The following is a 72,089-nucleotide window of genomic DNA, read 5'->3' on the forward strand; positions in this document are numbered from 1 at the left end:
CTTGTCTGGCTCCACAACAATCAATAATAATTAACAGAAATATTTAATCACCAAGTTGCACAAGTGGTTATCACTTTTGGTCGGCCAAAAAGAAAAATAAACGCGTATCATCTGCAACTTATTCGCATCATTCACTATCAACTTTCATTATCACTCATCAATCAATTTATTTCACTTTCTTCATGTTTCTTTGGGTTAAACAGGAGATAGCAGTTATAAACGAAACAGAAGTTGGACAGCAGCTGGTGGGTATCGAGCAAAACAGAAAAAAAATACAACAGCAGCAGTAGGATTGATGGTTGTAATGGTGGTGGCGGTTTCAAGTGGGTCTTGTGTGTGTAAATGTATAGATATATACATAAACGAAGGTGATATGTGGGTTTGGTTTTGGTGGCGATGGAAGATGGAGTGTGGTGTTTGATTTTGTTTGGTTTGAACATAAACACGCTTATAGCAGCAACCTATGATCGAATCACAGCATAAATTAAATGGGTTTGATAAAGGTGTTGTTTGAGGTTCGTAAGAAAAATAAATAATTAAATAGCGGCAGTCGCTAATGGGTTGTGGTGGAGGTTGGTGAAACATGATGTCAAAGCTAAGGTATACGAAATAGTTTATATTTTACTAGGAAAAACTATTAAATACGATACAATTTTACACAAGATATTTATTTATTTATAGAATGGATATACTTAAACCTTGCTACAACACTTATAGGCAGTGTACCTAATCGTACAGTAGTGTAGTTTTTAGTAAGTCCGGTTCGTTTCACAGGGAATCTTTTTTTAAACAAAGCTCAACGCTATATTAGTTTACTTTTATAAAAATACAAATATATATATATATAAGTAATATTATTATTATAAAGGGGGGTTTTTACCGTTTAATGACCGGTTTGTCGATTTTAAGACTTTAGTCGCAGTTAAAACCAAATGTAAAATATTAAATAAATAAAAGACTTAATTTAAAGCGTGAAGTAAATAACGATAAATGGAATTGCGAATAATAAAATTGCGATAAAATAAACTTGCGATAATTAAAAAGTACGATAATTAAAAGTGCGATTAAATACAATAACAATAAAAATGCGATAATTAGAAGTGCAATTAAATATAAAATAAAGGAAATTAAATATGAAATAAAAGAATTATGCTTATTTAAACTTCCGTAATCATGATGTTTGACGTGTTGATTTTAGTTTTATGCCCATGGGTTAATTGTCCTTTGTCCTGGATTATTTAATATGTCCGTCTGGTTTTTGTCCATAACAGTCCATCAGTCGTAAATATAAAGTGCGAGTGTCCTCGTCAAATTATTCTTATACCCGAAGTTAAATATTCCAACTAATTGGGGATTCGAATTGTAACAAGGTTTTAATACTTTGTTTAATGAATACACCAGGTTATCGACTGCGTGTAAACCAAGGTTTTACTACTTTGTTAACAATTACACCAATTACCCTTGAATGTAATTCACCCCTGTTTCAACAAGTTTATTAACTATTAATCCATTTCCGTGTCCGGTTAAATGAACGATTATTCGTACATATAAATACCCCGCCCATCGTGTCCGATCGAGTGTATATGGTAATTTATAGGGACGCCCAATTGTAAATCTTTATATTAACATTAACAAACTATCATTTAGTTAAACAAATATAAAGCCCATTAATAGCTCATAGTCTAATTTCCACAAGTGTCGTTCTTTTGTCCAAACCCCAATTATGGTACAAAGCCCAATTACCCAATTTTAGTAATTAGCCCAACATCATGATTACTTCGTTTTAAATAAGCATAATAATAACTTAGCTACGAGACATTAATGTAAAAAGGTTGAACATAACTTACAATGATTAAAAATAGCGTAGCGTTACACGGACAGAATTTCGACTTACACCCTTACAACATTCGCTAACATATCCTTATTATTAGAATTATAATTAAAATTAAAATATAAATTATAAATATATATATATTTTTTTACGTATGAGAAGAAGAAGAAAAAGATGGATTAAAATGATCAGAATTCGGTTTGCTTTATAGGGAGTTTCAAAACTGGGGGCTCCGCGACTCGCGGTGAAATCCTCTTCAAACTCCGCGAGTCGCGGAGAATGAATTTACAGCTCAGTCCCTTTGGAGTCTTTCTCTGCCAACGGTTTTTATTTATAAATATAATATATATATAATTAATATAATTAATTATATATTATATTATATTTATATACATAGTTAACTTGTAATTTTTAGTCCGTTGCGTCGAGCGTTAAGAGTTGACTCTGGTCCCGATTCCGGATTTTTGAACGTCCTTGCGTACAATTTAATATCTTGTACTTTGCGTTTTGAATCTTGTACTCTTGTAATTTCGAGACGTTTCTTATCAATAATTGGAACCTTTTTGATTGTCTTTTGTACTTTTGAGCTTTTTGGTCGTTTGCGTCTTCAATTCGTCGAATCTGTCTTTTGTCTTCACCTTTTATTATTTAAACGAATATCACTTGTAAATAGAACAATTGCAACTAAAAGCTTGTCTTTCTTGAGAAATAATGCTATGAAATATATGTTCGTTTTTAGCATTATCAAATATTCCCACACTTGAGCGTTGCTTGTCCTCAAGCAATATCGTCTTGAAATACTAGAATCACTTCTTTATTCTTCACACTTTGTACATCAGTGATTTCTATACGGCGGTATAAACAATGGTAGTAACGATATGGTTTACAGTCCCAAATGACTATAAAAATTTGGATCCATTTAAGGAAATTGGATCTTTATGAAAACATTTGATCTTTTGAAAATTAAATCTAGTTTTTACCCTAGATAAGTTTTCCGGGAAAACCCTTTACCGGTGTTTGCAAAATATTTTTGTGGGTTTGGTGGGTTTCAGATTTGAAAATTTTAGCTCAAACTTGCGGTTTTGTGTCACCCACTTGCTAACCTTGTATTTGGAAAGCAACACGTCCAGTTTACTTGTCCCGTATATTACCTTTCGGTAAACTACCGTCCGGTTGAAAGGAAAGCGTTGAACAAGCAACTGTTAAGGCAATGTCCCCTGACATGCTTTTAATTATGGCCTATAACGTGTCGGACGCAATTACTATCCTTGGTAGGAGCAATAGTAAAGCTCACCCTTATAATTTTTCGGTATGGCACAAGGTCCTGTCTTTGACCACTATGCAACCACCGTTCTTACGGTTGACACCCGATTTAGTTCAGGTGACCAAATGAATTCCAGGTGAATTCCTAGGATTTTACGTTCAATGGTAATGAACGCATTGAAAATAGGGTTTTCAGAAAACAAATCGGTTTATAATTTTGATCAAAATATTTTCTCGTTCAAGCTCGAGTTTAGATATCATTGAATTCCATGAGTTTGAATTCTCAATCTTTAAGGTCAATCTCTAGGATTGAGTAATATCAGTCTTAAAAGCTGATTTTTAATCTTTAAGGAGATCATCCTTTCTGGGGATCTGATTCATTAGTCTTATCCAGCTAATTTGCATGGTGCCCCCCCCCCCATTGTACGAGATAAATCCTTCTCATGGTTAGGATAAATCTGACCACTTGGCGACCCTGTTTTATGCTGAGGTCCGTAGATTTCCAACCGATTTTAGTGATGACGTTTCTAGATTTTTCGTCAACCTACAGCTGGTCTGGACGACAACTTCTTGACCTAAATCAAGAAGCGCGTGTCTTTTTCGGAAGATTTTACTTCCTTTTAATGATGGAATTGATTCATCGTGTAGATCCATCTCTTCTTTTCTTTCATCGGGTAAAACAGTTTAGTTTAGTCCAAAGCAAAAGTATTTTCAGTTATTTGTTACAGATATATGTGACATATGTTTAAGATAACTTGGTAAATTTCCCACACTTGGCTTTTATTTTCCTTTTTATCGTCCTCTATTCCATTTTAAATGAATTTTAACATTTTAGTTTGTTTCTCAATTTATGTCCTTTCCGAGGTAACAATAATTTCGGTGTTAAAACCTAGTTTTATCGTTCATAAATATGTATAAACATGATTTTGAATTCATTTAATTGAAAATTTTGAAAAATTTTACTAGAATTGGGTAGTCAGTATATAAGACTAGGGCTGTTCTTTTTTATCAGAGAGCACTAGATTCTAATACAACTACTGCTTTACTAGTATTTTTAATGGTAACCAAGTGTTTAAGATAAAAATTTTAAAATCCGAAAGAATTTAACCCCTTCCCACACTTAAGATCTTGCAATGCCCTCATTTGCAAGAAATCAGTAACAATTTAAATTATTGAGGGTGATTTGTGTGAAAATGATTAAATTTTTACCAAAGTTTCCAAATATATTGGCGTTTGTTTGCTGAATGATAAATGGTGCACATCATTTGTTCATTCCGTCTTGTTGTTATTTCACATATATTTTGCATCTTGTCGTCAAAATTAGTTGCTTTTGCTGAACTTAATGCCAGTCTTTGAAAATGCGTTGTTTTACCCTGTTGTGTACATAAGATAAACTGCAAACATATATACATATTTTTGAAGTTTGGTATATTACCCCACTTTCAAAAATTATTAAAATCTAAGAATAAAAGTTAGATAATTATAAAAATGATTACAATATTAACAAAAGTATTAAACGTATCAATAATTACAAATTACAAAATAAAATAAAAAATAATAAGTAAACTAAGGATGATATTGGTACCAATAGGGGTTCCAGGCATAACCATAGGTACTATAGAATGCTTCGGCAGGGTCATACGTAGGATATGGTGGCTGCATCTCTATAGACCAAGGAGGGAAGATGGGTTTCGGTGTAGGAATATAGTTTCTACCTATATGTTGGCAATGAGCTATGATTTGGTTCTGATGAACTTGCCAATCTTCAAATGCTCTCTGTCTAGCATTTTCGTATTCCTGAGAAGCTATAAACCTTTGCATTTCTTGCATTTCATTCCCCCCTCCTACATTACCTTGCTGCTGGTTTCTCTCCACCTGTGGATGTCTACCATGGTATCGTACTGCGGCGTTATTTCGCCTCTTCAAAACTTTCGCACCATGGTATACATTTAAACCTATAGTATCGCGGGGTTCCGGTTCTTCTACTAATAATCCCCCCCGACTTATATCCACACCGAGATATTCACCAATCAAAGTAATAAAAATACCACCTCCTATTATGCTATGCGGTCGCATCCCCCGAACCATAGCTGATAAATAATAACCCACACAATACGGTATACTTACAGCGCTTTGTGGGTCTCGAATACACATATGGTAAAACAAATCTTGTTCATTTACTTTTTCCTTGTTCTTACCTCTTTGTGTAATCGAATTAGCTAAAAACCTATGAATCACTCTTAATTCGGCTCTATCTATATCCAAATAAGAGTAATTTCCCCCTTTGAAACGGTGATGGCTTGTCATTTGACTCCACACACCGTGTGTATCAAAATTTTCATCTATCTTTTTACCGTTTAGTATCAACCCTCTACAATCGGCAGATGCTAACTCCTCAGGCGTATATATACGTAAAGCCTGAGCCATGTCTAGTAAAGACATGTGGCGCATCGAACCGCCTAACAAAAATCTAATAAAAGAACGATCGGTTAAACTAGCTACCCGATCATTCAACTCTATACTACACAACAATTCTTCACACCATACTTTATATACAGGTCTACGCATGGTAAATAAACGTACCCAGTCATTAAAAGAAGAATTACCATACCTCTGTACAAGTAATTCCCTAATTGGCCCGGCCAATTCTACAGCTTCTAAGGGTCCCCATTCTATGACCCTTGGTACCTCAACAACCTTAGAATGAAGAGTATGCAAACCCCTTTGATATTTTGGATAATCTATCCAAAGTCTGTCAAATCTCAGGTTCGGGTGCAATTCTTCCAAGTGTATATCAGAAAAGGTCATGACTGGATGAGGTATATCCTGCTTGTAGTAGTTATCCACCTCCTGTTGTTCCAAATTCTCAGCAGGAGCATTGCGGGCTTGGGATGAAGATTCACCCCTTTCAGTCTGCAAAACACATCAAACACAAATTTTGTGCATCCAAATATGCATTAGTGTCAGCAAAATCATCAATCAAAATAATTACAATGACATTATCAATTTATATCAAACTTAAGCTCATTTTCATATTTTCATCAAATCTACACTTTTTCAAATAAGCATATACGAAAATGTTCGCCAAGTTCATAATCATTCAACTCAAATAACATGTCAAAATAATCATTACTAGCAATTAAACAAGTTTCAAATGGCATTATCTTTCAAAAATCAAGTTCATGAATTTTAGACTTGAAAAAGTCCACTTTAATTCTCAAAATCATGTTTAGGCTCAAAGTTTGGATCATTTAACTACCTAGACATGTTACACTACTCAATTTAGCAACAATTCATGACAAAAATCGGCCATAACCTGTTTATATCAAAAAGCCCCAAATTGCTCAAGAACACAAACCCTAGATTATTCAAAATTTGAAGTTTAAGGCTTCTAATCATGTTAAACAGCATCAATCTAGGTTATACAAGCATAATACATAAACAATTTAAGCCTAATTACACTAAAAAGCATCAAAATCAAATTGGAAAAAAAATTGCTCAAGAACATCAAATTTCGAATTAAATGGTGTTTAGGTGTAGAAATTTACCATTTTTCTTGAGTAATTCTTAGATAGCATCCTTCTCAACATGATTTTAGCAAAAGATTTGGTGATTAACGGTTAAAAATTGTGATTTTGGGGGTTTTTTTCGTGTTTTTGCGGAGTGTTTTTCGCAGTTATTTTGCTGTTGGGGGTGTGGACTGATCAGTTTGCAGCTCTTTATTTTTTTTTCTGATTTCCGACCCCTCCGCGAGTCGCGGAGATTTAAGCTCCAAACTCCGCGAGTCGCGGAGTTTGGTATTTTTTTATTTTATTTTTTATAATCATTAACTTATTAAAACAATTAAGTAATTAATTTTAAAATTTTGTTTCCCTTGTTATTTAGGACGAGGTCGTTTCGGATCGATGTCCTAGTCCGTCCCTCGACAAAATTTTAAAATTTGTCTTTTTGTAGCGATTGTTTTAAAAGCTAAGATTTTTGGGTTTTTATTTTTTTATTTTTTTTGGCATACTTTAATTCAATAAGATTTAAAAATAATGATAATAAAAGTTCTCGTCCCTCCCTCGGGTAATGCAATTTCGGTTCAAAGACCTAGTCTTCAACTTACGACGAATTTTAAAAATCATATTTTTAACTTAATGAGATAGAGTAAATTTTTGTTTTTAAATTCACACAACTTAAATATAAAATTCAAAATTTATATTAAAAATTCACACCAAACTTAAAATTTGAAATGCATAAAATTAAAAATTTATATTTTAAAAATTAAAAATTCACACCAAATTTAATTTAAAAATTTATAAATTCATATCAAACTTATATTAATTTTTCAAATATTTACAATTTTAAATATATTGTTTTTACAAAGTTTACAATATTAATTTAAGATTTAAATATTAATTTTAAAAACATGGTAAAGATAAATTTAAAAATCTTTTTGTCTTTTTATCCCACTTTAATCAATCAAATATTATCAAAAATATGCGCCCCTCTTTTCGGTAAAGTAATTTCGGTTCCAAGACCTAATTTAACTCATGACGAATTTTTGAAATATTTTGGGTTGATTGTTTAAAGATATTTATACCTTAAGAATAAACGTTAAATTTCGCAGTGATGTAATAAATTTTTGAATGATATCAATAATTTCGGTCGCCAAACCTAATTTTTTTTAATACCAATTTAATACTTTTTAGCGAACAAATTAGCGTTTATTATCAAAAGGTTAAAAATAAAAATAAAAATAAAAACTGTACAGACATACCTGTGGAATAGATTTCTTAGTTATATGATCTATCCCATTCATAAGATAGTCGTTTAATTGATTTTCCATGGCTACATAGGCGTAACCTCGAGCATTCAGTGTCTTTTCTTCTAAACATATGAACGGTCGGTCTCTGCATAAAGTAACAAATTCGGTATTTGAATAGGTTTGATTATTTGAACATTTACCTCCATGTGACCATTTTCCGCATTTGTGACATCGTTCTAGGTGTCGTGCTCTTCTTTTCGCTGCGGATTTTGATTTTCCTTTACCAAATTGTAACTTATTATCTTCGCATCTGGATTCTTTTCTAACTCCGTCCATTCTTTCTCTGATTACTGATACTAGTTCACTCGGTAGTATGTCATTATTTCTTTTAGTGATCAAAGCGTGTAGCATTAGACCATGGTTTAGTTCACAGGCAGTCTTCATTTCGTAAAAACCTAAAAAAAAATAAAAATTCAGAATGGGGGGAGAAGACTAGTTCTTTAGGGTCTGCTAGGGAAAGACCATTCGGGTTCCATTTTCGAGAACTACACGAAAACAGACAATCTAACTCTAACAGAAATACATATTATCCTTTAAAGACTTGATTCTCCCCACACTTAGTTAGCTGTGGTGTCGAAATTGTGATTAACTTCATTGTCGACTTCCATCGGACCATGTATGTAATGTTTAACTCTGTGACCATTAACTTTAAATTCAATCCCATTTGAATTTATCAATTCTATCGTTCCGTATGGGAAAACTCTTTTGACTATGAATGGTCCAGACCATCTTGATTTCAATTTTCTAGGAAATAGCTTGAATCGTGAATTGAAAAGAAGAACTCTGTCTCCTTCTTTAAATTCTTTTGAACTTCTGATTCTTTTATCATGCCATTTCTTCGTTCTTTCTTTATAGATTAACGAATTTTCGTATGCTTCATGTCTTAATTCTTCTAATTCGTTTAGTTGACTTAATCGTAGACGTCCAGCTTCATGTAAATCAAGATTACATGTTTTCAAAGCCCAAAATGCTTTGTGTTCAATTTCTACTGGAATATGACATGCTTTTCCATAAACAAGTCTAAAAGGTGTGGTTCCAATAGGAGTTTTGTAGGCTGTTCTAAAAGCCCAGAGTGCATCCTCCAATTTAATGGACCATTCCTTCGGATTTGATCCTACGGTTTTCTCTAGAATACGTTTTAAAGCTCGGTTGGTATTTTCAACTTGTCCACTTGTTTGTGGATGATATGCGGTGGAGATTTTATGAGTTACTCCATATCTTTTAAGAACTTTCTCAAGTTGATTATTACAGAAATGAGTACCCCGATCACTTATTAAAGCTTTCGGTGTTCCAAACCTTGCAAAAAGACGTTTTAAAAAGTTGACTACAACTCGTGCATCGTTAGTTGGGAGAGCTTGTGCTTCCGCCCATTTAGATACATAATCAATGGTTACGAGTATATATAGATTATTATGAGATTTTGGAAATGGACCCATAAAGTCAATACCCCAAATGTCAAATACTTCACATACTTGGATGACATTTTGTGGCATTTCATCACGTTGACTTATTTTTCCGGCCCTTTGACAAGCATCACAGGATTTGCAAAGAAGGTGTGCGTCTTTGTAAATTGTAGGCCAATAGAATCCATCATCATAAACTTTTCTTGCTGTTAGTTGAGGCCCATAATGCCCTCCTGTTGGTCCTGTGTGACAATGGTTTAAAATTTTACTAGCTTCATCTCCAAATACACATCGGCGTATTATTCCATCGGGACAACTTTTAAACAGGTGTGGATCTTCCCAGAAATAGTGTTTTATATCACTGAAGAATTTCTTTCGTCTTTGGTATGATAATCCTTTTTCAAGGAATCCACAAACTAAGTAGTTTGCATAGTCTGCAAACCATGGGATTTCATTATAATCTATCTTCAATAGATATTCATCAGGAAAGTTGTCTTGTATGGCCGATTCATTTAGAACTTCTAATTCGGGATTTTCAAGACGAGAAAGATGATCAGCGGTGAGATTTTCTGCTCCTCTTTTATCTCAGATTTCAATATCAAACTCTTGTAAGAGTAAGATCCAACGGATTAATCTTGGTTTAGCATCTTGTTTTGAAAATAGGTATCTAAGAGCAGAATGTTCGGTATAGACCACCGTTTTTGCTAGAACGAGATATGATCGAAATTTGTCAAAAGCAAAGACAATAGCAAGGAGTTCTTTTTCAGTAGTTGTATAGTTCGTTTGTGCTCCTTGTAACGTCTTACTAGCATAATATATAGGTTGAAATCGTTTTTCAATCCTTTGTCCTAAAACGGCTCCCATTGCAAAATCACTTGCATCGCACATTAGTTCAAATGGTAGATTCCAATTTGGTGTTATCATGATCGGCGCATTAGTGAGTTTCTCTTTAAGAATATTAAAAGATTTGATACACTCATCTGAAAAGATGAATGGAGCATCCTTTTCTAGGAGTTTATTCATAGGGGTGGCAATTTTAGAAAAATCTTTTATGAAACGTCGGTAAAAACCGGCATGCCCTAGAAAACTCCTAACTCCTCTAACATTTGTGGGATGTGGAAGTTTAGCAATTACATCTACTTTAGCTCTATCCACTTCAATTCCTTCTTTTGAAATTTTATGTCCAAGAACGATGCCTTCTTTAACCATGAAATGGCATTTCTCCCAATTAAGTACTAGATTTGATTTTTCGCATCTAATTAGCATTCGTTCCAGATTAACTAGACATGATTTAAATGTATCACCGAAGACTAAAAAGTCATCCATGAATACTTCCATGCATTCTTCTATCATGTCGTGAAAAATCGCCATCATACACCTTTGAAAGGTTGCAGGGGCGTTGCAAAGTCCAAATGGCATGCGTTTGTAAGCAAAAGTACCATAAGGGCACGTAAATGTGGTTTTCTCTTGATCTTCGGGTGCTATTGGAATTTGAAAATATCCGGAAAATCCATCTAGAAAACAATAGTAACTATTTCCGGCTAATCTTTCCAACATTTGATCTATGAAAGGTAAGGGAAAGTGATCTTTTCTGGTGGCGTCATTTAATTTTCTATAATCAATACATACACGCCATCCTGTTACAGTCCTAGTAGGAATAAGCTCATTTTTCTCATTTGTGATGACAGTCATGCCACCCTTCTTAGGCACGCATTGAACTGGGCTTACCCATGGACTATCAGAGATTGGATAAATTAAACCTGCATCTAGCAGTTTAATAATCTCTTTCTTAACTACATCTTGCATATTAGGATTTAGTCTTCGTTGGCGTTTCACATACGTTTTATGACCTTCTTCCATAAGGATTTTATGTGTGCAATACGAAGGACTTATTCCTTTAATATCATGAATCTTCCATGCAATGGCTGGTTTATGAGCTTTCAACACAGAAATGAGTTGTGATTTCTCATTTTCAGTAAGAGAAGACGATATTATTACAGGTAATTCAGATTCACCATGTAAATAAGCATATTTCAAATGGTTTGGAAGTGGCTTTAACTCTAATTTCGGAGGTTCTTCTATCGATGATTTATATCGATATCTGTCTTCTTCTTTTAGCATTTGAATTTCTTCTGTTGTTGGTTCATATCCATTAGCTATAAGTGTAGCTAACATTTCAGCTTCATTAATTGGTTCATTATCTTCTCCTAAAGAACATTCTCCTGTTCCTCGTAATTCTGGAAATTCTTCTAATAATTCTGCATGTGCATCTATAGTTTGAATATAATAACATGTATCATCTGCAGATTGTGGTTGTTGCATTGCTCTATCAACTGAAAAGGTAACACTCTCATCCTCTATACTTAGGGTCAGTCTCTTACCGAACACGTCTATCATTGCTTTAGCCGTGTTTAAGAATGGTCTTCCTAATATGAGAGGAACTTGAGAATCTTCTTCCATGTCCAAAACAACAAAATCTACTGAAAATACTAAAGTACCAACTTTAACTAGCATGTTCTCCATTATCCCTCTAGGATATTTTATTGATCTATCGGCTAGTTGTATGCTTATTCTGGTTGGTTTCAATTCTCCAAGGTCTAGTTTAGCGTATAGTGAATACGACATTAAATTTATACTAGCACCTAAGTCTGCCAATGCTTCTATTGAACTAAGACTACCCAGAAAACATGGAATTGTGAAACTTCCTGGATCAGATAGTTTTTCTGGTATTTTATTCAACAGCACTGCTGAACAATTAGCATTCATAGTAACAGCCGAGAGTTCTTCCATTTTCTTTCTATTTGAGATTAGATCTTTCAAGAATTTAGCATATCTAGGCATTCCTGAAATCACATCAATGAAAGAAAGATTTACATTTATCTGTTTAAACATATCCAAGAATTTGGATTGCTCGGCTTCAAGTTTTTCTTTCTTCATTTTACTCGGGTAAGGAAGTGGTGGTTGATATGGTTTAACATAAGGTTTAGCCTTAGCTGTGTTATCTTCATTAATCTTTTCAACTACCGGTTCTTTTTCCTTATCATGATCAGGTTGTGGTTCTTGTGGAGTAGGAATAGCTTCATCAGAAGTTACAGGTATTTCAGGTGGTTTAAGTGTTGTACCACTTCTTGTGGTAATAGCTTTAGCTGTTTCATTCCGGGGGTTAGCATTTGTATCACTAGGTAGACTTCCCGGTTTTCTTTCACCTATTAACCTTGCTAGGTTACTTACTTCTTGTTCCAGATTTTGAATAGAAGCTTGTTGATTTCTAAATGCTTGAGCATTTTGTTCATTGGTTTGTTTCTGAGAGGTGAAAAACTGCGTTTGAGTTTCAACTAGCTTCGTCATCATATCTTCTAAATTCGGCTTTTTATCATCGGTTTGTTGTGGTGGTTTGTTTTGAAAATTTGGTCTTTGCTGATTGTAATTATTATTGGATACTTGTTGATTGCTAGGACCTTGTTGGTTGTTGTATGGAATATTTCGGTTATAATTCTGGTTTTGATTGTAAATCGGTCTTGGCGGTTGATAATTATTCTGATAATTATTTCCAGGCCTTTGGTTTATGTATGAAATATTCTCTCTTTGTTCCATTGTTAATTCAATACTGAGACAATCTTTTGTCAAATGTGGTCCTCCACACTGCTCACAACTAATTCGTATTGAGTGAATATCTTTAGTCATCTTTTCCATTCGTCTCTCCACAGCATCTATCTTTGCGGAAATGGAATCTAAGTCATGGCTAGAATCGGCTCTAGCTGCTTTAGATGATCTAACGATATCTTTTTCTTGGTGCCACTCATGTGAGTGGGAAGCAGTATTATCAATAATTTTGTAAGCATCAGTTTCGGTTTTCTTCATAATAGAACCACCAGCTGCTATATCTATGTCTTTTCTTGTAGTGATGTCGCATCCTTGGTAGAATATTTGTACTATTTGACAGGTGTCTAAACCATGTTGCGGACATCCTCTTAACAACTTTCCATATCTTGTCCATGCCTCATATAGAGTTTCATTTGGCTTCTGTGTAAACGTAACAATTTCTGCTTGAAGTCTTACGGCTTTAGATGCAGGAAAGAATTGTTTAAGAAATTTGTCAACTAAAACATCCCATGTATCAATCGCCCCTTCAGGTAACGATTCCAACCAATCTTTGGCTTCTCCCTTTAAAGTCCAAGGAAATAACATGAGATATATCTGTTCATCCTCCACTTCTCGGATTTTAAATAGTGTGCAGATCCTATTAAAGGTACGTAGATGTTCATTTGGATCTTCCTTCGGCGCACCACTAAATTGGCATTGATTAGTTACCATGTGTAGAATTTGTCCTTTGATTTCATAATCTGGCGCATTAATGTCTGGATGAGTGATAAGGCTAAAAAGGAACATATATTTCATAGCAAAATCCCCCAAGAAAGACAAGATTTTAGTTGCAATTGTTCCATTTTCAAGTAATATTCGTTTATTTTAAATAAGTGCGAAGACAAAAGGCGAAAACGACGAATTGAAGACACAAAGGTCCAAAAAGCTCAAAAGTACAAGATACAATCAAAAAGGTTCAAATTATTGATGAGGAACGTCTAAAAATGACAAGAGTACAAGTTACAAAATGCAAAGTACAAAATATAAAATTGTACGCAAGGACGTTCGAAAATCCGGAACCGGGACCAGAGTCAACTCTCAACGCTCGACGCAACGGTGTAAAAATTACGAGTCAACTATGAACAAGAATAAAATATAATATTTAAATAATTCATAATAAGAATAATATTAAATAATAAAAAGTTGTTAATTGAGCATAGTTCAGGGGTCATAAGTGAAAATTCAATTTCTAAATTCGCCTATAAAAGGCTTTGTAATCGTAATGTAAAAACACACCTTTTTCTATCTTTTTCTTATTTATCAATATCAATTATCAATATCTATATTCTATATCTCTATCATAATGTTAACTTAATAAGATATAACAATAATCTTAATTTTAATTTTAAATTATGATAATAATAAGATTTATGATAGAGATCGTTTGAGTGTGTAAGTCGAAATTCTGTCCGTGTAACGCTACGCTATTTTTAATCATTGTAAGTTATGTTCAACCTTTTTACATTAATGTATCGTAACTAAGTTATTATTATGCTTATTTGAGCCGAAGTAATCGTGATGTTGGGCTAAAATATTAAGAAGGGGTTATTGAACTTTGGACCATAATTAAGGTTTGGGCAAAAGACCGACACTTGTGGAAATTGAACTATTGACTATTAATAGATGGGGGGTATTGTCTAATTGAGTGACAACTCATTGGAGTCTGTCGAACCTATCTTCAAATTAATTAACCTAATAATTAATAATGATTATGGTTGTCCTATTTAGTGATGTTCATATGGAATCTGTTATAATCATTTAATTAATCAATTGGGTTGGGTAATTGATTATTCATTCTGATCAAGTGGATGAATTAATATTCATAAACTAATTAAAACAGGGGTGGATTACATACAGTGATAACTGGTGTAATTGTTGACAGAAGTGATAACTGCGTCACAGTTTAAATCCTTAATCAGTTGGAATATTTGACTTCGGGTATAAGGGTAATTTGACGAGGATACTCGCACTTTATTTTTATGACCGATGGACTATTATGGACAAAAACCAGATAGACGTATCAAATAAACCAGGACAAAGGACAATTAACCCATGGTAATAAATTAAAATCAAAACGTCAAACATCATGATTACGGAAGTTTAAATAAGCATAATTCTTTTATTATATTTCTCATCGTATCTTTATTTACTGTCATTTTATTACTCGCAATTTTATTTACTGTCATTTTATTTATTGTCATTATTTTACGCACTTTAATTATCGTCATTTATCTTTACGCTTAAAATATAGAATCGACAAACCGGTCATTAAACGGTAAAACCCCCCTTTTATAATAATATTACTACTTATATAATTATATATATTTTGTATAAATATAGTTAAAAATATAGTAAGTATCACCAGCTCCCTGTGGAACGAACCGGACTTACTAAAAACTACACTACTCTACGATTAGGTACACTGCCTATAGTGTTGTAGCAAGGTTTAGGTATATCCCATCCGTAAATTAATAAAACTTGTGTCATATTTTGTAGTATTTTGTATTAAAAATAATACTATTTCGTACCCTCACGCTACATCATCAAGTTTTTGGCGCCGCTGCCGGGGAGCGCTAAAACGCTATATTTTTAATTATAATAATATTGAAATAAAATATAATAATATAATAATATTGAAATAGAATATAATAATATAATAATATTGAAATAGAATATAATAATATAATAATATTTTAGAATATACGTAAAATTTTAAAAAGTCGTATTTATTAAATACTTCAGGGGTATATTATGTAACTTGTAATTAATAATTTCTATCATATCGCTTTCGTGTGAATAGTAAATTAATTAATTTCTTTTCATTTACTATTCATGAATAGTAAATGAGTTAAAAAAAAGTTTTGAAAAAAAATAATATTATAATAAAAAATATTCGTTTAAAAAAAAAAAAAGAATTTCAAAAAAAAAAAAAAAAAAATTTGTGTAAAAAAAAAAACGTTTTTTTTTAAAGAAAAAAAAAATTCGTTTTTTATAAAAAAAAAATTGTAAAAAAAAACGTTTTTTTTTAGAAAAAAAATTCGTTTTTTAAAATAAAAAAAAAATTGTGTAAAAAAAATCGTTTTTTTTAAGAAAAAAATCGTTTTTTTTTAAAAAAAAAAAAAAAATTTTTAAAAAAAAGTTTTTTTTTTTTTATTACCTTTAGATTTTTAGACTCTAGTTACAATTTTTAGTATTAAGTTTAGTTTTGCCATAGTTATTTTTATTTCTAGAATTTTTAGGTTTGCCGTAAAATCCCTTAAGTGCTTATTCCTTAGACTAAGTTTTAGGTGCTTTAGAATTTTACGACGCCGTATTTCGCACTACTTTCTTATTTTTATTTTTCGACGCCTATTTTTCGACCTTTTTATTTTTCGACATTTTTCGACGCGTAATCTATTTCTTTCTTATTTCTCGCCATTCTAGTTTTTAGGACTTAGAATTTTTTCTACTTCTTCTCTAAATTTCTTAAAATTACGAAAATTTATTTTAAGTGGTTAAATTGATAGACATCAAAATTTTCTGGTTCGTAGTAATAGTTGGATTTGTACGTGGACCGGGTTATTGGAGCCAAACAGTACTCAATTATATTGAGACCAAACGAATCCTGCCCCTCTGCTGCATCTTTTGGCTATTCGAAACGTGGGCAAAATCAGAAAAGTCTATTGATTGGATAACTTATTATAATTTTTCTTTCTTTTTAAAAACTAATAGGATATTCAGTGAATGCACCGAGCAAGACGTTCACCACCTTTTGTACGTTCACCACCTGTAACTAGATCAAGACATTTAGCAAATATAACCGCCGTTGATTTTTCTTTAGAATCGTCATCCAGTCGACCAAGTACTTCAGTTCAAATTTCCGATAATCCATTTTTTGAACCCAACCTCACAATTGAGAATCCAGAGAATATTCAGGAACGGTTCGTAGATCCTGAACCACTAAACTTTCCTCCGGAGCCACCAATCATTCAAACAGAGATTGTTGAGGAACGAACCATTAAATCAGAATCATCTAGTGATACCGATTCAACGAATTCAATTATGGAAGTAACGGAACCTCTAAGTATGGAAGATCGAATGAGAGCCACACGCACGGGCCAAGGTCACGCCATTATTAAGCCAGAAGTTAATGCGCCAGATTATGAAATCAAAGGACAAATTCTACACATGGTAACTAACCAATGCCAATTCAGTGGTGCACCGAATGAAGATCCTAACGAACACCTTCGTACGTTTAAAAGAATTTGTACACTATTCAAAATCCGAGAAGTGGAAGATGAGCAGATCTATCTCATGTTGTTTCCCTGGACTTTAAAGGGAGAAGCCAAAGATTGGTTAGAATCGTTACCTGAAGGGGCGATTGACACATGGGATGTTTTAGTTGAAAAATTTCTTAAACAATTCTTTCCGGCATCTAAAGCCGTGAGACTTCAAGGAGAAATTGTTACGTTCGCGCAAAAGCCAAATGAAACATTATATGAGGCGTGGACAAGATTCGGAAGGATGTTGAGAGGATGTCCTCAACACGGTTTAGACACTTACCAAATAGTACAAATATTCTACCAAGGTGTCAACGTTGCTACACGAAAAGACATCGACATAACAGCTGGTGGTTCCATCATGAAGAAAACCGCAACTGAAGCTTACAAAATTATTGATAATACAGCCTCCCACTCTCATGAGTGGCACCAAGAAAAAGATATCTTTCGATCATCTAAAGCGGCTAGAGCTGATTCTAGCCATGACTTTGATTCCGTTTCCGCAAAAATAGATGCTTTCGAAAGACGAATGGAAAAGATGAATAAAGATATTCACGCAATACGAATCAGTTGTGAGCTATGCGGTGGACCACACTTATTGAAAGATTGTCACATTGAACCAACATTGGAACAACGAGAGAATGTTTCCTATATGAACCAAAGGCCTGGAAATAATTATCAAAATAATTATCAACCGCCAAAGCTAAACTTCAATCGAAATCAAAACATTCTTTACAATCCAAAAGGACCCGAAAATAACTGGTATAACCAACAAGGTCCGAATAACCAACCAACTCAAAACAACACTTTCAATCAACAAAGACCTGGCTTATATAAACCACAACAACAAACCGAAGAGAAAAAGTCAAATATGGAAGACGTGGTATTCAAGCTAGTTGAATCTCAAACACAATTTATTGAAACTCAAACCCAAACGAACGAGAGATTTGATCAGTCATTAAGAACTCAACAAGCTTCCATTTTGAATCTAGAAAAACACGTAGGTACTCTTGCTAGCATGATGAGTGAGAGGGAACAAGGAAAGCTACCGAGTAATACTGAAGTAAATCCTCGGAATGAGAATGTTAATATGGTTTCAACGAATTCTGAAAAACCAGCACCAGAAGATGGGAAGGTTTTAGATGAGAGTAACAATGAAGAAGTTACACCACCACCACCCGAGTATGTAAAGCCAGTGGTGGCACCATACAAACCACCCATCCCGTTTCCAAGAAAAGGAGTTGAGTATGAGCAAGTGATAGGTAATAAAGATTGTGATACCTCTGGAAAGAAGAAGAAGAAAAAGAATAAGAAAGTGCAAGAAACAAAAGCCGTAAATATAAACCCGGTGAAGACAGTTCCACCAAAACCTCCACCTAGGGTAGGTGATCCGGGTGAATTTATTGTTCCTTGTCTACTTAGTGATTGTGTCATGTATGATGCACTAGCAGATTTAGGTGCAAGTGTAAGTGTTATGCCTCTTTCCTTATATAAGAGATTAGGTGTAGGTAAGTTAAGTCCAACGGATATGAGTGTTCGACTCTTTGATCAAACCATTAAGCACCCAGTTGGAATTGCTGACAACCTACCCGTTCAAGTAGGCAATTTAACCTTTCTAGTCGAATTTATTGTCATTGACATAGAAGAGGACCCAAACATTCCTCTAATTTTAGGTCGGCCATTCTTAGCGTCCACCAAGGCGTTATTTGATGTAGGAAATGGAAGAATGACACTTAAAAGTGGTGACAAATCGATCACCTTTATGATTCGAAAGTCTAAATCTCCACCAGCCAAAACCGTTGAACCAGTAAAAACAATTGGTAAGAACCATGTGGTTTTACCAACTCCAACGGTAATACTTAGCAATAATGAAACGCCTAAGTGTGGGGAAAATGAAGTAACGCCTAATGATGACTTGATAACAAAGAACCCCGTTGTTGATACGAAATTAAATGATCCCGTTATTAATAGTTCAATGAAGAAACTTATTAAACGGATTCGCGATGCTAGAAGTAAGGGGAACTTTAAGTTATGTAACCGATTAGTATCCAATCTATCGCCTAAAGAAAAGGTGAAGCTAGTTGAAATTGTGGATATTACACAGGAATCCGACCAATGGCTTAAAGAGAAAGTCACAGATAGGCAAGTTGATTATGGACCAAAAGAAATTGACGATGAAGTTAATCAAAATTTCGACACCACAGCTACCTAAGTGTGGGGAGATTCAAATGTTCTAAGAAAATGTTATCTAGAGTTAGTTGTTCTGTTCTCGTGTAGTTCCGAGAATGGAATCCGATTGGTCTTTTCCGCTAGCAGACACTAAAGAACTAGTTTTCTCCCCCCATTCTGAATTTTTGTTTTTTTTAGGTTTTATATGAAATTAATATGCTTTTAAGTTTTGTGTGATATTTAAAAAAAAAATTTACTTTAATTCATTAAGTTGAAAAAATGATTTCTAAAATTCGTCGTGAGTTGAAGACTAGGTCATTAAGCCGAAATTGCTTTACCCGAGGGTGGGACGGCAAATTTTGTTATCATTATTTTTAATTTTATTGATCTAAAGTATGCCAAAAAGATATTAGACTTTATAAATTTTTGAACGTGGGGTAATATACCCAACTTCAAAAATATGTATATTTATGTTTGTATTTTATATTATGTACAAAACAGGGTAGAACAACGCACTTTCAAAGACTAACATTAAGTTCAGTAATAGCTACTGATTTTGACGACAAGAAGCAAAATATCAAATGTGATGTAAAATAATATGCTTACAAACTGGGTATTTTTAATCACTTTTCTACACTAATCACCCTGATGAATTTATAATTATAGTCTGATTTCATGCAAATGAGGGCATTGCATGATCTCAAGTGTGGGGAAGGGTTATAAATTCTCTCGGGTTTGCACTTAGTTTATTTGCCAAATTTTGTGAAAATTTGAAAAATTTTCAATTAAATGAACTCAAAATCATGTTTATACATATTTATGAACGATGAAAACTAGGTGATAATACCGAAATTATCGTTACCTCGAAAAGGACATAAATTGAGAAACAACCCAAAACGCTTGAATTCATTTAAAATGGGATAGAAGAGAATAAAAAGGCAAAGAAAAGAATAAAAAAAAAGCTAAGTGTGGGGAGAATGTACCAAGTTATTCAATTAAAAACTATCTATCACATTTTTGTATAAGAATTATTGCAGGTACTTTTGCTTTGGACGATACTAATCAGTTTTACCCGGTTTACTGTAATATATTTTAAAAAAAGATGGATCTACACGATGAATCAATTCCATCATTAAAAGGAAGTAAAGTCTTCCGAAAAAGACACGCGCTTCTTGATTTAGGTCAAGAAGTTGTCGTCCAGACCAGCTGTAGGTTGACGAAAAATCTAGAAAAGTCATCTCTAAAATCAGCAGGAAATCCACGGACCTCAGCATCAAACAGGGTCGCCAAGTGGTCAGATTTATCCTAACCATGAGAAGGATTTATCTCGTACAATGGGGAGGCACCGTGCAAATTAGCTTGATAAGACTAATGAATCAGATCCCCAGAAAGGATAATCTCCTTAAAGATTAAAAATCAGCTTTTAAGACTGATATTACTCAATCCTTGAGATTGACCTTAAAGATTGAGAATTCAAACTCATGGAATTCAATGATATCTAAACTCGAGCTTGAACGAGAAAATATTTTGATCAAAAATACAAACCGATTTGTTTTCTGAAAACCCATTTTTAATGCGTTCATTACCATTGAACGTAAAATCCTAGGAATTCACCTGGAATTCATTAGGTCACCTGAACCAAATCGGGTGTCAACCGTAAGAACGGTGGTTGCATAGCATGGTCGGAGACAGGACCTTGTGCCAGACCGAAAAATCATAGGATGATCTTTACTATCGCTCCTACCAAGGATAGTTCTAGCATCCGACACGTTAAAAGACCATAATCATCTGCATGTCACGGGACATTGCCTTAACAGTTTCTTGTTCATCGCTTTCCTTTACAACCGGACGGTAGTTTACTGAAAGATAATATACGGAACAAGTAAACTAGATGTGTACTTTCCGATACCGGGATAGCAGTGGATTACACGAACCTAAAAGTTTTAGCCAAAATATTGATCCACAAATATATTTTGCAACACCGATGATGGATCAAATCAGAAAACTTGTCTAGGGTAAAATCTAGCTTGAATTTTCAAAAGATCAAATGTTTTCATAAAGATCCAATTTCCTTAAAGGATCTAAATTTTTATAGTCATGTGGGACTGTAAACCGCCTTTCAAATGTGCACTTTGCTTTGGAAACTGAAAGTAAATCGGCTATTTGATTGCAAGTGTCGTTGTCCTAAACCCAAGGCAACTGTGGATGACACACCCACCTTTAACCATATCGTTACTATCATTGTTTATACCGCTCTATCAAAATCACTGATGTACAAAGTGTGAAGAATAAAGAAGTGATTCGTGTGATGTATTATATTATTTCAAGACTGTATTGCTTGAGGACAAGCAACGCTCAAGTGTGGGGATATTGATAAGGCTAAAAAGGAACATATATTTCATAGCAAAATCCCCCAAGAAAGACAAGATTTTAGTTGCAATTGTTCCATTTTCAAGTAATATTCGTTTATTTTAAATAAGTGCGAAGACAAAAGGCGAAAACGACGAATTGAAGACACAAAGGTCCAAAAAGCTCAAAAGTACAAGATACAATCAAAAAGGTTCAAATTATTGATGAGGAACGTCTAAAAATGACAAGAGTACAAGTTACAAAACGCAAAGTACAAAATATAAAATTGTACGCAAGGACGTTCGAAAATCCGGAACCGGGACCAGAGTCAACTCTCAACGCTCGACGCAACGGTGTAAAAATTACGAGTCAACTATGCACAAGAATAAAATATAATATTTAAATAATTCATAATAAGAATAATATTAAATAATAAAAAGTTGTTAATTGAGCATAGTTCAGGGGTCATAAGTGAAAATTCAATTTCTAAATTCGCCTATAAAAGTCTTTGTAATCGTAATGTAAAAACACACCTTTTTCTATCTTTTTCTTATTTATCAATATCAATTATCAATATCTATATTCTATATCTCTATCATAATGTTAACTTAATAAGATATAACAATAATCTTAATTTTAATTTTAAATTATGATAATAATAAGATTTATGATAGAGATCGTTTGAGTGTGTAAGTCGAAATTCTGTCCGTGTAACGCTACGCTATTTTTAATCATTGTAAGTTATGTTCAACCTTTTTACATTAATGTATCGTAACTAAGTTATTATTATGCTTATTTGAGCCGAAGTAATCGTGATGTTGGGCTAAAATATTAAGAAGGGGTTATTGAACTTTGGACCATAATTAAGGTTTGGGCAAAAGACCGACACTTGTGGAAATTGAACTATTGACTATTAATAGATGGGGGGTATTGTCTAATTGAGTGACAACTCATTGGAGTCTGTCGAACCTATCTTCAAATTAATTAACCTAATAATTAATAATGATTATGGTTGTCCTATTTAGTGATGTTCATATGGAATCTGTTATAATCATTTAATTAATCAATTGGGTTGGGTAATTGATTATTCATTCTGATCAAGTGGATGAATTAATATTCATAAACTAATTAAAACAGGGGTGGATTACATACAGTGATAACTGGTGTAATTGTTGACAGAAGTGATAACTGCGTCACAGTTTAAATCCTTAATCAGTTGGAATATTTGACTTCGGGTATAAGGGTAATTTGACGAGGATACTCGCACTTTATTTTTATGACCGATGGACTATTATGGACAAAAACCAGATAGACGTATCAAATAAACCAGGACAAAGGACAATTAACCCATGGTAATAAATTAAAATCAAAACATCAAACATCATGATTACGGAAGTTTAAATAAGCATAATTCTTTTATTATATTTCTCATCGTATCTTTATTTACTGTCATTTTATTACTCGCAATTTTATTTACTGTCATTTTATTTATTGTCATTATTTTACGCACTTTAATTATCGTCATTTATCTTTACGCTTAAAATATAGAATCGACAAACCGGTCATTAAACGGTAAAACCCCCCTTTTATAATAATATTACTACTTATATAATTATATATATTTTGTATAAATATAGTTAAAAATATAGTAAGTATCACCAGCTCCCTGTGGAACGAACCGGACTTACTAAAAACTACACTACTCTACGATTAGGTACACTGCCTATAGTGTTGTAGCAAGGTTTAGGTATATCCCATCCGTAAATTAATAAAACTTGTGTCATATTTTGTAGTATTTTGTATTAAAAATAATACTATTTCGTACCCTCACGCTACATCATCAATGAGTAATTGCGTGACCTTGGCCAGTGCGTTTAGCTCTCATTCGGTCTTCCATACTTAAAGGTTCCAGATTCTCCATAATTGAATTTGTTGAATCGGTATCACTAGATGATTCTGATTTAATGGTTCGTTCCTCAACAATCTCTGTTTGAATGATTGGTGGCTCCGGAGGAAAGTTTAGTGGTTCAGGATCTACGAACCGTTCCTGAATATTCTCCGGATTCTCAATTGTGAGGTCGGGTTCAAAAAATGGATTATCGGAAATTTGAACTGAAGTACTTGGTCGACTGGATGACGATTCTAAAGAAAAATTAACGGCGGTTATATTTGCTAAATGTCTTGATCTAGTTACAGGTGGTGAACGTACAAAAGGTGGTGACCGTCTTGCTCGGTGCATTCACTGAATATCCTATTAGTTTTAAAAAGGAAGAAAAATTATAATAAGTTATCCAATTAATAGACTTTTCTGATTTTGCCCACGTTTCGAATAGCCAAAAGATGCAGCAGAGGGGCAGGATTCATTTGGTCTCAATATAATTGAGGACTGTTTGGCTCCAATAACCCGGTCCACGTACAAATCCAACTATTACTACGAACCAGAAAATTTTGATGTCTATTAATTTAACCACTTAAAATAAATTTTCGTAATTTTAAGAAAATTTAGAAAAGAAGTAGAATAAAAATCTATGTCCTAAAACTAGAATAGCGAGAAATAAGAAAGAAAAAGAGTTCGTCGGAAAAAGGTTGAAAAAAAAAATAATAAAAGGTGACGGAAAAATAAAAGAAACTTATAAAACTTAAAAATACTTGACTAACCTAACCTTATTACTACAACTAACTTAAAATTATAATCGCAAATTGAAATTACTAATTGGAATGATAATTGATACATAGTAAAAGTCGTCTAAAAATATTAAAGCTTACAAGAAAAACTAAATCCCAAATGGAAATAACTTAAAAAGAAACTAAAACTTAAAAAGGTGTCATAAAATTCTAAAGTACCTAAATCTTAGTCTAAAGAAAAAGCACTTAAGGAATTCTACGGCAAAGCCTAAAAATCTAGGAGTAAAAATAACTATAGCAAAAACTAAGTTTAAAACTAAATATGAGCTAAAAATACAAAAGTTACGCTAAAGAGATTAAAAAGGGACAAAATATAAAAATATACAAAAAGTTGTAAAAATTACAATTTTTATAAAAATATTATTTTTATATTATTTATTTAATAAAACTACTAATTTTACAAATTAATTAAACTAATTTAAACAAAATATAAATTAAATAAAACTTAAATTAAAAATAAACTTAATTATAATAATAATAATAATTAGGGTTAATAATAATAATAACTAATAATAATCCGTAATAAATGCAGGATTAGGGCTTCCTGTTCGCGTGTCAGAGCAGCTCCGCGAGTCGCGGTAATTAATGCAGAAAACCCCGCGAGTCGCGGGGTTCAGAAATTCAGATGACAGCTTATTAAATTCGACGCGTTTTTCTTTATTTATTATTTTTTTTATTTTCTGTTTTCTGTTTTTAAATAAATAAAAGATATTTAAATAAAACTTATATTTTTATAAACTAAAATAAAAATAAAGAAACTTATAAAACTTAAATATTTAACAAAATCTTAAAAATACTTATATTTTTGTTTTTCTTTTTATATTTTCGAATATTTAAAAACGTATTTTTATAAAAGCGACTTTTAATAGAAGTAAACTAAAAATCTTTTTTTTTTATATTAGCGTTGCGCTTCCGGCTTTTAAGAGAGTTCCCCGGCAGCGGCGCCAAAAAATACTTGATGTCAAAGCTAAGGTATACGAAATAGTTTATATTTTACTAGGAAAAACTATTAAATACGATACAATTTTACACAAGATATTTATTTATTTATAGAATGGATATACTTAAACCTTGCTACAACACTTATAGGCAGTGTACCTAATCGTACAGTAGTGTAGTTTTTAGTAAGTCCGGTTCGTTCCACAGGGAATCTTTTTTTAAACAAAGCTCAACGCTATATTAGTTTACTTTTATAAAAATACAAATATATATATATAAGTAATATTATTATTATAAAGGGGGGTTTTTACCGTTTAATGACCGGTTTGTCGATTTTAAGACTTTAGTCGCAGTTAAAACCAAATGTAAAATATTAAATAAATAAAAGACTTAATTTAAAGCGTGAAGTAAATAACGATAAATGGAATTGCGAATAATAAAAGTGCGATAAAATAAACTTGCGATAATTAAAAAGTACGATAATTAAAAGTGCGATTAAATACAATAACAATAAAAATGCGATAATTAGAAGTGCAATTAAATATAAAATAAAGGAAATTAAATATGAAATAAAAGAATTATGCTTATTTAAACTTCCGTAATCATGATGTTTGACGTGTTGATTTTAGTTTTATGCCCATGGGTTAATTGTCCTTTGTCCTGGATTATTTAATATGTCCGTCTGGTTTTTGTCCATAACACTCCATCAGTCGTAAATATAAAGTGCGAGTGTCCTCGTCAAATTATTCTTATACCCGAAGTTAAATATTCCAACTAATTGGGGATTCGAATTGTAACAAGGTTTTAATACTTTGTTTAATGAATACACCAGGTTATCGACTGCGTGTAAACCAAGGTTTTACTACTTTGTTAACAATTACACCAATTACCCTTGAATGTAATTCACCCCTGTTTCAACAAGTTTATTAACTATTAATCCATTTCCGTGTCCGGTTAAATGAACGATTATTCGTACATATAAATACCCCGCCCATCGTGTCCGATCGAGTGTATATGGTAATTTATAGGGACGCCCAATTGTAAATCTTTATATTAACATTAACAAACTATCATTTAGTTAAACAAATATAAAGCCCATTAATAGCTCATAGTCTAATTTCCACAAGTGTTGTTCTTTTGTCCAAACCCCAATTATGGTACAAAGCCCAATTACCCAATTTTAGTAATTAGCCCAACATCATGATTACTTCGTTTTAAATAAGCATAATAATAACTTAGCTACGAGACATTAATGTAAAAAGGTTGAACATAACTTACAATGATTAAAAATAGCGTAGCGTTACACGGACAGAATTTCGACTTACACCCTTACAACATTCGCTAACATATCCTTATTATTAGAATTATAATTAAAATTAAAATATAAATTATAAATATATATATATTTTTTTACGTATGAGAAGAAGAAGAAAAAGATGGATTAAAATGATCAGAATTCGGTTTGCTTTATAGGGAGTTTCAAAACTGGGGGCTCCGCGACTCGCGGTGAAATCCTCTTCAAACTCCGCGAGTCGCGGAGAATGAATTTACAGCTCAGTCCCTTTGGAGTCTTTCTCTGCCGACGGTTTTTATTTATAAATATAATATATATATAATTAATATAATTAATTATATATTATATTATATTTATATACATAGTTAACTTGTAATTTTTAGTCCGTTGCGTCGAGCGTTAAGAGTTGACTCTGGTCCCGGTTCCGGATTTTCGAACGTCCTTGCGTACAATTTAATATCTTGTACTTTGCGTTTTGAATCTTGTACTCTTGTAATTTCGAGACGTTTCTTATCAATAATTGGAACCTTTTTGATTGTCTTTTGTACTTTTGAGCTTTTTGGTCGTTTGCGTCTTCAATTCGTCGAATCTGTCTTTTGTCTTCACCTTTTATTATTTAAACGAATATCACTTGTAAATAGAACAATTGCAACTAAAAGCTTGTCTTTCTTGAGAAATAATGCTATGAAATATATGTTCGTTTTTAGCATTATCAAAACAGAAGCAAGAAGTAGCAGTCATTTAACAACCAAACGGGGACAATAGCAGTTTACAAGTGGCGTAGCAGGTTGTGTTCATGACGGAAAACAGAAACAAGAAAAGCAAGGTGATGGTGTTTTACAAGTTTTAGTGGTGGTGGTTTTAGATTGAAAATAGAAGGTGGAGAAGAAGGTGGCGGTTTATCAAGGTGGTTGTAGGTGATGGGTAGAGGTGATCGAAAGTGGTGGTATGTGAATGGTTGTTGAACCGTGTGATAGTGGTGGTAGCATGATGGTTGAAGGTTTGATGGTGGTAAAGCTTGAGTGGTGATCGAAACAACAAGTAGGAAGTGGGTTCTTGGTTTATGGTTGTTAAGGATGTTCGGTTATGATCATAACAGAAAAAGAAAGAATAGAAATAATGATGGTGGTGGTTTACAGATGGTTGGTGACTCGCGAAACCATACAGAAATAAATAAGTGTGGATGGTGGTTCGTTTGGGATGATGAAGGTGATAATTTGGAAGAGAAATAAGTGTTAGTTTACAAGAGAAAGAAGAAGTGTTCAGTTATGTTTAGGTATCTGTATATATATATATATATATATATATATATATATATATATATATATATATATATATATATATATTTTAAGAGAGAAGTGAGTGGTGTTTTATTGGGACAGTAAACAGAAATGCACACTTGTATACTATGTTAGATTGTAACTAAAACAAACACAGTAAACCAATTACAATTCAATCATATACAGTAATGAAGGTAATCAATTTAAAATAGTATTGGATTCTCATATTTCACTCGTGAGAAATGGTTGAAAAATATCCTACCGACAGTTTTCACGGACTGTGTATCGTCCACTATTTGAAATCAGTGGCGGATAAAAGTTTTCAGAAAAATCCCAAACTTTCACGGTAATTATCTTTATTTATTTCGGTCATTATGGTATAACATTCGATCATTAATTTATTAAATAAAAATTACATCACCCGCTCAACTCTGGGTAAAATATAAAAAGTGCTAAATTTAATAACTAGATCCTAAATACATTTTTAGTAAGCCTAAAATTTATAGAACTCATTTTCGGATCACCATTTATTTTAAAATCATATAAGTTCGAATTTAACTTGCTTAATATCAATCTGAACATCAACGAGTATTACAATTATTTAATATTTATTTTTAATATACTTCAATTGTATATAAATATGTTTTAAATAATAATTATTATTTTTACATAATTAATTTCTAACAATTACATCATAAATTATATTTCAAAATATATATATTTATTTAAATATATACATATCTATTTACAAATAGTTGTTCGTGAATCGTCGAGAACGGTCGATGGGCAATTGAACAGTCAAAATTTTGAGACTCAACTTAACAGACTTTGCTTATCGTGTCGAAATCATATAAGGATCAAGTTTAAATCTGGTCAGAAATTTCTGGGTCAATACAGTACCTACCCGTTAAAGAAATTTCGTCCCGAAATTTGATTAGGATGGTCATGGCTGACAATAAGTATGTTTTCATGACGCATACGAGCTAGAAAATAGAGTTTTTTTTTTATCATCAGTGAGTAATATGGATAAAACAATTTATTTATGTGAAGAGTACAAGTGAAGCTATTACAAAGGGGTGAAAAGAGTAAATGCAGGTTTATCTTAACCGATGACGTAGTCACGGTTGATTTCTGGAATTCAAGGGATTTAGAGAAAATCTTCGTAATAAGATTTGGTTCTTCGATAAATAAGGAAATTAGAATCCTCTTTAATTAAATGTGATTATCTGTCCCGATTGCTCTATCGGATATTTCACTATAAATCCACTCCCTTCGTTTCCTTTATATTTTGGAGTTCCATCCTTTTGTTTTCTCTTCCCGACTTTAAGTCAAGCGAATAATGGTCCAGAAGTCATAGGTATGAAGTTTCGAATGATCATGATTAATGTTCTAAGAGAGAGATTGTAATAGCTCGATCTTGATTGGTTAAATTACCAGAATTCAAGAGAAAATATAAGACTATCAGGAAGATATGTTCTTGATATGTTTGGAGATTAGGTAGAATGTAAGAGTCATGTAACATGGCACATGATGACATTATAGTCTGTGAATCATCATGTTTCATTAGAAACTCAGCATGACTTACTGTAATATAATCACGTTGATCAAGTATCATTATATTATACTAACTCATGCTTCAGTTCCCAACACTACTTTAAAAATATTCATAATTTAAACTCGAAAGTTTACAGAATATAGAAACTAGACAGTTTCGTTTATGATGTAATACAGATAACGCGAAGAGATAGATGATTCAAATAAAAATAGTTATGAAAATATCTTCAGAAATATCGAGGATATTTATAATGAAAGATACGATGATATCTTAGAATATCTAAGATCAGAGGATGATGAAGAATATTGTCCGCAAGGGTTTAGAGTAAGGAGCTAGGCATTCGTTAATGACTTCAGTAGATACTGAATCATTTGGATTTTTTGAAGGCAGGTTTAGTCTTTGTGATTTGTCCACAGCCTCCTTCATAGTTTGCTCAATCCGTTTTCCAGTTCCAACATTTCTGAGCTTTGCCAACATACTATTCTTTATCATCAAGCTTTTGACGGTTAAGGTCGTTTACAGTTTTTGCTGCTTCATCAACATTTTCCAAAAATTCGAAGAACTAATTCGTAGATTGGGGTGTTTTTCAGAAATTTCACATTCAAAGTATGTAAGTCTAGGAGATAGACGTTATATGTATATATATAACTGTTGGCGTAGAATTGTTTCGAAATCTGAGAATAATGATTCAAGCTTTTTGGTATGGCAACTATCGTTACAAAATGTCGATGAGTACATGATAGGGTTTCAATAAATAAGTATAGCAATTTTTTTTCGGGGAGATTTAAACCAAGGAGCAACAAGGTTGCTGGTACATCTGTTGGTAATATTGCAGAATATAAAAGGTTTCGCGGTAACAATAACAATGGCAACGTATATATCAAAGTTATAATAAGGTTGATTTGAACGAAAAGTCGAAGTTGATTTGATGGAGCTGTGACAAAATTGGCTAATTTGGAGAGGGATAATAAAGTTATTTTCGGTAATAACAACGCCAAGGAATCATAACTTCTACTTAGGTTCCAAGAGTTTCCCAAGTGCATAACTATATGCATAAATCTTTCCTTCCGTAGATGAAGTGCGGTTGGTTCATCCTCTCGATTGAGGTGTTTTCAAGAATCATGAAAGGTTTGAACGAAGATTATAATCGTCAAGATACAAATGAGGTTTAAGATGAAATCAAGTGGTAAACTTGAAAAAAATTTTAGTTTCATATGTTATAATCAATATTTTACTTCATTTTAATTGTCCAATTTTAGTAGTCCACAGTTAGTAATTCAATAATTCATATATAGTTTAATATATAATATTAGAATTAATTAATACGTATCGTGACCCATTGTATACATGTCTCAGACTCGATCACAACTCAAAGTATATATATTATTTTAGAATCAACCTCGACCCTTTATATGCTAACTGGAGCATTACCGCGATATAGAGTGACTTACGGTTATTCCAAATAATATATATAGATGATGTCAATATGATATGTCAAAACATTGTATACGTGTCCCGATATTTAAAATGCGTAAATAACAGTATTTAAATGACGATAAATAAAGTGCGTAAAATAAATAAAAGAAATTAAATGACGATAAATAAAATTGCGAGAATTAAAATTGCGATAAATAAATTGCGATAAATAAAATGTAATAAGGAATTAACAGTTAGCTAGGAACAGTTAGCTAGGATTTTGTTAGCGTGGATTCTTAACAAAATTTCTTATAGTTAATTTGTTTGTTTCTAACTTATTTTATTTTGTCCAATGTTTTCTTTATTATGCCACTTGTTGGATTCTGATAGGTCAAAATCCAAATATGAAATTGAATGAAAATGGTTATTCTGCGGTGAACGAATATGTATATCTGTGGATGTAAGTAGGATAGTAAATGACCGTTGAATCAGATTCGAAGAATGTACAGTGTAACTTATTGATGTGAAATCTAAATATTTCTAGGGTATTACCTACCCGTTAAAATATTTTCACCATTAACAGTTTGTACAAAATAATTTTTAATTACAATCTTTATGAAAATATACTTACATATATATATTTTCTTCAGATGTAATATAGATTTAATGAGTTAATATGATATTAATCTCATTTGATTTTTTGGTTGGAACTAGAATAAATAATCTCTAAAACTTTAGAGATTACATAATCACCACAGAAGGTTTCTCCAATGATGTTATAGATTAATACTTCATCGGTTGTTGTTGTTGGTACTCCTTGGTATCTATGGTGCGTATGACGTTGATGCTCGAGGTACAGATTGTCATGTTGAGGTGTGGGATGCGGATGTTGCTATTGGTGGTGGTGATGGTACAGTTGGTGTTGTTGATGGTGGTATTGTTGCTGCCGGTGCTGCTGCTGGTGTTTGTAACCTTTGCACCATATTCTTCAAAGCCACTATCCGAGCGCGAAGCTCGTTGACTTCTTCTATTACACCGGGTGCTTGTCGGTTCGGTCGAGCGGATGAATAAGATCTAGAATTTGAGATAGTATATAATCATGACGAGATATTCTGGAAATGAGAGAGAAAATAGTGTTTCGGACCGGTTTACCGGTATGTGCTTCAGGTTCTTCGCCAAGAGGTGAATTTGGTTGGTGGAAAGGATCGCCTTCTTCGCATCTCCATTGATTAAGTCAGCTACGAACCCATCCTCAATTCATCCAGAATTGATGATGGCTGATTAGTTGATCTATTCCGATTACACTACTTTCGGAGCTCAGGTGAATATCCATATCAGAATAGCTGTCGAAATAACTATCGGAATAGCTATCAGAATTCGAGGGACTCGAACTGGTTGAAGGATCCATCTCGTACGATCAGATAGAGGATTTTTAATATGTATTAGAATATAGGATGTAGATTAGTATTCTGCAATACATAATTTACATATGCATATATAATACTAAAATCCCATAAGTTACGGAAGAATTTACGGAAGCTGCCAAGCAAAGTCTATCGTAACAGATACGCTGAGATATGAACTTTTGTCTATACACTATTCATGCAATCAATGCCGTAAGATGTGTCTAGACTAAGAATGATAAGCAGATAATTTCTGACAAGAAATGATAAGCAAAACTTTTGACATGCAGACACGGTCGAAGTCCAGACTCACTAATGCATCTTAACAACTATCAGTTAGACACACTAATGCAAAACCTGGTTCGCTAAGACCACCGCTCTGATACCAACTTTAATGACCCATTCATATCGATTATAAACGATTCACACTAGTTTATTACATCGCGAGGTTCTGACCTCTATATGATACGTTTTACAAATATTGCATCCGTTTTTAAAAGACAACTTTCATTATAACGATAGTTGACAATATGCATACCATTTCCCAATATATCCAAACTATAAATGACTTAATAATAATCTTGATGACTTCAACGACTCGAATGCAACGTCTTTTGAAATATTCCATGAATGACTCCAAGTAATATCTTTAAAATGAGCAAATGCACAGCGGAAGATTTCTTTAATACCTGAGAATAAACATTCTTAAAAGTGTCAATCAAAAGGTTGTTGACTTCATTAGTTTATCGTAATCAATCATTTCCATCATTTTAATAGACCACAAGATTTCATTTTTATATATAAACTGCTGGAACACTCATCTGCAAAAATCATCCATATGGTGAATGATGTTATGCTAGGTGTATATGAAAAAGTTATATTTTTACAACGAAATACTATCAAATACGATACAATTTTACACAAGATATTTATTTATTTATAGAATGGATATACCTAAACCTTGCTACAACACTTATAGGCAGTGTACCTAATCGTACAGTAGTGTAGTTTTTAGTAAGTCCGGTTCGTTCCACATGGAGACGACTTATTTTACACTATATTTTAAACAACTATATTTGTACAAAATATATATTTTTATATATAATAATAATATAAAAGGGGGTTTACCATTTAATGACCGGTTTGTCGATTTTATATTTTAAGTCACAATTAAAACCTAATGAAAAATATAAATGACGATAATTTAAGTGCGATAATTAAAAGTGCAATAAATAAAATGATAGTAAATAAAAATGCGAAAATTAAAAGTGCAATTAAATATGAAATATATAAATTATGCTTATTTAAACTTCCGTAATCATGATGTTTGACGTATTGATTTTAGTTTATTACCATGGGTTAATTGTCCTTTGTCCTGGATTATTCAATATGTCCATCTGGTTTTTGTCCATAACAGTCCATCGGTCATAAATTTAAAGTGCGAGTGTCCTCGTCAAATTATCCTTATATCCGAAGTCAAATATTCCAACTAATTGGGGACTTAAACTGTAACAAGGTCTTAATACTTTGTTTAATAATTACACCAGGATATCGACTGCGTGTAACCCAAGGTTTTAATACTTTGTTAACAATTATGCCAAGTATCCTTGTACATAATTCACCCCTATTTTAATAAGTCTATTAACTATTAATCCATTCCCGTGTCCGGGTAAATGAACGATTATTCGTACATATAAATATCCCGCCCATCGTGTCCGATCGAGTGTATGTGGTTATTTATAGGTACGTCCAATTGTAAATCTTTATATTAAATTAACAAACTATCATTTAGTTAAACAAATATAAAACCCATTAATAGCCCATAGTCTAATTTCCACAAGTGTCGTTCTTTTGTCCAAACCTCAATTATGGTACAAAGCCCAATTACCCCATCTTTAATATTTAGCCCAACGTCATGATTACTTCGATTTAAATAAGCATAATAATAACTTAATTACAAGACATTAATTTAAAAAGGAGAACATAACTTACATTGAGTATTTATCGCGTAGCTTTACACAGACAGAACTTCGACTTGAAAACCCGTAAAATAAACGTTACGCTACCCAAACTTGTAGAAATGTAACCACTAAATTAACCTACTCCTACTCCTAAAACTAAATTACATAAAATAAAAATTAAAAACTGAATTTGAAAATATAAAAGAGTATGTTTGAAGCTCGAGCACAGGCCTGGTATTTATAGCATTTTGGCCTGCTACAGTAACCCATGCGATCGCATGGGTTTTATGCCTATTTCCCATGCGATCGCATGGCCGCCAGATCCAGCTCACATATTTTTTGTACACTAGCTTGTCGACATATTTAATAAATATATATAATATATATATAATTTTATATAATTATATATATATTATATTATATTCTTGTGCATAGTTGACTCGTAATTTTGGCTCCGATGTTTCGTACATTTACGCCCGGTTTATGTCTCAGTTCCGGTTTCTCGAATGTCTTTTCGTACAATTTAATATCGTGCAATTTGCGTTCCGCGACTTGCGTTCTTGTTAATCTTTAGACGTTTTTCTTCGATAAATTAAACCACTTGGAGTGTAACTTGTACGTTTGAGCATTTTGGACGTTTTCGCCTTTTAAATCTTCGTTTTCGACTTTAAATCTTCGTTTTCGAGCCATCTTCGTCTTTCGTCTTCACACTTATTTATTTTAAACAATTACAACTAAAAATAAGGAAATTACAATTAAAAACATTACATTTTGGAATGATATTGCGACTAAATATATGTTCTTTTGGAGCAATATCAATTATCCCTACACTTGAGCGTTGCTTGTCCTCAAGCAATACAAAACTTGAAATTAAATCACATGAATCACTTCTTTATTCTTCACACTTTATACATTAGTGATTTTGATACGGCGGTATAAACAATGATAGTAACGATGTGGTTTACAGTCCCACATGACTATAAAAATTTAGATCCTTAAGGAAATTGGATCTTTATGAAAACATTTGATCTTTTGAAAATTCATTCTAGCTTTTACCCTAGATAAGTTTTCCGGAATAACCCTTCACCGGTGTATGCAAAATGTTTTTGTGGGTTTGGTGGGTTTCAGATTTGAAAATTTTAGCTCAAAACTTATGGTTTTGTGTCACCCACTTGCTAACCTTGTATTAGGAAAGCAACACGTCCAGTATACTTGCTCCGTATATTACCTTTCGGTAAACTACCGTCCGGTTATAAAGGAAAGCGTTGAACAAGTAACTGTTAGGGCGATGTCTAATGACATGCAGATGTTCATGGTCTACAACGTGTCGGAGGCAATTACTATCCTTTGTAGGAGCAATAGTAAAGATCACTCTATAATTTTTTTTTCAGTCAGGCACAAGGTCCTGTCTTCGACCATGCTATGCAACCACCGTTCTTACTGTTGACACCCGAATTGGTTCAGGTGACCTAATGAATTCCAGGTGAATTCCTAGGATTTTACATTCAATGGTAATGAACGCATTGAAAATGGGTTTTCAGAAAACAAATCGGTTTTAATTTGATCAAAATATTTTCTCGTTCAAGCTCGAGTTTAGATATCATCGAATTCCATGAGTTTGTAATTCTTAATCTTTAAAGTCAATCTCAAGGATTGAGTAATATCAGTCTTAAAAGCCGATTTTTAATCTTTAAGGAGATTATCCTTTCTGGGGGTCTGATTCATTAGTCTTATCATGCTAATTTGCACGGCGCCCTCCCCATTTTACGAGACAGTTCCTCTCATGGTTAGGATAAGTCTAACCACTTGGCGACCCTGTTTGATGCTGAGGTCCGTGGATTTCCTGCTGATTTTAGAGATGACTTTTCTAGATTTTTCGTCAACCTACAGCTGGTCTGGACGACAACTTCTTGACCTAAATCAAGAAGAGCGTGTCTTTTTCGGAAGACTTTACTTCCTTTTAATGATGGAATTGATTCATCGTGTAGATCCATCTTTTCTTTTATCTTTATTATAATATTGCGGGTAAAACAGTCAATTTAGTCCAAAACAAAAGCACCTGCAATAACTTTACAGAAACATATGATAGATAGTTTTTAATTGAATAACTTGGTACATTCTCCCCACACTTGGCTTTTATCATGCGTCTTTTTATATTTAATAAATAAATTCAAACGTTTTAGTTGTTTCTCAATTTATGTCCTTTCCGAGGTAACAATAATTTCGGCATTAACACCTAGTTTTATCGTTCATAAATATGTATAAACATGCTTTTGAATTCATTTAGTTGAAAAAATTTTAAAATTTTCACAATATTTAGAAAATAAGCCAAGTATAAACCCGAGAGAATTTATAACCCTTCCCCACACTTGAGATCATGCAATGCCCTCAGTTGCATGAAATCAGACTCTAATTATAAATTTATGAGGGTGATTAGTGTAGAAAAGTGATTGAAAATACCCAATTTGTAATTACAAAGCTCGTCGAATGATAGATGGCGCGCCTCATCGTTCATTCCTTCTTGTTTTATCACACATGTTTTTCTTCTTCAAAAACGGCTGATTTTCTGAGCTGTTTGTTAATATTTGAAAATGCGTCTTTTACCCTTACTTATTATGCATGTTTATTAACGAGTTATGCACTAACCCGAACCCCTAATTTAACGTTAAGTGGGGTTAGACTTCCCCACACTTAGCTGACGATATGTGAAGTCGGTAGAATAAGTTCCACGAATTAGAATAGTGAGCCAGTTATTTACATCTCGGGTGGTGTATAATATATCAATGGGTTTAAAGTTTAGAACCACCCGATTGTCACTACTTAATTCTTTTTTAAGTGTAGCTTTTAGTAAATGGATACGTCTCTTTTCTGGTTCTTGGTCAAATGGATCGATATACACCAACATACATATTTCTATAGGGTGGACAATTCCTAACATTTCCTTTCGTTTATTCTCGGGATTAAAGTTTTCACCTCTATTACCCAATTGGGTGAAATTCAAGGTGTCAATATCTATTACAGCTTGTAGTTCATCTTTGGTAGATGACTCGTCTATTGAGAATATTGGGTTGGAAGGTTGTGGAATGGTGAATTTCGGGATCGAAGCAAATTCTTCTTCATTAATGGTACTTATTGGTCTCACCATTTTGGTCTCGGGGGTAAAATTTTCAACGTTATCGTTTTCCCAAGAGTACCAATTTGTCACCCTTACTTCTTCTTCATTCATTGATGGATCGATGATTTTGTCGGTAGAGGCTAATGTGTCGATATGTTGTGAAATTGGTAAAACTAAATAAAAAGTATCATCGGGATAATTGGTGATTACGGAGCTCTCGAATTCATCAAAATTCGATGATATGAAATTTTCTTGCACAATACTCCTCAGATCAACAGGTGTGTAATCTGATAGGGTTTCAGCTTGCCGATTTACAAACTCTCTCATTTGTTCATTTTGAAAATCGAGTTCTTCGAGTTTGATTTTCATATTATCTAAAAGATTTTCAGACACATAATTTTCCTTGTCTTCTGGTTGTTGAGTTTGGAAATATTCTTGGGAATAATCGCAATTTGAATTGTATTCTTCATAATCGTTCCATTCAGGTTCCGTGGGTGCGTAATTTTTCATAGGAACGTAATAAAAACATTCCCATGTTGAGTGATAATCTCCACAGATTTCACAACCAGTTATTGTTTCGTCATTCGTGATCCAAGATTGACCGAATGAATTTTCATCAACACTCGTTTGAGAGTATTGATTTAATTGATTTCGCATGTCAGAAAGAGTTTCCAACATATTCTCAAAATTTTCCATAATACACTTTTTATCAAATTTTAGCTACAATGTGGTGCATTTACTAATTATCCTATTAGTTATAAAACTAAAAATTATATAAGTTATCAAATTAATAGACTTTTCTGCTTTTGCCCACGTTTCGAATAGCCAATAGATGTAGCAGGGAGCCAGAACCCTTTAAATCGGAAGCTTACAACTCAGCTACTAACGAATCCAACTATTACTACGAAGCAAAAAATTTGGATGTCTATTAATTTAACCGCTTAAAATAATTTTTCGTTTTGAAATTTTAGAGAAGAAATAGAAAAAAAAAAAATTCTATGTCCTAAAAATTAGAGCGTCGAGAAATAAGAAAGAAAAAGAGAGCGTCGAAAAACTTCGAAAAATAAAAGGTCGAAAAAATAATAGACGTTGAAAAATAAAAATAAGAAAGTAGCGCGTCGAAACTTAAAAAAGAACTAAAAACTAAGAATTAAAAGTTGGTCTAAAAATATTAAAGCTTAAAAGGAATACTATATCCCAAACGGCAATAACTTAGAAAGTACTAAAATATAAAAACGGCGTCGCAAAATTCTAAAGCACCTAAATCTTAGTCTAAAGAAAAAGCACTTAAGAGATTTTACGGAAAAGCCTAAGAATCTAGAAATAAAAATAACTATGGCAAAATACTAAGTTTAAAACTAAGTACGAATGAAAAATACAAATATTACGCTAAAACAAATAAAAAGATACAAAATATAAAAAAATAAACTTAAAGTTATAAAAAGTACAATTTTTATAAAAATATTATTTTTATATTATTTATTTTATAAAAGTATTAATTTTATAATTTATAAAACTAATTAAACTAAATAATACAAATTAATAAAACTAAAATTATTTAATATATAATTAAAACCCTAATTAGGTTTATATTAATAATTATTATTATTTAAAAACCCTAATTTCTGTCGGCAGAGGTATCAGGCGGGTCAAATCAAGCCATGCGATCGCATGTTTGATAGTTAAAATCTCATGCGATCGCATGAGCCTCGGATCCGGTTCAAAAATTGGATTGCTACAGTTCTCGGCCCGATTGATTTTTATATTTAATTTTTTTTTTCTGTTTTTATATTAAATAAAATACAAATATAACTTAAATAAAAATTTAATTTTTTAAAAACTAAACTAAAAATACTTTTTAACTTTATATATATTTAACAACTCTAAAAAATATATAGATTTTTTTTTTCATATTTTCTTTTTATATTTTTGTAAATTTTTTTTAAATGATAAATAAATATATTATACAAATATATATTAAAAATATAGCGTTTTGCCGATTCCCCGGCAGCGGCGCCAAAAATACTTGATGTTATGCGAGGTGTATATGAAATAGTTATATTTTTACAACGAAATACTATCAAATACGATACAATTTTACACAAGATATTTATTTATTTATAGAATGGATATACCTAAACCTTGCTACAACACTTATAGGCAGTGTACCTAATCGTACAGTAGTGTAGTTTTTAGTAAGTCCGGTTCGTTCCACAGGGAGACGACTTATTTTACACTATATTTTAAACAACTATATTTGTACAAAATATATATTTTTATATATAATAATAATATAAAAGGGGGTTTACCGTTTAATGACCGGTTTGTCGATTTTATATTTTAAGTCACAATTAAAACCTAATGAAAAATATAAATGACGATAATTTAGGTACGATAATTAAAAGTGCAATAAATAAAATGATAGTAAATAAAAATGCGATAATTAAAAGTGCAATTAAATATGAAATATATAAATTATGCTTATTTAAACTTCCGTAATCATGATGTTTGACGTGTTGATTTTAGTTTATTACCATGGGTTAATTGTCCTTTGTCGTGGATTATTCAATATGTCCGTCTGGTTTTTGTCCATAATAGTCCATCGGTCATAAATTTAAAGTGCGAGTGTCCTCGTCAAATTATCCTTATATCCGAAGTCAAATATTCCAACTAATTGGGGACTTAAACTGTAACAAGGTCTTAATACTTTGTTTAATAATTACACCAGGATATCGACTACGTGTAACCCAAGGTTTTAATACTTTGTTAACAATTATGCCAAGTATCCTTGTACATAATTCACCCCTATTTTAATAAGTCTATTAACTATTAATCCATTCCCGTGTCCGGGTAAATGAACGATTATTCGTACATATAAATATCCCGCCCATCGTGTCCGATCGAGTGTATGTGGTTATTTATAGGTACGTCCAATTGTAAATCTTTATATTAAATTAACAAACTATCATTTAGTTAAACAAATATAAAACCCATTAATAGCCCATAGTCTAATTTCCACAAGTGTCGTTCTTTTGTCCAAACCCCAATTATGGTACAAAGCCCAATTACCCCATCTTTAATATTTAGCCCAACGTCATGATTACTTCGATTTAAATAAGCATAATAATAACTTAATTACAAGACATTAATTTAAAAAGGAGAACATAACTTACATTGAGTATTTATCGCGTAGCTTTACACAGACAGAACTTCGACTTGAAAACCCGTAAAATAAACGTTACGCTACCCAAACTTGTAGAAATGTAACCACTAAATTAACCTACTCCTACTCCTAAAACTAAATTACATAAAATAAAAATTAAAAACTGAATTTGAAAATATAAAAGAGTATGTTTGAAGCTCGAGCACAGGCCTGGTATTTATAGCATTTTGGCCTGCTACAGTAACCCATGCGATCGCATGGGTTTTATGCCTATTTCCCATGCGATCGCATGGCCGCCAGATCCAGCTCACATATTTTTTTTACACTAGCTTGTCGACATATTTAATAAATATATATAATATATATATAATTTTATATAAATATATATATATTATATTATATTCTTGTGCATAGTTGACTCGTAATTTTGGCTCCGAGGTTTCGTACATTTACGCCCGGTTTATGTCTCAGTTCCGGTTTCTCGAACGTCTTTTCGTACAATTTAATATCGTGCAATTTGCGTTCCGCGACTTGCGTTCTTGTTAATCTTTAGACGTTTTTCTTCGATAAATTAAACCACTTGGAGTGTAACTTGTACGTTTGAGCATTTTGGATGTTTTCGCCTTTTAAATCTTCGTTTTCGACTTTAAATCTTCGTTTTCGAGCCATCTTCGTATTTCGTCTTCACACTTATTTATTTTAAACAATTACAACTAAAAATAAGGAAATTACAATTAAAAACATTACATTTTGGAATGATATTGCGACTAAATATATGTTCTTTTGGAGCAATATCAATTATCCCTACACTTGAGCGTTGCTTGTCCTCAAGCAATACAAAACTTGAAATTAAATTACACGAATCACTTCTTTATTCTTCACACTTTATACATTAGTGATTTTGATACGGCGGTATAAACAATGATAGTAACGATGTGGTTTACAGTCCCACATGACTATAAAAATTTAGATCCTTAAGGAAATTGGATCTTTATGAAAACATTTGATCTTTTGAAAATTCATTCTAGCTTTTACCCTAGATAAGTTTTCCGGAATAACCCTTCACCGGTGTATGCAAAATGTTTTTGTGGGTTTGGTGGGTTTCTGATTTGAAAATTTTAGCTCAAAACTTATGGTTTTGTGTCACCCACTTGCTAACCTTGTATTAGGAAAGCAACACGTCCAGTATACTTGCTCCGTATATTACCTTTCGGTAAACTACCGTCCGGTTATAAAGGAAAGCGTGAACAAGCAACTGTTATGGCGATGTCTAATGACATGCAGATGTTCATGGTCTACAATGTGTCGGATGCAATTACTATCCTTTGTAGGAGCAATAGTAAAGATCACTCTATAATTTTTTTTTCGGTCTGGCACAAGGTCCTGTCTTCGACCATGCTATGCAACCACCGTTCTTACTGTTGACACCCGAATTGGTTCAGGTGACCTAATGAATTCCAGGTGAATTCCTAGGATTTTACGTTCAATGGTAATGAACGCATTGAAAATGGGTTTTCAGAAAACAAATCGGTTTTAATTTGATCAAAATATTTTCTCGTTCAAGCTCGAGTTTAGATATCATCGAATTCCATGAGTTTGTAATTCTTAATCTTTAAAGTCAATCTCAAGGATTGAGTAATATCAGTCTTAAAAGCTGATTTTTAATCTTTAAGGAGATTATCCTTTCTGGGGGTCTGATTCATTAGTCTTATCATGCTAATTTGCACGGCGCCCTCCCCATTTTACGAGACAGATCCTCTCATGGTTAGGATAAGTCTGACCACTTGGCGACCCTGTTTGATGCTGAGGTCCGTGGATTTCCTGCTGATTTTAGAGATGACTTTTCTAGATTTTTTGTCAACCTACAGCTGGTCTGGACGACAACTTCTTGACCTAAATCAAGAAGAGCGTGTCTTTTTCGGAAGACTTTACTTCCTTTTAATGATGGAATTGATTCATCGTGTAGATCCATCTTTTCTTTTATCTTTATTATAATATTGCGGGTAAAACAGTCAATTTAGTCCAAAACAAAAGCACCTGCAATAACTTTACAGAAACATATGATAGATAGTTTTTAATTGAATAACTTGGTACATTCTCCCCACACTTGGCTTTTATCATGCGTCTTTTTATATTTAATAAATAAATTCAAGCGTTTTAGTTGTTTCTCAATTTATGTCCTTTCCGAGGTAACAATAATTTCGGCATTAACACCTAGTTTTATCGTTCATAAATATGTATAAACATGCTTTTGAATTCATTTAGTTGAAAAAATTTTAAAATTTTCACAATATTTAGAAAATAAGCCAAGTATAAACCCGAGAGAATTTATAACCCTTCCCCACACTTGAGATCATGCAATGCCCTCATTTGCATGAAATCAGACTCTAATTATAAATTTATGAGGGTGATTAGTGTAGAAAAGTGATTGAAAATACCCAGTTTGTAATTACAAAGCTCGTCGAATGATAGATGGCGCGCCTCATTGTTCATTCCTTCTTGTTTTATCACACATGTTTTTCTTCTTCAAAAACGGCTGATTTTCTGAGCTGTTTGTTAATATTTGAAAATGCATCTTTTACCCTTACTTATTATGCATGTTTATTAACGAGTTATGCACTAACCCGAACCCCTAATTTAACGTTAAGTGGGGTTAGACTTCCCCACACTTAGCTGACGATATGTGAAGTCGGTAGAATAAGTTCCACGAATTAGAATAGTGAGCCAGTTATTTACATCTCGGGTGGTGTATAATATATCAATGGGTTTAAAGTTTAGAACCACCCGATTGTCACTACTTAATTCTTTTTTAAGTGTAGCTTTTAGTAAATGGATACGTCTCTTTTCTGGTTCTTGGTCAAATGGATCGATATACACCAACATACATATTTCTATAGGGTGGACAATTCCTAACATTTCCTTTCATTTATTCTCGGGATTAAAGTTTTCACCTCTATTACCCAATTGGGTGAAATTCAAGGTGTCAATATCTATTACAGCTTGTAGTTCATCTTTGGTAGATGACTCGTCTATTGAGAATATTGGGTTGGAAGGTTGTGGAATGGTGAATTTCGGGATCGAAGCAAATTCTTCTTCATTAATGGTACTTATTGGTCTCACCATTTTGGTCTCGGGGGTAAAATTTTCAACGTTATTGTTTTCCCAAGAGTACCAATTTGTCACCCTTACTTCTTCTTCATTCATTGATGGATCGATGATTTTGTCGGTAGAGGCTAATGTGTCGATATGTTGTGAAATTGGTAAAACTAAATAAAAAGTATCATCGGGATAATTGGTGATTACGGAGCTCTCGAATTCATCAAAATTCGATGATATGAAATTTTCTTGCACAATATTCCTCAGATCAACAGGTGTGTAATCTGATAGGGTTTCAGCTTGCCAATTTACAAACTCTCTCATTTGTTCATTTTGAGCATCGAGTTCTTCGAGTTTGATTTTCATATTATCTAAAAGATTTTCAGACACATAATTTTCCTTGTCTTCTGGTTGTTGAGTTTGGAAATATTCTTGGGAATAATCGCAATTTGAATTGTATTCTTCATAATCGTTCCATTCAGGTTCCGTGGGTGCGTAATTTTTTATAGGAACGTAATAAAAACATTCCCATGTTGAGTGATAATCTCCACAGATTTCACAACCAGTTATTGTTTCGTCATTCGTGATCCAAGATTGACCGAATGAATTTTCATCAACACTCGTTTGAGAGTATTGATTTAATTGATTTCGCATGTCAGAAAGAGTTTCCAACATATTCTCAAAATTTTCCATAATACACTTTTTATCAAATTTTAGCTACAATGTGGTGGATTTACTAATTATCCTATTAGTTATAAAACTAAAAATTATATAAGTTATCAAATTAATAGACTTTTCTGCTTTTGCCCACGTTTCGAATAGCTAATAGATGTAGCAGGGAGCCTGAACCCTTTAAATCGGAAGCTCACAACTCAGCTACTAACGAATCCAACTATTACTACGAAGCAAAAAATTTGGATGTCTATTAATTTAACCGCTTAAAATAATTTTTCGTTTTGAAATTTTAGAGAAGAAATAGAAAAAAAAAATTCTAAGTCCTAAAAACTAGAGCGTCGAGAAATAAGAAAGAAAAAGAGAGCGTCGAAAAACGTCGAAAAATAAAAGGTCGAAAAAATAATAGGCGTTGAAAAATAAAAATAAGAAAGTAGCGCGTCGAAACTTAAAAAAGAACTAAAAACTAAGAATTAAAAGTTGCGTCTAAAAATATTAAAGCTTAAAAGGAATACTATATCCCAAACGGCAATAACTTAGAAAGTACTAAAATATAAAAACGGCGTCGCAAAATTCTAAAGCACCTAAATCTTAGTCTAAAGAAAAAGCACTTAAGAGATTTTACGAAAAAGCCTAAGAATCTAGAAATAAAAATAACTATGGCAAAATACTAAGTTTAAAACTAAGTACGAATGAAAAATACAAATATTACGCTAAAACAAATAAAAAGATACAAAATATAAAAAAATAAACTTAAAGTTATAAAAAGTACAATTTTTATAAAAATATTATTTTTATATTATCTATTTTTTAAAAGTATTAATTTTATAATTTATAAAACTAATTAAACTAAATAATACAAATTAATAAAACTAAAATTAATTAATATATAATTAAAACCCTAATTAGGTTTATATTAATAATTATTATTATTTAAAAACCCTAATTTCTGTCGGCAGAGGTATCAGGCGGGTCAAATCAAGCCATACGATCGCATGTTTGATAGTTAAAATCTCATGCGATCGCATGAGCCTCGGATCCGGTTTAAAAATTGGATTGCTACAGTTCTCGGCTCGATTGATTTTTATATTTAAATTTTTTTTTCTGTTTTTATATTAAATAAAATACAAATATAACTTAAATAAAAATTTAATTTTTTAAAAACTAAACTAAAAATACTTTTTAACTTTATATATATTTAACAACTCTAAAAAATATATAGATTTTTTTTAATATTTTCTTTTTATATTTTTGTAATTTTTTTTATTTTTTTAAAAAATGATAAATAAATATATTATACAAATATATATTAAAAATATAGCGTTTTGCCGATTCCCCGGCAGCGGCGCCAAAAATACTTGATGTTATGCGAGGTGTATATGAAATAGTTATATTTTTACAACGAAATACTATCAAATACGATACAATTTTACACAAGATATTTATTTATTTATAGAATGGATATACCTAAACCTTGCTACAACACTTATAGGCAGTGTACCTAATCGTACAGTAGTGTAGTTTTTAGTAAGTCCGGTTCGTTCCACAGGGAGACGACTTATTTTACACTATATTTTAAACAACTATATTTGTACAAAATATATATTTTTATATATAATAATAATATAAAAGGGGGTTTACCGTTTAATGACCGGTTTGTCGATTTTATATTTTAAGTCACAATTAAAACCTAATGAAAAATATAAATGACGATAATTTAGGTACGATAATTAAAAGTGCAATAAATAAAATGATAGTAAATAAAAATGCGATAATTAAAAGTGCAATTAAATATGAAATATATAAATTATGCTTATTTAAACTTCCGTAATCATGATGTTTGACGTGTTGATTTTAGTTTATTACCATGGGTTAATTGTCCTTTGTCGTGGATTATTCAATATGTCCGTCTGGTTTTTGTCCATAACAGTCCATTGGTCATAAATTTAAAGTGCGAGTGTCCTCGTCAAATTATCCTTATATCCGAAGTCAAATATTCCAACTAATTGGGGACTTAAACTGTAACAAGGTCTTAATACTTTATTTAATAATTACACCAGGATATCGACTGCGTGTAACCCAAGGTTTTAATACTTTGTTAACAATTATGCCAAGTATCCTTGTACATAATTCACCCCTATTTTAATAAGTCTATTAACTATTAATCCATTCCCGTGTCCGGTTAAATGAACGATTATTCGTACATATAAATATCCAGCCCATCGTGTCCGATCGAGTGTATGTGGTTATTTATAGGTACGTCCAATTGTAAATCTTTATATTAAATTAACAAACTATCATTTAGTTAAACAAATATAAAGCCCATTAATAGCCCATAGTCTAATTTCCACAAGTGTCGTTCTTTTGTCCAAACCCCAATTATGGTACAAAGCCCAATTACCTCATCTTTAATATTTAGCCCAACATCATGATTACTTCAATTTAAATAAGCATAATAATAACTTAATTACAAGACATTAATTTAAAAAGGAGAACATAACTTACATTGAGTATTTATCGCGTAGCTTTACACAGACAGAACTTCGACTTGAAAACCCGTAAAATAAACGTTACGCTACCCAAACTTGTAGAAATGTAGCCACTAAATTAACCTACTCCTACTCCTAAAACTAAATTACATAAAATAAAAATTAAAAAATGAATTTGAAAATATAAAAGAGTATGTTTGAAGCTCGAGCACAGGCCTGGTATTTATAGCATTTTGGCCTGCTACAGTAACCCATGCTATCGCATGGGTTTTATGCCTATTTCCCATGCGATCGCATGGCCGCCAGATCCAGCTCACATATTTTTTGTACACTAGCTAGTCGACATATTTAATAAATATATATAATATATATATAATTTTATATAATTATATATATATTATATTATATTCTTGTGCATAGTTGACTCGTAATTTTGGCTCCGATGTTTCGTACATTTATGCCCGGTTTATGTCTCAGTTCCGATTTCTCGAACGTCTTTTCGTACAATTTAATATCGTGCAATTTGCGTTTCGCGACTTGCGTTCTTGTTAATCTTTAGACGTTTTTCTTCGATAAATTAAACCACTTGGAGTGTAACTTGTACGTTTGAGCATTTTGGACATTTTCGCCTTTTAAATCTTCGTTTTCGACTTTAAATCTTCGTTTTCGAGCGATCTTCGTCTTTCGTCTTCACACTTATTTATTTTAAACAATTACAACTAAAAATAAGGAAATTACAATTAAAAACATTACATTTTGGAATGATATTGCGACTAAATATATGTTCTTTTGGAGCAATATCAGTGAACACCTAGTAACCGACATTAACAAAATGCATCTAGAATATTCCCAAATATACAGGTACACTCATCTGTATATAAAAATCGAAGTACTAAAGCATCCATAACCTGGATGGGGTTTGTTAGGCCCATAGATCTATCTTCAGGATTCGCGTCAATTAGGGGGTCTGTTCCCTAATTCTTAGGCTACCAAGCTAAAAAAGGTGATATCCAGTATAATAATTCAACCATAGAATGTAGTTTTGAGTACTTGTGTCTATTTCGTCAAACATTTATAAAAGCAGCGCATGTATTCTCAGTCCCAAAAATATATATTGCAAAAGTATTTAAAAAATGGAGCAAATGAAAACTCACGATACGATATTTTGTAGTAAAAATATGCATACGACGGAACTGAACAATGCAGGATTGACCTCGAATTCACGAACCTATATCATGTATATATATTAACTCATGTAATCATAATCGAATAAGTTATATATTAATATTAGTAATATATGTATTATTTCAATTTGTTGTATATATTTCTATATATATACTTTTATATGTTTCCTATAAATATATTTATTTATTTATTTTTTTATAACAATTTTTATTTGGAAAAAATAATATTAATAATAATAATAATAAATAATAATGATAATAAAAATAATAATAATGATAATAATAATAATAATAATAATAATAATAATAATAATAATAATAATAATAATAATAATAATAATAATAATAATGATATTAATAATATTTGTAATAATAATAATATCAATTGTATTAATAATAATAGTAGTGATAATAATAATAATAAAAAAAAATTAATACTAATAATAATAAAGATAAAAATAATTTATACCATAATTATCACCGCATCTCATCATCATCTACATTTCGTCATTCCCCATCATCATTCGTTCTCCTTGTTCGATCGTCATCATCACTCGTCTATTCATCACCATTTACGTATCATAATCTTCATGACAGTCGCCATCATCATCATCATCCTAAACACCATCATCGATCATAATCATCCCGTCTTCATCATCACACCCGCATCATCATCATCATCATCTCAAACCATCATCATATATTATCAGCCTATCATTTCAACATCATCATCTAAATTCTCATGCATGATTATCATCATCTTATTCTTCATCGTATGTCACCATCATCATCTCGTTCATGATCATCATTCGTTCGTCATAATCACGTCATCACCATCTCGTCTTCAACTGTTCCTCTTCATTGCGTTTAATACTAGGAATAGGATATAGAAACAAAAACACGAAGCTGCAGCAGTAGCTGCAGCAAAGGCTGCAGTTCACGCAATAATAGCAGCTGAATTTGGATTATAACAGTAATTAGATTACAGCCCAAAAACATAAACATGGCCCAATAAATAACACACCTTGTCGCGACCCAAATTAACAATCCGGTACCCATTACCATAGGATGTATGCGTGTATCATTGTTCTTGTCTGGCTCCACATCAATCAATAATAATTAATAGAAATATTTAATCACCAAGTTGCACAAGTGGTTATCACTTTTGGTCGGCCAAAAAGAAAAATAAACGCGTATCATCTACAACTTGTTCGCATCATTCACTATCAACTTTCATTATCACTCATCAATCAATTTATTTCACTTTCTTCATGTTTCTTTGCATTAAACAGGAGATAGCAGTTATAAACGAAATAGAAGCTGGACAGCAGATGGTGGGTATCGAGCAAAACAGAAAAAAATATAAAAGCAGCAGTAGGATTGATGGTTGTAACGGTGGTGGCGGTTTCAAGTGGGTCTTTTATGTGTAAATGTATAGATATATACATAAACGAAGGTGATATGTGGGTTTGGTTTTTTGGTGGCGATGGAAGATGTAGTGTGGTGTTTGATTTTGTTTGGTTTGAACATAAACACGGTTATAGCAGCAACCTATGATCAAATCACAGCATAAATTAAATGGGTTTGATAAAGGTGTTGTTTGAGGTTCGTAAGAAAAATAAATAATTAAATAGCGGCAGTCGCTAGTGGGTTGTGGTGGAGGTTGGCGAAACAGAAGCAAGAAGTAGCAGTCATTTAACAACCAAACTGTCACACCCCTCAAAATGGACCAGGGGTAATTGTGACCAATCATATCATAACACAGTTGTATAAACGAGAACGACTCTATATGAGACTTTTTAAATAAAACCTTTGTTAATAAAACAGCGGAAGCAGTAATACATGTTTACATTATTATTAAAACGTAAAATAAATGTTTATGAACTAAAATATAATATGCGATGTGGACTCCATGCAAGCATCAAATCTATCATCACAAAGTTGCAAACAGCAAGCTCAATCATCACCTGAGACAAAACATGCTTAAAGTGTCAACCAAAAAGGTTGAGTGAAATTCACAGGTTTATAAATAATATTCAAAGTTTTAGACCACAAGATTTAGTTTAAAGTTGATTGATATAGAAATATCAATCTAAAAGTGTTGCTGCATTTTGTAATATCGCTACTAAACAAGTTTACCCTATGACACCTTGTACTGTCAGTGTCATGGAATCATTATTATGTAACCAAAGACCAACGGTCGAATGGTTAGAGACGTTACTCTCAATAGGCCTACTCACAATAATTAAGTTTGCATTTAAACATAGCAATTGACGATATTACGGTAGGGATTTAGCATGAATCAAAGCATGACAGCATAGTTAACAATTTAGTACTTGTGTCTAAGTGTAAAATAGTTATAAAGCAAGCATGTGTCTCACCCCAAAAGTTATAAAATAGTTATGAAACAGTAAAAAGTGGGGCTATAAAGTTCACCTTAGTAGCACAAAAGAGTATTCCACGAAAGAATTGAACGGAAGGACGTGACCGAGATCTCAACCTAGAGATAGAACGTATGATCAGACATTGCCTAACAGACAAGAGTATATAGTACTATATTGATAGTAATGGTTCACTAAAGAATTTCCATTTTCGGAAGGTTACTATTTATGGAAAGTTTCCACTTATAGTAATTTTCCAATTTTTGAAAGTTCGGGTTAATCTTTAGCAAGACGTTGTATAAATTTACTCAAACTTTGTTGCTATCAAATAAGTCAGGAATGACCAGATGTAACCGGGGGCCCAGGACTCTTGACCAGAATCTAAGTCATGGCATTCGAGATCCACAAGCTTACCCATAAATGGCAACCTAGACATCATTCACTTACGACCGTGAGTAGCGATGAAGTTCACATGAATTGTACATTATCTTTGATTAACCTTAACTTTAGGTTTATATGTTATTATATATGTTATATTATATTTATTAATGTATTAACAATTTGATTATCTTATATTATATATACTATAAGTTATTATTATTAAATTAGTATAGTTATAAAATAAGTGTTTATTAATAATGTATTGTTATTAACTTACATTATCAGTAGTATACTTTATTATATAGTATACTTAGTTATTAACCGTAAGTTATAATAATAATATTAATTTAGTATATGTAATATACTTATGTTAATCGAAAATCATACTAATATAAGTTAATATGAATATTAATTCATTAAATATTATATTTATAATTTTTATAAACTTAGTTAATTATACAATTCAGTAGGATATTTTATAAAAATAATTTTATCAATTTTTTGTATTTATTTCCCACTTTTCTTTATATATATACTCGATTTATATTAATCAAATTTAATTAGGTAATAAATATTAAATCGACCTAAATAAATAATTTTATATTTTTTACAGGTTATATATTATGTAAAAATGTTATAAAAATTATTAAATCAAATTTTATATCAAAATATTATTTATTTAATGTTTTCTAATTATTTAACCATTGTAATCGGTCTATAATTAAATAAATAGAAAAATAATTTAAAATTAATTTTTATATTTTTTTTAAAGTATCTAGTGATGCTACTAATCATATAAAATTTTTATAAAAATATTTAATACACGTTTGTATTTATTTTGTATTTTCTTTATTATTTCTCTCGGTTTAGAATAATGCAAATGTAAATTATTTTTAAATACTAATCATCCCATTTATTTAAGTTTTATAATTTTTGCTTGTTTATAAAAGTATAATAATCTCAAAAAAAAATTATAATTATTTTTATTACTATTTAATATTTTATTATGAATTTTATATTGTTTTTATGTTTAAATACTACATAATTCGTATTTAATTATAAATAATATTCCATAAATTATGAAAATTATTTTTATACATCATAATACTTATAATACTAATTATAACATGTAAAAATAATTTATATATATTAAATTCGAATTTTTAAAGAATATACAAAAAAAAATAAAAGCAATTCGATAAAAAATATAGAAAATACCTCAAGTACTTTCCCAAGTTTGTGAGAGAGTTTTTCCAAAGATTTGATACAAGTTTTTATGAAATGGAAGTGGGTATTTATAGGAAAAAAATGGTTGGTGAAAAGAAAAAATATAAATAAAATAAAGGTGCCAATTTTGACAAAAAAATAAAAACATGTTAAAAATGTTTTTAATAAGTTTTTGTTTTTGAAAATATTTAGTCAAAATTCATGTTCTCATTATTTAATTTATAAAAAAATCTCTTTTTTATAAGCTAAAAATATATATATAATGATTAAAATAACTTATCATTTAATTAATAATTATGTTTCATATAGTTTTAAAATAATACGCATTAATATTAATATTAACTAAAGTTATTTTATATAATTAGTGTAAATTTTAGTTAACAAAAAGTGTCGACTAAAAATAAATATTTGATCAATGTCAAATTTAATTATATATTAAGTATGGATAACAACCCTATAGTCAAATTAGTCAATTCAGGTATGGAAATATGAGGGTTGTTATAGTACCTACCCGTTAAAAGAAATTTCGTCCCGAAATTTAGTTGTTGCCATTAATCGGTGTTGTTCGTACATAGACGAGGATATTTACGTTTTATTTGGTTTTCACGTTCCCAGGTATGCTCGGGGCCTTGCGTGAATTCCAACGGATAGAATATTGTTCTGTTTCAAGAATTAAAATCATACAAACCACAATTTCTACAAGTTCTTCTACAAAGTGCATTTTATTATTAATGCGGAGATCATTCAAAATGATGATGTTTTACAAGTAATTTCAGTAAATTAGATACATGAAATATGTTATGAATAATATTATGCTCATTTAAAACCTTGAGCGTTTATGCCACAATATTGGGGCAGATAAGACAGAGAGGAGTTCGTGAAATCATATTCATGAAATTTGATAGAGATCATCATTGTTTACAACAAGAATATCTTAATGATGAATATGAGTTGAAAAATAAAGTTTTATCACTATTTAATAATATGGATAAAACAATTCGATTATAGGAAGCGTATAAACGAAGCTATCGTAAAAGAGTGAATGAGAAAATTAAATGTTCGCCTTAACTTTTGACGTAGTCACGATTGATTTCCGGAATTCAAGGGATTAAAGGAAATCTTCGTAATCTATAAGATTTTATTCTCCGGTATTCACGGAATTTTGAGATTTCTTTGATTAAATGCGGTGAATTGCCTTGATTGACGTGTTTGGAAATTTTGCTATAAATTAGCTTCTTCCGTTTCATTATCTTTGCCACTTCTATACTTTCTTCCTAAATTCATACTTCCAAAAGATTTGTTAATATGCTCAATCCTGTATTGATACTTGTTATTATATTGACCATATATGCAGTCATTCTTCTTTTTCTTTTACCACCAGAGGAATCTGTTTACTTCTACTATGCTCTTGGGGTTATAGTGTTTTTAATTCTTTCGTGTCTTTATATTGCTATACGCATTGATATACACGGTTTGTAGTTTCGGAGTCGTTATCGGGCTTTATATTTTCCCTTATATGTCGGAGCTTTATGCTTTTGTTTCTTCTTCCCGACTTCAAGTCAAGCGAATAATGGTCCAGAACTCGTAGGTATGAAGTTTCGAATGATCATAATTTATAAAGTAGAAAGGAAAGGTAATAGCACGATTTGATTTGTCAAATTACCATAATATTCGAAAAAGACCGAATCATCAAGAAAAATATTTTCTTGATATGTTTAGAGGTTAAATAGAATGTAAGAGTCGTGTAACATGGCGAATGGTGATTTATACAGTCTATGAATCATCATCTTCCATTAAAAATTTAGCATGTCTTACTGTAATATAATCACATTGGCCTGACGTCATTATATTATACTAACTCACGTTTTAATTCCCAACACTTCTTCAAATCATTCATAATTTAAACTTGAATTTTACAGAATATAGAAACTAATACAGTTTCCTTTATGATGTGATAAAGATATCGCAAAGAGATAATTAATTGCGGACAAGAATCGTTATGATGATATCATCAGAAATATAGAGGATATTTATGATGATATTTTGGAATTTCTAAGTTCAAAAGTTGATGAAGAAAAATTTTCCGTAAGCTTTTAACATGACTTCGAAGCAATATATTCTCTAAAGAATTCATCGGATCCAGAATTACCTGGATTCTTTGAATATAGGGTTTGGTCCTTGTATTTGTCCTTGGTCTCCTCCATGGCTAGCTCAATCCATTTTTCAGTTCCTAATTTTCTTTTGAGCTTTCCCAACGTACCATTCTTTATTATAAAACTTTTGACCATTGAGACCATCTACAATTTTGTTATTTTCTCTGCATTTAATGCAGCCATATTTGAATCATTGGTTATCAATCCGAGATGGTTTCAAGAAATTTCGTTTTTAGATGATTAACGCTGATTGTAATCGTCAACGGATCTAATGGTTGATGAATAGGCTTTGTTGATTTTAAAAGAAATGAACGATAATTTCGGTGGTTTGATGTGATAATTCATCATAGAATACGAATGAATATAATTCATGAATGTAGTGATCTTTAGGAATATTACACTTGCTAAAGCTTTACTTGGATTCCGATATGTCCAAATCAGAATAGGTAATTAAATTTGTATGAAAATGGTTGTCCTTTAGTGAACGGATACATATGTGGATGTAAGTAGTATAGTTACTAATTATTGAATCAGAATTTGAAGAATGTACAATGTAAGATATTAATGTAAGATATAAATATTTCTCGGGTTTTACCTACCCGTTAAAATATTTTCACAATTAACAGTTTGTACAAAAGGATTTTTAATTACAATATTTATGAAGATATACGTTCATATACGTATTCTTCACGTATAATATAGATTTAATGAGTTAATATACTATTAAACTCATTTGATTTGCGGTTGAAGCGAGAATAAATAATCTTCAAAACTTGAGAGATTACATAATCATCGCAGAATCTTTCTTTAATGAAGTTATAAATTGATATTGCTCTAAACATACATATTATTCGACGCAATATCACTCATATTTCATAGGTTTTTATCTTCTACAAAGAAATTCAATGCGCATTTCACGAGAAAAACGACAAAAGTGGATAAGAGATTGCTATTTGAAGATTCAACGATAAAACGATAGTTTTAACCAGATTTATATCAAGAAACGTTTATTCGAATGAAAGTACAAGATAGATGAAGAAAAGAGTTCAAATAAGAATTGCCAAATCAGTACACGTTAACACGAGATCAACAAAGAACAACTGAAGAAGAAAAATGAAGAAATCTGACATTTACTCTTACACGAATCGTGTGGTGTTACACGAATCGTGTAATATAACTGGTCTTACACGAATCGTGTGACCATACACGATTCGTGTAATGTTAGGCCAAAAGCACTGTTCGGTTATCCAGAAGGTCGGCTGACTTTATGATTTTTAAAACACTTCTTTTCTCAAATGGAGAGACAGCAGGATTTCAACAAAGTTGCAGACTTCACCAACTACTTCAAACTTCAATTATAAAAGGAGTACGTTCAGAGAGTTACAAAGGGAGACATATATTACAGAGATATATTACAACACATTTACAACACAAGTTTATTATAGTTAAATTATTGTCAATTTTATTACGCTGTAAAAATAGTTTCAACTATTAAGGGGGTATTGTTCGTGATTAAGGGTGTTATTGTACGCGTGAAAGGGGTGTTATTATTGTAATTTTTCTACTGTTTGAAGTTAATGCAAGTGAAGATATTTTAGTAAGTTTACTCTGTTAAAATTAGCGTTGTTATTATGTTTGCATATCTATATTTTTATGTCTACCTTAGTGTAATGGATAGCTAAATTTCCCTAGTGTTTGCTTAAATGTAGAGCCCCTAGTGAAATGGATTGTTACCATTAGTAAAAGTTAAAATGTAACTTTAGTATTTTTAATATTGAGCCTAGTTAAAAGAACCATTTTTATGTAATTAGGTATTTAACCCTTGCCACTTAATTTATTAAATTTAAATAACGAAAGTTGTTTTTATTTACATAAATTGAGCTTCAACATTAAAAATGATCTAGACGAATTTATGGATAAGTTATTGACACCAATTTAGAAATAAACTTCGGTGGTTTGGGTGATATCAATAAATTATATGAAGGTGAAATTATAAAAAGGGAAACCGTTATAATTTAGGTATTGGCGAAGGTCAAAACTAGGCTAGGTCTCAATTTAAATGCTTAGGGAATAGTAGCTTTCTAAAAAGAATCCAATGAAAATTAGATTTTATTTAGTTAAGTTGTAACTTTATATTTATTCGAGAGAAAAATGTAAAGTTTGATACTAGAACATTTTAATAGGGCGTAAAACTTAAAACAATCCATGGACCTAGGGGTGACACAATTAAGTAAACACTCCCATTTACCTCATTTATACTTCTTATAAAAGTTTTATCATTTTTATTTACGAATACTATTTTTAAAATATAAAAAGAAACCATAAAAATATTTCTTTTTTCGAACAGTTAATTGTCACATAATTTTAGCCGTACACGAATCGTGTAGCCTCACACGAATCGTGTAAGACCTGGACGCGGCTACAGTACCAGTAGGTCAAAAATTAGGGTTTTTAATTAATTAATATTATATAATTAGGTTATTAGTTATTTTTATTATATAATTAGTTTTAATTAGTATAAAATACTAAAATACATGTTTTAATCTTAAAAATTATTATTTATTATAGTTTTATAAATTGTATCTAGTTTATAGTTAGTAAATTAATTAATTTCCTTTTAATTTGTATTAGTTTAATTAAAAATGTCATTTAGTTAATTTAAATAAGTTTATATAATAATTGCTTAAAACAAAAATCTAAATATATAGTTTTATTAAAATTTACTATTTTACTAATTACCATTTAGTAACATAATTGTCGCATCATAATTAGTATAATTTCATTTAGTTCCTTTTTAAGTTAATTATTGTAATCTTGTAATTTTATTTAGTAAATTAGTTAAGTTATTTTCTTTTACTGTTATACTATAAATTCCTAATCCAAAACCCCCTTTAATTAAGTTTGACATCAAAGACTATTAAAAACCATTAAACACTCCATCTCCCTGTGGAACGAATCGGATTTACCGACAAACTAAACTACACGGATAGGACTAGTTGCCTATATATATGTGTGAAATCAACCTAAAATCTATAAAATACCACATATACAATAAATCAATTCGTGTAACAAAACAACTCAAATCCGTTCATAAATAAAGGTCTCGATCGCACACATCATAAATCAATACTCCATCGTTCATTGTTATTGATATACCTCGGTATATGATGTTGATGCTCGTGGAATTCTTGTGAAATTCACAAGGCACGAATGATGTTTTCTAAAGAGTTTTGAGTACATCGAAAATGAAAGTGTAAAACCAAACATGTATTTGAATAATACACTTAGTTTATTATGAAATGGAGTTTATTGTGATGAAACAGTGATTAACGATTGTTAAGTCATTAACGAGGGATGTATATCATAGCATATTAGTGATATGAATTAACCAAGTAGTACATACTAGTTAAGATTCACACGTAATAGCTTAATATGAAAAGATTTATTATTGTTCCAAACCATATATATATATAAAGTATACATATATAATTTTCAGGAAGAATGAGTCAATACATCTTAACTCATTATTACTAATATTCCTTGGTATCTATGGGGCGTATGATGTTGATATCCGAGGTACAGATTATGGTGTTTGTTGTTGGTGAAGCTGATGCTGTTGGTGGTGATGTTGTTGGTACTGGTGGTGATGCTGGTTATGTTGCTGGTGCTCGTAGGTTTCGCACCATATTCTCCAGAGCCACCACTCGAGCGCGAAGCTCATTAACTTCTTCTATTATTCCGGGGTGATTGGCGGTTCGGACAAGTGGATGAATAAGATCTAGAATTTTAGATATTATATATTCGTGACTGGATACCCTGGAAATGAGGGTAAAAATAGTGTTCCGAACGGGTTCGCTGGTAAGTGCTTCAGGTTCTTCACCAAGAGGTGAATTTGGTTGGTGGAAGGGATCACCTTCTTCTTATCTCCATTGATTAAGTTTACTACGAACCCATCCCCAATTCATCCAATATAGATGATGACTAATTGGTTGGTTCATTCCGGTTACGCTGCCATTGGAGCTCGAGGAGTTCGAGGAATCAAGTGAGAAATCCATATTATCTGATCGGAATAAGGGTTTTTGTTATGAGATGAGTGTTGAATATTGAATGATATATTTGTCTTCTTGATATACGTATATATAGCAAAAAGTAATTTACGGAGTAAATTTAGGAAAAGTGTTAGACAAAGTTTATTAAGATAGATATGATATGATATAATAAGATATGATGAGTCTATAATCCAATAATAGCCGTATGACGTGTCGAGATCATAAAATGATAAGTATGTAATCTGATAATCTTTCGATTAAAGACTCTCAATTCGTAATGGCCTATTCAGGTCTAGGGGCTTGAGCTATAGGATCCTTTAAATCGGTAATCCAAACCCTTCCATTCTAGAGTTTCATAGACGCCATCCGTCAAGAAAATTCAATAACGAGTAATAAAATGTATAAAAGTAATGAATATGAGTAGTGATGACATTATAATGTCTTTGAGATTGTCGATAACTCAATGACATTTTTCGGTTCGCAAACTGATGCATAAAGGCATAAAGCATATAGGTACGTGATATAACAGGAAGTTATATACGTTTGAGTATGAATAGTAACAAATATAGGAGTTTCAAAAATTCATGGATAATATTTCATGTAATACATATGTAATACACAAAACCATAATAAATGACATAGGAATGTCGAGAACGGTGTTGCATTTAAATGTGGTAGCGGAATTGAATAGTACTTAGGAGAATGAGCAGAGTTCTTAGATTGGCTCGGCATTCAAAGATAAGTAAAGTTTCTAAAGTATAGTGTAACATTTAACAGTTAAAGGCAACAATTAAAGGTACTATAGTCAAAGGAAGTTGTAGTCCTACATTGCTAAGGTACCTAATTGTATAAGGCACACATAAAATGCAATCCTGGTTCTCTACAATAACACTGCTCTGATACCAATCTGTCACACCCCCCAAAATGGACCAGGGGTAATTGTGACCAATCATATCATAACACAGTTGTATAAACAAGAACGACTCTATATGAGACTTTTTAAATAAAACCTTTGTTAATAAAACAGCGGAAGCAGTAATACATGTTTACATTATTATTAAAACATAAAATAAATGTTTATGAACTAAAATATAATATGCGATGTGGACTCCATGCAAGCATCAAATCTATCATCACAAAGTTGCAAACAGCTAGCTCAATCATCACCTGAGACAAAACATGCTTAAAGTGTCAACCAAAAAGGTTGAGTGAAATTCACAGGTTTATAAATAATATCCAAAGTTTTAGACCACAAGATTTAGTTTAAAGTTGATTGATATAGAAATATCAATCTAAAAGTGTTGCTGCATTTTGTAATATCGCTACTAAACAAGTTTACCCTATGACACCTTGTACTGTCAGTGTCGTGGAATCATTATTATGTAACCAAAGACCAACGGTCGAATGGTTAGAGACGTTACTCTCAATAGGCCTACTCACAATAATTAAGTTTGCATTTAAACGTAGCAATTGACGATATTACGGTAGGGATTTAGCATGAATCAAAGCATGACAGCATAGTTAACAATTTAGTACTTGTGTCTAAGTGTAAAATAGTTATAAAGCAAGCATGTGTCTCACCCCAAAAGTTATAAAACAGTTATGAAACAGTAAAAAGTGGGGCTATGAAGTTCACCTTAGTAGCACAAAAGAGTATTCCACGAAAGAATTGAACGGAAGGACGTGACCGAGATCTCAACCTAGAGATAGAACGTATGATCAGACATTGCCTAACAGACAATAGTATATAGTACTATATTGATAGTAATGGTTCACTAAAGAATTTCCATTTTTGGAAGGTTACTATTTATGGAAAGTTTCCACTTATAGTAATTTTCCAATTTTAGAAAGTTCGGGTTAATCTTTAGCAAGACGTTGTATAACTTTACTCAAACTTCGTTGCTATCAAATAAGTCAAGAATGACCAGATGTAACCGGGGGCCCAGGACTCTTGACCAGAATCTAAGTCATGGCATTCGAGATCCACAAGCTTACCCATAAATGGCAACCTAGACATCATTCACTTACGACCGTGAGTAGCGATGAAGTTCACATGAATTGTACATTATCTTTGATTAACCTTCACTTTAGGTTTATATGTTATTATATATGTTATATTATATTTATTAATGTATTAACAATTTGATTATCTTATATTATATATACTATAAGTTATTATTATTAAATTAGTATAGTTATAAAATAAGTGTTTATTAATAATGTATTGTTATTAACTTACATTATCAGCGTTATACTTTATTATATAGTATACTTAGTTATTAACCGTAAGTTATAATAATAATATTAATTTAGTATATGTAATATACTTATGTTAATCGAAAATCATACTAATATAAGTTAATACGAATATTAATTCATTAAATATTATATTTATAATTTTTATAAACTTAGTTAATTATACAATTCAGTAGGATATTTTATAAAAATAATTTTATCAATTTTTTGTATTTATTTCCCACTTTTCTTTATATATATATACTCGGTTTATATTATCAAATTTAATTAGGTAATAAATATTAAATCGACCTAAATAAATAATTTTATATTTTTTACAGGTTATATATTATGTAAAAATGTTATAAAAATTATTAAATCAAATTTTATATCAAAATATTATTTATTTAATGTTTTCAAATTATTTAACCATTGTAATCGGCCTATAATTAAATAAATAGAAAAATAATTTAAAATTAATTTTTATATTTTTTTTAAAGTATCTAGTGATGCTACAAATCATATAAAAATTTTATAAAAATATTTAATACACGTTTGTATTTATTTTGTATTTTCTTTATTATTTCTCTCGGTTTAGAATAATGCAAAAGTAAATTCTTTTTAAATACAAATCGTCCCATTTATTTAAGTTTTATAATTTTTGCTTGTTTATAAAAGTATAATAATCTCAAAAAAAAAAATTATAATTATTTTTATTACTGTTTAATATTTTATTACGAATTTTATATTGTTTTTATGTTTAAATACTACATAATTTGTATTTAATTATAAATAATATTCCATAAATTATAAAAATTATTTTTATACATCATAATACTTATAATACTAATTATAACATGTAACAATAATTTATATATATTAAATTCGAATTTTTAAAGAATATCTAAAAAAAATAAAAGCAATTCGATAAAAAATATAGAAAATACCTCAAGTACTTTTCCAAGTTTGTGAGAGAGTTTTTCCAAAGATTTGATACAAGTTTTTATGAAATGGAATGGTGAAAAGAAAAAATATAAATAAAATAAAGGTGCTAATTTTGACAAAAAATAAAAACATGTTAAAAATGTTTTTAATAAGTTTTTGTTTTTGAAAATATTTTGTCAAAATTCATGGGCTCATTATTTAATTTATAAAAAAATCTCTTTTTTTATAAGCTAAAAATATATATATATAATGATTTAAATAACTTATCATTTAATTAATAATTATGTTTCATATAGTTTCAAATATAATACGCATTAATATTAATATTAACTAAAGTTATTTTATATAATTAGTGTAAACTTTAGTTAACAAAAAGTGTCGACTAAAAATAAATATTTGATCAATGTCAAATTTAATTATATATTAAGTATGGATAACAACCCTATAGTCAAATTAGTCAATTCAAGTATGGAAATATGAGGGTTGTTATACAAACGGGGACAATAACAGTTTACAAGTGGCGTAGCAGGTTGTGTTCATGACGGAAAACAGAAACAAGAAAAGCAAGGTGATGGTGTTTTACAAGTTTTAGTGGTGGTGGTTTTAGATTGAATATAGAAGGTGGAGAAGAAGGTGGCGGTTAATCAAGGTGGTTGTAGGTGACGGGTAGAGGTGATCGAAAGTGGTGGTGTGTGAATGGCGGTTGAACCATGTGATAGTGGTGGTAGCATGATGGTTGAAGGTTCGATGGTGGTAAAGCTTGAGTGGTGATCGAAACAACAAGTAGGAAGTGGGTTCTTGGTTTATGGTTGTTAAGGATGTTCGGTTATGATCATAACAGAAAAAGAAAGAATAGAAATAATGATGGTGGTGGTTTGCAGATGGTTGGTGACTCGCGAAACCATACAAAAATAAATAAGTGTGGATGGTGGTTCGTTTGGGATGACGAAGGTGATAATTTGGAAGAGAAATAAGTGTTAGTTTACAAGAGAAAGAAGAAGTGTTCAGTTATGTTTAGGTATCTGTATATATATATATATATATATATATATATATATATATATATATATATATATATATATATATATATATATATATATATATATATATATATATATATAAAGAGAGAAGTGAGTGGTGTTTTGTTGGGACAGTAAACAGAAATGCACACTTGTATACTATGTTAAATTGTAACTAAAACAAACACAGTAAACCAATTACAATTCAATCATATACAGTAATGATGGTAATCAATTTAAAATAGTATTGGATTCTCATATTTCACTCATGAGAAATGGTTGGAAAATAACCTACCGAAAGTTTTCACGGACTGTGTATCGTCCAGTATTTGAAATCAGTGGCGGATAAAAGTCTTTAGAAAAATCCCAAACTTTCACAGTAATTATCTTTATTTATTTCGGTCATTATGGTATAACATTCGATCATTAATTTATTAAATAAAAATTACATCAACTGTCCCGCTCAACTCTGGGTAAAATATAAAAAGTGTTAAAATTTAATAACTAGATCCTAAATACATTTTTAGTAAGCCTAAAATTTATAGAACTCATTTTCGGATCACCATTTATTTTAAAATCATATAAGTTCGAATTTATCTTGCTTAATATCAATCAGAACATCAACGAGTATTACAATTATTTAATATTTATTTTTAATATACTTCAATTGTATATAAATATGTTTTAAATAATAATTATTATTTTTACATAATTAATTTCTAACAATTACCTCATAAATTATATTTCAAATTATATATATTTATTTAAATATATACATATCTATTTACAAATAGTTATTCGTGAATCGTCGAGAACGGTCGATGGTCAATTGAACAGTACAAAATTTTGAGACTCATCTTAACAGACTTTGCTTATCGTGTCGAAATTTTATAAGGATCAAGTTTAAATTTGGTCAGAAATTTTCGGGTCGTCACAATAAGTAGAAAGTTTATATTTCAATTCTACTTCGCGTAAGTAGAATCACTCTTTCTCTCTTATAATCTCTCCATTGATATGTGCTTGAGGCTTGGGAGATCAGTAGATATGACTTTGAAAGAATGTTGGAAAGAGGTAGTCTTCTAGTTTGGCAAAGAGGTGTATTTATATTCCAAGAAAAACTTGACAGATAAAACTACGGTTGAAGCACGGTCGACCTTGCAGGCAGCCGTACAACTTCTGTCAGCATTTCAACATATCCGTTGGAGCTCCTTTTTCTTTGAATTTTTGGCTTCTTTACCCAATATAGAGCCTTCAAAATATGCTTAATACACCTAGAAGTTAACTCCATTATCCCTTTGATCTTGAACATATGCATGGAGGTTGACATGTGCTAGCTAAAGAGGAAAGTTCAATGTCCTTGACCATTGTCATTGATTTCCTTAAAAGGAAAATGCAGATTTTTGTTCCTGACAAACCACTAGCATCCAAACTTCATTACCAAAATCTTTAAACCCTTGTCTTCATCTTTGATGGAAGTATCTTGCCCATTGGAACCTTGTTACAACTCCATTGAACTAGTTTGAGAACACTTTGACTAGTTGCACTAATCACAAAGATACATCACTACATTCCAAACCTCATACCCATGTCTTCACCAACTTGTCTTTTCTTTGATGGAAGTATCTTGCTCTTTGGAACATTGTTACATCTCAAATGAACTAGTTTGAATCTAGTTGGAACTTAATGATCCTTGTTACAACCTTGACTAGCTTGAACTAATTACATTTACATACATACAATGGTACTTAAAACTAATGAGAGAGAACCTCTTTAATTGAGACTTTAATGACCATCATTAGTATGTATTTGAATGACATTTTATAATAAGATAAATGTAAAACATTTTTTGTGTTTAATCTTATTTGAGCTTAAAATGTCATTAAGATGTCATTAGGTGTGATTAGTAAAAATTAACATCTTTTGGTTCAAAACTCTTTTGAAATCACATAAGGCAACTATTATAAGTATCTCTAAAAAGGTTTTGTAAATTATAGATGCCTCAAAGTGGTCTAACTAAAAGTGGTTGAATTTGATTACAGTGAAAACTGCGGTCGATCCACGGTCGGCTGTGAGGTTGACCGTAGATCAACAGTTTTGAAAAATGGTGCAGCCGTTGGTACATGACATCTACGATCAGACCCGCAGTCGACCGTGGTGCAGCCGCATGGTAGTTTTACCAAGTTAATTATTTATGTATTGGTCTTTTTGTGATGGCCCCGTCAATACACTTAACGGCTCCGTCACTTGGTCCCACAGCTTGATCGAACTTAAATGAATTTAATAAACAACATTGCATTCTTTTATTTCAAAAGTTTCCCAAAAAGGAAACATACTAAAATATGTAGTTTAAACAACCCAACATATTAATAACCAAAGTTGACATTAAAACATTATCAACAAAACACCCACAAGTTTAATAATTCAAAAAGAGAATGCAAGTTTAAAGTTTCATAAATGTTTAACAAAATCTGCCCAAATGCATGCAGACTCTTCTAACACAGCGAAAGCATCAAACAAACTCAAGTACCTGTGAAAACATGCGAGTAAACTGTCAACAAAAATGTTGAGTGAATTATATGTTTAAATAAACGTATAAGCTTTAGACCACAAGATTTAAAATGTTAGAAAACACATAACATTATTCCATTATCAATGAGCCACCTGGTAGCCACTTAACCCTTTATTTACCCTTGCCAAACACAACAAATAATATACATTGAACAAGTGTATCTTCAACTAAATACGAAGTACTAACCATTCCGATTATAAATTGCTAGCGCGACTAGCTCGAAATGGGGTTGTCAAATCCGATAGATCTATCCGTAGGATTCGCGTTCACCAGTAGAAACCAGTGATTACAGTTACCATACTATGGAATATTTTTGTTCAACTCATACTGAATAATTTAACTTTTATTGCCACTTGTATCTAAACGTAAAATAAAATGCATGTAATCACATCCCAAAATTATACTTTAAAAAGTATGAAAAACGGGACTATAACTCACCTTAAAGCAAAAGAAGTAACCACACAAAAATACGAACAGCGAATGAAGTAAGTGATCAAGAATGATCACAACGCCGACCTATAAATAAAGCAGGTCGATATAAATAACTAACTTAGGTCAAGTCTTAGTATGATAGCTATTGCACTTGTTACAAGCAAACATAGAACAACACTCAACATGCTTCAGTTTGATCAGAACAGCGTAAGGACACGAACTTTCTATTTTTAGAAAGTTTCTATTTTAAGCAGGTTTCCATTTTTGGAAAGTTTCTATTTAAGGAAAGTTTCTATTTTAGGAAAGTTTCTATTTTTAGAAAGTTTCTATATTTGGAAGGTTTCTATTTTTAGAAAGTTTCTATATTTGGAAAGTTTCTATTTTTAGAAAGTTTATATTTTAGGAAAGTATATAAGTTAGGAAAGTTTCCTTATTTAGAAAGTCAACAAAAGTCAACTGAAAGTCAAAGTCAATCGAAAGTCAACTCAAAAGTCAACTTTGGTCAAACATAGTCAATATTAATTTTAAAAGTATAAGTTATATTAATAATATAAGTTATAATGTTATTTAAAGTCAAATATGTATAATTATGTCATATCATAAGTTTAATTAAATGAAAATAAATTATTAAAGTTAACATAAGTTTAAATGATATAATTAATATAACATAAGTATTTAATTAATTAATTAAATATTAATCATAATATAAGTATTATTAATTAATAATAATTTTTAATCATATCATATGTATTATTAATTAATTATGAATTATTAATCATATCATAAGTTTCTAATTATAATTATTAAATCATAAGTATTTAATAATTAAATTATAATTAAGTAATAACTAAGCCTTATAATAGTTAAATAATTAATTAATCCTTATTATAAGTCTTATCATAATAATCTCATAATATAAGTTTAATACTTATCATAAGTATTTCTCATTAATAATAAAAGTATTATTAATCATAAGTTTAATTAAATGTTTATTTAATCAAAATGTAATTAATAAATGATATAATAAATATGTATATCATAAGTTCTAAATTAAAATAATTACTTTTTATATCATAAGTAATTTATTAATAATGAAAATCTTTATTTATGTCATAAGTCTTATTTAATAACCATACGTTTTAGTTAAAAGTTCATCGGGTCATAACTTGAGCTCCAGGAATCAGTTTTCGGCGAGTCTTATATATCTTCGCCTAACCAATCCACCTGACACATTAGTGTGCTCAAGAACACCTCAAGAATAGCCACCAAGTCATAACCTATTGTGACGATCGCTCCAAATCCATATGCACGAACACGTCATTCATTGATTTCATTGCGAGGTATTTGACCTCTATGTGATACATTTTGTAACATTGTATTCGTTTGAAAAGGTATTTCATAAATGAATATATAAATTCCAGGTTTTTAACATCTGATGATTTCTACGTATAGACAATCACCATTTAATGGTTTACAATAATACATCTGTTGACAATACAGTCAAAATAAGATACATGGTAATGGTTTGGTGAATGCAAGTTTCTTGTATATAGCATGTATGACTCCAAGCACATATCTTGTATCACGTATAAGCAAACAGCGGAAGACTTCTAGAATCCTGAGAATAAACATGCTTCAAGTGTCAACACAAAGGTTGGTGAGTTCATAGTTTTAATATTACACATAATCCGTATATCAATGTGGATTACAAAAGTTCAGTTGTTTTATTCAAAACGTTTATCAATAGGTTTTACATAAAAGGTGGATCACAAGATTTCAGTTGTTTCATCCGAAACGTTTATCAATCGGTTCTACAAAATTGAGCACCCTGGTAACTAAACTTTAATGCTTATATTATTTGTACCCTTTGTATAATCATCTTAATAATACACGCAAACCAACGTGTACGCTTCTCAAATAGCATACGTCCGTTAAAAGGCTAGCGCTCTAGCTCGGATGGGGATATCAAGCCCTATGGATCCATATACTACTACTCGCGCCCACCAGTTCTTATAACTGGCAGTTACTAGTTACCAAAGCTAAGGGATTTTCGGTTCAAACTCAGTGTAGAATTTAGTATGTACTTGTATCCATTGCGTTTAAAATAAAGTGCATATATTCTCAGCCCAAAAATATATTGAGTAAAAGGGATCATATGAAACTCACACTTTATAATTATTGTAAAACAGTTATTAAAGCATTTGCATGTATTCTCAGCCCAAAAATGTAAAGGGTAAAAGGGATCATATGAAACTCACACATATAAATATTGTATATACAATATTGTAGGAAAGCACGTAGACGCATCGGAGATGATAAACACGAGGTTTGATTCACAAAAATACCCCCGAACATTACCCATAATTTCCTTGGCAACCCATATTTTCCTTAGCTCTAGCTCGCTCGGAAACTTGTTTTGAAAATTACTTGGACAGCACTCCGTCGTAATATTTTATGTACATTATTATTTTTGTATCGCAAAAATAATAATACTAATAATAAAAATAATAAGATTAATAATAATCTTATTATTATTAATAATAATAATAATAATAATAAATAATTAAAATAAATACGGAGTAATATGTATATTTGTGTATGTTTTTTTTTTCTTTCTTTACTCGGCAGAAAATGTTGCAATTTATAGAACCTGGCCTGAAATCTGGAGTCATGCGACTCGCATGGAAATGGCCTTCTGGCCATGCGACTCGCATGAGGACCAGGGACAGCTCACATTGTTTTGGCTCCTAGCTTGTCGACATAATATAAAATAAATATAAATATATAAATAATTAATATAATTATTTATATATTATATTTTATTCTTGTGCATAGTAGACTAGATATTTTTGGTCCGTTGCGTCGGGCGTTTCTTCTTGACTCGGGTCCCGGTTCCGGATTTTCAGACGTCCTTGCGTACTATTTTATATCGTGTACTTTGCGTTCCGCAACTTGTACTCTTGTCATTTTTAGACGTTCTTCATCAATAATTTGAACCTTTTTAATTGTATCTTGTACATTTGAGCATTTTGGACCTTTCCGTCTTCAATTCTTCGTTTTCGCCTTTTGTCTTCGCACTTATTAAATATAAACGAATATTACTTGAATATGGAACAATTACAACTAAAATCCTGTCTTTCTTGGGGGATAATGCTATGAAATATATGTTCCTTTTTAGCCTTATCAATAGCCTTAAATTATCCCTTAATTATATCACTCAAAGTGTATCTTAAACTTTCGAGTGTTTTGGTCATTTACTTCTATAAATCATCGTCTCGCTATTTGTTAAAATACATTTTTATAATAGCGTTTTACTGTAGCAAAGTTACTGTAGTAAAGTCAAATTTTACTGTAGCAATTCACTGTAGCAAAGTCAATTTCACTGTAGCAAATAGTGATTTTCGAAAACACTGTAGCATTTTGAGTAATGTGGCAATTTGAAAACACTGTAACAAATTAGTGTTTAACTAGTTCATCTTAAACGCTTTAGTTAACTTATCTAAATATCAATTGAATCAATAAACGAATGTTACTATCGTTTATTATATATATGTATATATCTTTTTAATATACATAAATCAGTTTTTAAATACACATTGGAAGTTATTTATAAATAAATTTTAATAATAAATATTTCAACTTATCATATACATTCAAATAGATATTTAAACCAATAAGTTTAATGTACGGTATCAAACAATTAATACATTGTTACCTTTTCATGTTATAGTATATATGTATCTATTTACATATAATTGTTCGCGAATCGTCGAAAACAACCGAAGAGTATTTAAATATATAAAAGTAATTCAAAAATTTTGAGATTCAGTTTTACAGACTTTGCTTATCGTGTCGGAAATGTTAATCATACAAAGATTAAGTTTAAATTTAGTCGAAATTTCTGGGTCATCACAGTACCTACCCGTTAAAGAAATTTCGTCCCGAAATTTGAGTGAGGTCGTCATGGCTAACAATAAAAATGTTTTAATGACGAATATGAGTTGATAATAGAGTTTTATCTATGTTTGAATAATATGGATAAAATAATCCAATTACTCGAAGCGTATGAGAGAAGTTATCGTAATCAAGTGAAATGGAGAATAGAGATGCGTCTTATCTCTTGATGTAGTAACAATTGATTTCCGTATTTTAAGGAATAGAAAATCTTCATAATCTAAATAAGATTTGATTCTTCAGAATTTGCGGAAATTAGGATTTTCTTTGATTAAATGCGTAATCTGCCTCTATTGCTGCGTCCGATATTTTGCTATAAATTGACCACTTCCGTTGCATTTATTTTCACCACTTCTATAATCTTCTTCCTTATTTCATACTTCTAACAAATTGTGAAATGCTTCATCCAGTTCTGATTCTTGATATACTCCTAACTTTCATATCTGTCATTCTTCTTTTTCATCTACCACCAGAGGAAATTACTTACTTCTACCATTACCTTGGGGTTATAGTGTTTTTCATTCTCCCGTGTCTTTATATTGCTATACGCATTGATATACACGGTTTGTAATTTCGGGGTTGTTATCGGGCATTATATTCTCCATTATATTTCGGAGCTTCATACTTTTGTTTTCTCTTCCCGACCTTAAGTCAAACGGATAATGGTCCAGAATTCGTAGGTATGAAGTTTCAGATGAACATAAATAATGTTCTAAGAAAGAAATGGTAATAGTACAATATGACTTGTCAAATTACCAGAATACCTCGAAAAAGACCGAATCATCAAGAAATATATTTTCTTGTTATATTTAGAGATTATATAGAATGAATGAGTTATGTAACATGGTTCATGATGAGGGTGGGATCTGTGAACCTTTATCACGTTCCATTAGAAACTCAGCATGACTTACTGTAATATAATCACGTTGATCAAGTGTCATTATATTATACTAATTCATGCTTCAGTTCCCAACACTACTTCAAAACATTCAAATTTTAAACTTGAAGGTTTCAGAATTTAGAAACTAAAATAGTTTCTTTTATGATGTAACACATATATCGCAAGGAGAAAATTGATTTTCGATACGAATGATTATGAAATTATCTCCAGAAATATGGAGGATATTTATAATGAAAGATACGATGATATTTTAGAATTTCTAATATCAGAGGATGATGAAGAATATTGTCCGTAGGAGTTTAGTATCAGGAGCAAGGTATTCGTTAATGACTTCAGCAGATACTGAATCATTTGTATTCTTTGAAGGCAGGTTTAGTCTTTGTGATTTATCCACAACCCTCCTTCATACTTTGCTCAATCCGTTTTCCAGTTTCAAACCTTCTCTTTTTCTCAGCTTTACCACCATATTATTCTTTATCATCAAACTTTTGACTGTTAAGGTCGTTTACAGTTTTTGCTGCTTCATCAGCATTGTTCCAATTTCAGAGAACTAGTTTCATAGTTTGGGGTGTTTTTCAAAAACTTCACATTCGAAGTATGTAATTCGAGGAGGTAGACGTTATATGTACACATATAACTGTTGGCGTAGACGTGCTGCAAGATTTCAAAATACTGATTGCAAATTCCCGATAGTTGGAATGGCAACTATTGTTACAAGATGTGGATGAGTACATGATAGGGTTTCAATGTATATATAGTGATTTCCGGAGAGTTTCAAATAGCAGGGTGACGGAGTCGCTGGTACATTTACTGCTAATATGGTGGAACATAAAAGGTTCCCCAGTAACAAAAACGTATATGCCAAAGTTATAAGTCTGAAAGGTCGTCGTTGACTAGTTGAATGGGTGATAATACTGGATACTTTTAAAAAGGAATTGCAAGGTTACTTTCAGTAATAATAATGCCGAAGGATTTATCACAGATACGTGTTAAAGTTTTACTTAGGTTTCGAGAGCTTTCCAGATATATGATTATAAGTATAAATCTTTCTTCTCGTAGATATCGTGTAGTTGGTTTGTCTTCTCGTTTGTTCATTAGTTGAAGTGTTTCCAAGAATTTCGATGGGTTTGAACGCAAAATATAATCATATGATGTTCTAGTACTGTTCTGAATTCAAAGCATGGGTTTCGAAGCATGGTTTTGAAAGATGTAGGAATCTAAGAGTGATGTTTTTCGTTTAATCTTGACTTGGATTCTGATCTATCGAAATTAGAATATGAAATTGAATGAAAATGGTTATTCTGCGATGAACAGATACGTATATCTATAAGTTTGAGCAGTATAGTTAATGATTGCTGAATCAGAATTGAAGAATGTATAGTGTAACATATTAATGTGGAATTTATATATTTCTAGGGTATTACCTACCCATTAAAATATTCTCATCATTAACAGTTTGTACAAAAGGATTTTCAATTACAATCTTTATGAAAATATATGTATGTATATTTCCTTCAGATGTAATATAGATTTAATGAGTTATTAAACTCATTTGATTTTCGGTTGGAACTAGAAACGAATAATCTCTTCTATATTAAAGATTACATAATCGTCGCAGGATATTTCTCCAATGAAGTTATGAATTAATACTTCATCATTTATGGTTATTAGTATTCTTCGGTGTCTACGGTGCGTATGAGGTTGATACTCGTGGGACAGATTGTGAGGTTAAGGTTTACGTTGCGGATGTTGTTGTTGTCGGTACTGGTACCGTTGTTGGTTGTGCTGCTGGTTCTGGTGGTGCTACCTGTGCTGCCTGTGATGCCTGCAAATTGTGCATCATATTCTCCAAAGCCACAACTCGA

The sequence above is a fragment of the Rutidosis leptorrhynchoides genome, chromosome 2, assembly GCF_046630445.1.
Source record: "Rutidosis leptorrhynchoides isolate AG116_Rl617_1_P2 chromosome 2, CSIRO_AGI_Rlap_v1, whole genome shotgun sequence".
Classification (NCBI taxonomy): Eukaryota; Viridiplantae; Streptophyta; class Magnoliopsida; order Asterales; family Asteraceae; genus Rutidosis; species Rutidosis leptorrhynchoides.